Source organism: Saccostrea echinata, unplaced genomic scaffold, assembly GCF_033153115.1.
Source record: "Saccostrea echinata isolate AGI-Se365-2 ecotype Australia unplaced genomic scaffold, CSIRO_AGI_Sech_v1 ptg000033l, whole genome shotgun sequence".
Classification (NCBI taxonomy): Eukaryota; Metazoa; Mollusca; class Bivalvia; order Ostreida; family Ostreidae; genus Saccostrea; species Saccostrea echinata.
This window is the reverse complement of record NW_026889782.1, coordinates 8,076,523-8,148,061: the sequence shown is the minus strand read 5'-3', so window position 1 is coordinate 8,148,061 and position 71,539 is coordinate 8,076,523. Positions and strand designations below refer to the sequence as shown.

The 71,539-nt window shown below is 33.7% G+C and overlaps 2 protein-coding genes across 2 annotated transcripts; one reads left to right on the top strand and one right to left on the bottom strand.

Annotated features, from left to right (window-relative positions):
• The first annotated feature begins 10,847 nt into the window (after positions 1-10,847).
• Positions 10,848-50,642, top strand: LOC133198070 (receptor-type tyrosine-protein phosphatase epsilon-like). Its single transcript, XM_061334219.1, has 24 exons — positions 10,848-11,031; positions 17,187-17,291; positions 17,662-17,906; positions 18,004-18,141; positions 20,713-20,850; positions 20,947-21,087; positions 23,362-23,480; positions 26,928-26,977; positions 27,210-27,493; positions 27,613-27,700; positions 28,552-28,616; positions 28,761-28,797; positions 28,935-29,032; positions 29,822-29,950; positions 30,235-30,383; positions 33,765-33,900; positions 36,897-37,043; positions 37,121-37,208; positions 37,308-37,381; positions 37,855-37,989; positions 38,120-38,239; positions 48,150-48,289; positions 49,139-49,274; positions 49,555-50,642. The coding sequence occupies exons 1-24, from the start codon at positions 10,848-10,850 to the stop codon at positions 49,642-49,644; spliced, it is 3,036 nt and encodes a 1,011-aa protein (XP_061190203.1). The 3' UTR covers positions 49,645-50,642.
• Positions 41,499-47,294, bottom strand: LOC133198968 (uncharacterized). The gene is made up of 4 exons (XM_061334865.1): positions 46,578-47,294; positions 46,309-46,381; positions 45,332-45,646; positions 41,499-43,066 (listed from the first exon to the last, which is right to left on the bottom strand). The coding sequence occupies exons 3-4, from the start codon at positions 45,636-45,638 to the stop codon at positions 42,069-42,071; spliced, it is 1,305 nt and encodes a 434-aa protein (XP_061190849.1). The 5' UTR covers positions 45,639-45,646; positions 46,309-46,381; positions 46,578-47,294; the 3' UTR covers positions 41,499-42,068.
• Positions 50,643-71,539: the final 20,897 nt, after the last annotated feature.

Sequence of the window (71,539 nt, the reverse complement as noted above, 5' to 3'; positions counted from 1 at the left end):
CTTACGAACAATGCACCGTTCATTCCGTAATGCGTGGCTCTATGATGAGCCCATACTTTATCTGTAGGAGTGTAAGGAGTGTTATAGGAAGCCCAGAGAACTTTTTTCTGAATGATGTATTCTACAGTTGTACTCCACTCTGAAAGTCTTCTGCGCCAGGTATAAATCTCGAGTGTCGCGTCAGAACCAGACAAAAAGTAGGCAAAGCTCAAACAAAACTCTCTTCCTACAAAAATAAAACGATTTATACAATATGAATTAAGAATAAACCAATTGTCGTCAAAACAAAGCGTGTTATTTTAATTAACAATACATAAGGTATGTACGACAATCATTAGAAAGAAGCGAAAATAAATAAAATACGTTATTTTACCATCTGTCCCAAGGTAGTTGTTAGACATTGTAAGTGACTCATTCGTTTTCACTTCGGCATACTTTTTGGTGTTATTAGCACCTTCACCCTGCAAATGAAACGAGAAAGGGAAATAAATGTAGTTCAAGATTTCTGGTTTTATATTTATATATATCGCAAAAATGTATTTTTTTCTCTTTAACCGGTACATGGTGGCGTGCACACTCGAAGACCGAAATGCAAGCCAGAAAGGAACGGTATACCTTATTTTTTTTTATTAGCATTACGAGCTTAAATGATTGCATTAGAGATATTTTGTTTATTAACAGTAAGAAAGAGTAAGGACTCGTCAATACTGGCGTCAGCCATCGTTGTTTTTACAAGGATACTTGCTTTGGATCGTTTGATTAATCAATTAAAATGTTATCTGGTCCGTGTGATCAAAAGGAAAATCCGAATAAGCACTAGTAGCATTGAAGAATTTCGCGGGAATGATAAAGGTTTCTCGTAAAATATAACAGTGTACCCGACAGTTATTTTCTGAAGTAAATACAATACAATATTTATTGGCGCAAACACAATTACAATAATTGGCATAGGCACAACAACAAGAATCATCAATTGTTTATACTTTTAAACAATCTAGAACATGAAGATAAAAAAGCAAGGATTTCTTAATGGATTGAGACGTTAGGTCACTGCGAGCTGAGCTGTCAAGACACGAGGGCATCACGATAATGCCTGATTTCAAACTTTCATATTGAGATGTTGGAATGTTAATACAAAATTAATATATCTTAATTGTTCTGTATCTTAGCTTGAGGACACTGTCTTAAAACTGAATATAATAAGGGCAAAGCTGTAAAAAAAAAAAAAAAAAAATAAAAAAAAAAAAAAAAAAAAAAAAAAAAAGCAAATCGTATTTTCCCAGTACTGCTTTTCCAATAAAAATATGAAGACTTTCTATTCTGAAAACGCTTAAACTAAACTAGACTTTGAATTGATCCACATAACACGGCCGTGAAGAAAAGAAGAATTTAGGGTAAGTCATTAATAAGGATTATTTGAATTCTGTAAGTAGTTTTAATTCCACGGTGTTAAAATTTCACGACTTATCAAAAAGTACCAATCGCAATGGCTTTAATTTCACGCTGCAAGAAATTAATTTAATTTCGTATTAGCATTTAAACGATTTTAAAAACTAATGATAGCATTCACTATGGTTTAATTTCGCGGAAAAATGATGAATCGCGAACATAATGAAATTAAAACCATCGTGATTATTTGCCAATCTACAGTATTTTGTATAAATCCATTAGAGGAGTGTGTTTTCTAGTTCAGTTTTGCTAAGAATGGAAGGTAATTGCTTTGCTTTATATAATTACAATGAAAGTTGAAAATATCATAAAAAGTGTCAGTTGACTGTAACTTTCATGAAATTTATTGTATTATAAATTGCCTTATGCACGTCCCATGTACAAAAGGATACGTTCACTTTATTTATGAAATCAAAAAGAAAATAATGAATATATTTATCACTCATCAAAACAATTTCTGTTCGACATTTGTAAATATTTTAACTGACCGTCACATGATCAATCATCATTAAGTATCATTAAGTAAAAGAACGAGAAACGCTTGATTGATTGATTGATTGATTGTTTATTGTTTTACGTCCCATTCGAGAATATTTCACTCATATAGAGACGTCACCATATACCGGTGAAGGTCTTCAAATTTTGACCTTTACTCGGCACTCAGGGCCATTGAGCAGTGAGGGATCTTTATCGTGCTAACGCCTGTCGTGACACGGGGCCTCGGTTTTTAAGGTCTCATCCGAAAGACCCACAACTTTCACTTCAAAGTGCCGAGCGCATGGCGAAGGAACAGTTGCTACCTATTTTTTATCGACTTAGGTCTGTCGCGGCAGAGATTCGAACTCATGACCTCCCGATCACGGAGCGAGCGCTCTACCGACTGAGCTACCGTGAACGGTAAAGAAACGCTTGAAATATATGGGTTGTTTATTTTGCATAATTAAGTTTTTCGGGCATAATTTTCCGTTTTTAATAACCATGGCACAGTTTGTGTCCGAACGGATTTACTGTTGTGTCGATGCTTACATGCTTGTCCTTGAGCTGCAGAACACACATACATCAACGTATTCTATCTATGCAGGTTAATAGGTAGTTCGTACGTTGAACAACTCGGTGCAACAACATTACATAATAATATATTGTGATACCTATTTGTGTAAAAAGTCTTATAAATAGGTCCAAAACTATATGAAGAGTAGCATTTTGAAAGATTTATTTAATTTAATTTCAATAACAATTGTTACACCGTTCATGTAATTGTAAAAAAAATTATTAAATCAGACATTTTGGAACTTATATTTGTAGTATATTAATTAAGAACAACAACACGGGTATCATCGAATCCTTGTTAAGGATTTGGTAGAAGTAGTTTTTTAAACAAAGTTGGTAGAAGTAGCTTTTTAAACAAAGTTCTCATTCCTTATATTAACATTTCCCATAAATCATTCAAATTGATACGAGAATACTACAGTTGAACTTCGGTATCTCGAACACGGATATCTCGAATACCATGGATATGTCGAAGTGATTTGGAAGTCATAACCACGGAATTCTTGAGTATTTTTACCCTCGGATTTTTCTAAGTTTTTTCTCGATCCAATCGAGTTCGAGATAACGAGGTTTGACTGTATTTCTATTGTATGAGGAAAAAAAAGAAAACAGATAAATTTTATTTCCATTAGCCCCCACCACCTTCCCGGGATGGTGTATGCTTAATAAGGAACGACAACTCTGTTTAAGTAAGTTTTGAAATATGCCGAATCCATACCTCTGTAATCCTTATATCCCTACTTTCCAGTGTCATATTGATATGTGTATCAAAATCCGTGATCAAGATCCAGTCTACATGATGATAAAATAAAATTAATGCAATTAACATACAAGTAATATCTATTTCTATGTATTTTATGTATATATATATATATATATATATATATATATATATATATATATATATATATATATATATATATATATTTATTGATAAATCATAATATGATAAATCATTAATTGGTGATAAGAAAATTCCCATTTTCTTTTTGTTCACCTTGTGCTTCCAGCCTCAAATCACTGTTCCATCTCCTCAACACTTTCTTAGTGAAGTTGAGATGCGTGCAATTAAGAAAATTTACCACCATGCGCAAACAAAATTACAATTATGCGCAACTCTGCAGGTAAAAAATATTATGTAATAACAATAAGTAAGTTGCATATACGCAACAATAATATTACAACATTATATATCATGGCTAATAATAACCTTCACATAATGCATATAATATATACAATTATGAATATTACCATTTTGCGCAAATATAAAATTACAATAAGGCGCAATTCCGCAGGTATATTATGTGCACATAGTAGGCTGCATGTACGCAACTATATTATTTAAACATATATCATTGAAAATTTTAAACTTACACAATTATTATCGGGCTTATTTATTTATCAACTATGACTATACTATTAAGTAATACACCTACTATACTGTTTGCATCTATATATATGTTTTGTAACTATTAGTTAACTTAGATTAGTTTAGATTTAATTAAGTTCAAGTTAACAATTTAAGGTTATTTAGTCTTTGTACACTTTCATCCTTATTTTATTCCAATTACATATATATAAGGAAATGGGAACCATGTCGTGATACGGCTAGTACTAGCTACAGAAACATGGTACAGGGCTTGAGGTGTAGCACCTGATGACGACCTCAAAATTTATCTTTGGGTTTAAATTTCATAATGTAGCACAAATTTGAATTTTTCTTTGGCAGCCCTCCCCTTTTTCTTATCTGTACTATTTTGTTTTTAATACAAGATGCATTTATGCACTTGTATTATACTACATACATACATACAAACATATAGTTACAATACAATTTATAGTTATTGCATTATTATATTAGTTATATTTATACAATAATTAAGGTAATAATATCAGCTTTTATCTTCAACTTTTTCCTTTAATAGTTTAAATAAAATTTTATTGAGTTGACATTATACTACATGTATGGCCGGCCACCAAAAAATTGATTACTACAGTCTCCTCGGCTGGGTAACGTGGTGGTGTATTTATTTATTTATAATTTATTTATTTTTAAAAAATATACATAGATATACTAAGTATATCTATACGGTCATGCAGAGGCCTGCCCATCTCAACTTCACTGAGGAAGTGTTGAGGAGATGGAACAGTGATTTGAGGCTGGAAGCACAAGGTGAACAAAAAGAAAATGGGAATTTTCTTATCACCAATTAAGATTTATCATATTATGATTTATCCATAAATATATATATATATATATATATATATATATATATATATATATATATATATATATATATATATATATACATAAAATACAAGATCCAGTCTACATGATGATAAAAAAAAATTAATGCAATTAACATACAAGTAATATCTATTGCTATGTGTAATAAAATCAGTAAATGGAATGGAATCCTTGATATACTGTAAATTCCTTATTTTACGCGAGTACTTAATGTCGCGAAAGGGCTCTTGGACGCCAAATAGCGAGAACAATAATTCGCGAATGGACGGTTTATAATGAGATTTAACATTAATTTCAACACCATAAAAATAAAAGCGAGTAATTTTATTTCGCGAGTGATGCTCCTCGCGTAATTACACGTTAATTAATTCCTCGCGTATATTTAGGAATCTTCAGTAATTTATCAATTCTACCTTCCCATTGAAGGGAAAATTTAATTATAAATATCTTTCTTTTTTTTTTAGGTCACCTGAGCCCCTCAGGTGACTATTACTATCCGTTTTTGTCCGGCGTCGTCCGTCGGTCGTAAACTTTTGAATATTTTCAGCTTCTTCTCTTGTTCTACTGAACCAATTTCAACCAACTTTGGCATATAGCATCCATGGGTGAAGAGGTACAAACATTTTGAATTTTATGCCCCCCCCTTCTTGGGGCTTAAAGGGTGGGGCTCAACCCATCAAAATTAGTGCTCCCTAGCGTTAGATTATCTCCATGCTCATTCGCATCCAAAACATTATTTTTATATTTATGTAGTTTTAATCGCCTCGTTTTTCTTTTAACATTGGGTTCGTCGCAATCTAACGATAAAGAAAATTCCATAAGCTGTAAGATCGAATACCGGCGAAAACGATTAGCACACTTGTTTTTTAATCAGAAATTATTTTTTTTAATCAAGTTTTCATTGAATATTTCACTATTGACGTTTTATCAAATAATTAAACATTGCTTGTTGTTAGTTTCATTAAAAATTGCCAGTAACTTAGATCCGCCAACCATTATCACCAACGTTCCCCCTTTTTTTGCTATTTCACGACTGTTTACCGAAAATTAAAGTAGGTCTTTAATTACATTTACTATAATTCATAAGCGAATGAAATCTGAATATAGTTTTTGGACATCATGCATCTCATACCTAGTGTTATATGAGTGGAGTAATTATGAACTCTGGTGCAGTCATTTCGGAGTTTATTCGCAAAATTTATTAAGTTACAAGTATATACAGATAAATGAAAACGACGAACCCGATGTTAAAAGAAAAACGAGGCTATTAAAACTACATAAATATAAAAATAATGTTTTTGATGCGAATGAGCGTGGAGATAATGGTGAAGTCATTGTTATATGTTGTGAATATATTTTAAATATATCAAAAGATTAGTATTAAGTTGTGCTTATAAATTTACCAGTAGAATGTGCATATTCGCTGCTGAGAACATAATGGCAATGAACCCGAAGACAACAATACTGGTTGTATATTAAATAATCTTCAAAGACTAATATGAGGGGGAAAGAAATGTGTTAACTAATAGTGCTCTAGAAATATGGTTTTGATTAGACCGCATGAGGATAGTGACAACTTGGGGAAAGTACAGGCAAATAAATAGATCAACTTTAAGATTTGTTACCGAGTCCTAAATTAATATTTTGCTGATCCCTGATCATCCTATTTCTGTTGCTTTTGGGCAACATAGCTTCATTTATCATCTTGTTTTGTTTTAATCTTTGGATCGTTACATTATACTCAGGTGACTGTTAAGGCTCTTGGACCTCTTGTGTTTATTTAATCAAATCAACTCAACAGTAAAAACCTAGTTTGAAATGCAAATTAATTACTTACACGGACACCTTTCTCCTGAAAAGCCGCCCTTGCACTTACAGTAGTTGTTTTGATCGGGCAGGAAATTTAAAATACAAAACCCATCGTTGTAACAAGATTCATTATGCTGGTAACTGCACATTTTGTCTTCACAGTTCACTCCAACGAATCCCTGTTGACATTGACATCGTCTAGTTGTCCAGTTCGAACTTGGCTCCGAAATATCAATGCAGGTTCCACCATTGTCGCAGGGATTTTTTTCTGAGCACGTGAGATCTTCATCCTTGTGCACCTTGGCCTCTTCAAAAACAAAAACCAATGTTATATATACTAGGTGAATGCTAAGTATCATTTTAATGGCTTTATTTTTATTTATTTATTTACCTTTCTTTTACAAGTCTTTTTCAGTTCAGTTTTGTTTAATCTGTTTATTCTTGCGCGCATACAATTTTTTTAGTTTTCATTCTTTTCTTTTAAAGGGCATCCTTTTTTTTTTTACATTGTGTAAGCTGGTTTAAGGGGAGGGGCATACAACACTGGATGAAGATATGTCATTTAATTAACTGAAAGTTTAAAGTAAAAAACCCAGAATGACAGACCCTACAATTTGGCCAGTAATCGTTAAGTTGAGTGAATGTTGCAGATTCATCTGCGCATCTTCATCTTTCAACCACACTTCAAAACACTAGCTTGAACTAGAGTGACTAAAACAATATATACTCTCATCTTTCTCGGCGTGCATTACTCTAACGAATAAATGTAGTTTTAAGATAACAAACCTAAGCCGGATACTGAAACTGCCAGGAGTGAGGCACCAGAGACTAAGCAGATGAAAACTTTGAACATCGTGATTGTACTCTAGTCCTCGCTGATGGTTGGAGTAAATATACTAAAAGCAACCCCTTAATTTATATGCAGTCAACATCAACGTGTTATGTACTTCATGTTCGGATATCAGAAGTAATTTAATTGAATGATCAATACTTACTTTCATTATTGTCATTTTTTGTGAGATCATTTCAGATCGCTGTACTTTATGTTTGTAAGGATTATGGTACAGAAAGGTTTTTTTTTTTTTTGCTGCGATGGGCCTTTCTGAACAAAGGATTGGGTGAGAGGATAATCACCTTATTAATGAAATCGGTAAGAACAGATCTTTTTCATGTAATCAAATATTCATCGCACTTTAGAAAGGTGATATGTACTGATTGAAAATCAATACTAATTATTATCGATTTCATGTCACTCACTCGGCCCCAAACCATCGGAAAACACGTGTAAGAAGGTGAGAAAAGTTATGGAGAGAAACTTTCCTTTCGTTTTGAAAATATTAATTTCTGAAAAGATATTTTTTTACTCCTTTATTGAATTATTTGTTGTCGAAAAGGATCTTTCACTTTTTTTCATTTCCGAGTTATTGAAATGAAAGTCAATTGATTGATTTACTGTTTAACGACGAGTCGGCAATATTTCAGCCATATTTCAGCGGAAAATTAAGTTTATTTGACTGGTTTTTGAAAGGTTTTTTCTTGTTTCTCTGGCGGTTCTCCGACGATCTTTTACGCGCCAAGGAAATGAAAGTCAAAAGATCTTATATACTTACCTCCAAAAAATGAAATGATCTGTTCTTGTACATTTTGATAGAGAAATGTATTTACATACAAATGATAATTTCAAAATTTATTCTTACAATCATAAAATTCATCCAGACATCAGGAGAACAAAAAGAGAGAGAAAGAAAAATCAAGATAAATAAAATTAAAGTTTTGCATTTTCGACAACTCCTCCAATGCACTGGTTCAAAATTATGCAAAAGGACAATGTTTAAGGAAGGTGGATGGTCAACAAATTACCCACCAGATCCATTTTAAAAATATAAAATAAAAAAAAAATTCTACCCATTATAAAAATCAGTAGACAAAACTACAAGTGCAATTTCCAATATTTTTTTCACCGAACTCTTCATTTCCAGGAAGTGTTAAGTTAACGAATAGGGCTGAAGTTAGTTCGATTTCTTTTGACTTGGTAGAGTGTCTTTGTAGTTTTGAATTCAATTTAATGACAGTGAGGTTGTTCTCCGGCTGTATTAAATATCGTATTTATTTCATTGTTTGCTTGCATTGTGTTAGAATATACAAAAAAGATTGATGCTGAATTATTTAAAGAGCGCAGCTATGTTAAGACTGTCCGAAGGCTTAATACGCATTAAAAATATATATTTTACTTTAAGCTAAATTTTAATTTCAATATGTAATCTATCTATTAATTTGGAGTTAACTTGTCATGAGAGTTTAATCCGGTATTTTAATAAAGCATTTTTGTGATGTCACATGACTTGATCACGTGACGGACACTCATAAATTCCTCAATGTTGCACAAAAATCGCATTGGCACAAGTGCAAAACAGTTATTGCAAAGAGTTCGTTACATAAGTCAATTCATCGTGATTTTTGGTACATATAAAGTGCTGTGGGCAAGTCTGAATTTTACTTCTTAAGAAGATATTTCACGAGAAATTCAATTTACCTACATACAAGGGGGCATTTTCCACTCTTTATAGCAATGTATACAATGTATGCAATCCCCTAGCAAAATTCAGTTTGAGGACATACTTCTATAGTAGATTCACACAGAATATCTTCAATTTATCCTTATTAATGACTTGTGCCAGTCAAATATATACACGACTCAAAAATTCTTACTCTGTCTACAGACGTGCAAGGGGGAGCGTTTCACGTTCAATTTTTTGTTACTGTTTGAATATGTGCATATCGGACAAGCGAAAGGAATAACGATATCAAATTTCAAATGTTCAACGCACATGATTGGAGCTAAAAAAAAAAAAAAACAATCCAGGCACTTGAAATAAGCAACAATGCTAAAAAAAATTCTACATGTCATGTGAAAGGTATAACAGTTATGACACTTTCCTCGTCATGTCAGCTCAAATATGCAGAGACTTGACGTCATATGCTATTATGACGTCATATCTTAGTAGTTTAGAGAAGTTACTACAGTTGGAACAGTTTGATATTTTACGGACAGCCTTATCCTAGCCGCGAGTCCCCCTCCCTTCCTCAAATTTATTAAATTTCTATTAAAAAGTACCGAAATAATGTTGATGCCAAATCATTTTGAAAAGCTTATAGAAAATAAGTTTACTATTCTATGGCTACAGCAAACAAAGAAGTATTATGTTTCCTACCAGAATTCCATGTTTTGTAATTGCATTTTCATGTCATGTAGACATCCTTGCTGCTGGTTTAAAATCATGTAAGTAAAGTTGCCATCCCACTGTGACAGATTTTGGTAAGATATAAACATGACACCGAGCCTGTTGAAGGTTCTGCACAAGACTTTATTGTCAGGATCAATCAAGAAATTCATATATTTAAGCATAAAAATACAATGATTGTCAAGGGAGATAATTCATTATACATAGAATATACATATATTACTTCGCAATTAAAGAAAAATCAATTCTCATCATAAAACTTTACAATAATTATCATCATAATGTATATGAACATTACAAATTACTGAAAAATCATAAAATCATTATATGAATACCATTCTATGGGAATAGGTGTGTAAATGCAAGCAATAATGCTGCCAATATATAATGCCATACAGTCTCAGAGTGATCTGTAGATTAATTACACAATATTACACACCAGATCATAAAAATATATTACCTTTAAAATATTTAACAATGAGATCTTTCTATTTACATCATACTTTAAAGTATCATTCTCACTGATCTCATTTACTCAGGGAAAGTGCTTGGGAAATATATTAAATATGCAAAATTACAGATTGGACATTTAATTGAAATATATATTAGAATCATATTAATATTAGTAATAAATTGTTAACTTACCAGAAGGAGAAGAAAAGTTGGTCTCTATCAAAATGTCAAAGTCAATATGTCAGATAACTAGATATACACATCCTAACTGACCAACCTCTGGACAAAGAATGTCCAGAAAACCAAGAACCTTCTGGAGGGAAAAACATGAACCAATCCCCAAGTAAAATACAAACTAAAACACCAATGAAATTAAAAGAAACATCCAACATTAGGCCTGGATATAATTAATGACCTAAGGCCATTTCTATCTATATACACCTATTGACAGACCATGGGTGAATGCACACAAAAGGCTTTAAACTGAATAATTATATTATTCAATATGTGCATTTCTACGTCAAATAATTATGAGATATGACACTTATAATACATGTACATAATATATACATGTATGCAAAGAAAAATAATAAAATATGCATCTGCCACATCACCACCTGAAATATTGTGTGGGTGAAAAGAAATTTGAATTGGCTCACATTTTGTTGGTGAGGTGTACCTATCTGGAATGTGGGCTGATGAATGATGTTCCCACTGGAAACAGGCAGAAGGCAAGCAACTGTGCAAGTGCATGGGATGTTAACACAAAATTAGCTGCAGGTAAAATTTCTGAAATTATAACCAAAGTATCCTGAATCATACAATTTTCTTAGTATTACTGAGCATAAAAAATTAAGACCGTAAATAATTTTCTTCTTTACAGGTGTGATAAAATAGATGATTTGGTGAGTCCCATGATAATGGACTGTTATCTGCTTTTAACATTCCCACAATAACACGACAAACTTGAAGTCCAGAGTAGGGGAAATTACACTTTATTTCAACAAAATGCCAGGGAACAGTTGTAATAAACATCTTGATGAAGAAATCATCGTGTAATAACACCGCCTATCACTAATAAGGAATGATACATATGGTTAATGTATCCCTGCACAATCTTAAGAGAATCTTTTACAAGTTAGTTGCCGATTAAATTAATGAAATAACCAATTCCAGTGTACTGACTTTATTTCAGATGTGATTGCAACTTCAAAGCTGGATTTGATGGGGCCTGGAAAATCGACATCTCAAAAAGCTTTTCAACTTCTGCAATATAATTTTATATGAAATTATATTGTTAAAGCTGAAAGGGTTCTTGAGATATCATCCGGAAACGAAAGTGTTACTCATATACAGAAAGACCGACGGACAGTCAGACCCATATTAATAGTCCCCATTTTCAGTGAAAGCGGGGAACAATAAAAAGAATACAAAGCAACATTTTTACCTTTTTGTAAGTGGAAATTCACCTTTTTATTGTAGGTTATTTGAAGTACTGGATCCTCTCCTAGTGGCCATTACAAATAAGTATAAAAGCTTTCAAAAAGCTTGGCTGACTTGAGCATTATATCTATAGAACGTATGGGCATGATAAGCAATAAATGTTTCCCTTCGTTTTACGAAACACCATGGTTTTTATAGTTTTTGCCCTGTGCATCCGTCGGTCTGTTTGTCTGCAAAAACTTTAACCTTGCTCATAACTTTGATTGGCTAGAGCCATGGCTTTCATATTTTACCTGTGTATTCCTCGTGACAAGACCTTTCTTTGGGTACCATCAAATTGACCTTGGAGTTTGACTCAGTTTTTCTAAATTTTATCAGACTTTAACCTTGACCATAACTTTGGAACAGTTGGTGATAGGACTTTCAACGTTCACATGTGCATTCCTTGTGACAAGACCTTTCTTCGGATACCAACAGCTTTGACCATGACCTTGGAGTTTGACCTACTTTGGAAAAAAACTTTAGCCTTGGCCATAACTTTTAAACAGATAGTGCTAGTGCTTTCATACTTGTGTATTCCTCATGAAAAGACCTTCCTTTGGATACCAACAATTTTGACCCTTTAACCTTGACCTTGGAGTTCGATCTACTTTGAAAAACCTTAACCTTGGTCATTACTTTTGAACAATTAGTGCTAGGGCTTTCATACTTCACATGTGTATTCCTTGTGACAGGACCTTCCTTTGGATACCAACAATTTTGGCCCATGACCTTGACCTTAGAGTTTGATTTACTTAAAAAAACTTTAACATTGGCCATGATAACATTTAACGTGTGTATCCCTTGTGACAAGACCTTCCCTTGGGCACCATTTGACGTTGACCTTGATGTTTTACTTACTTCTGAAAAACTTTAACCTTTGCCATAACTTTTCAATGGTTGGTGTTAGTGCTTTCATATTCCACAGGTATATTCCTCGAAACATGACCTTTCTTTTGGTAATGTACCAACATTTTTGATCTTTTAACCTGAAGTTTGACTTGCATTTGAGAAACTTTAACCTTCAATTTAAGCTGCACTACGGGGCCTCAGTGTTTCACAAACAAAGCTTGTTTCAAAGTTAAACTTGTTTGCGACTCAATAGAAAATGGAAAGTGAACAAAATTTATTTGTTTGTATCTCAAAAAAAGTTGTTGCCCTTTCCTACTGATTCACGATTGTTTTGCCAGCTCTGAAGAAACTTGATTTTTGTTGTTTATCCCAGCTGAGAAAGTGTGCTTGAAAACTATGGGTTTGAAAACTATGAAATAGAGAGAGATTGGTGTGTTTGTAAACTTCGGAGAAAAGTTGTAGTATGTAGGTTATTCCTTGATTAAAATTAAGTTCTATGTGCTGTTATTATCGCTATAAACACTGCTCACTGCCACCTTAATCTTCTGCAGTTGCAGTTGCATTGTGCTCAAAGTCCCAATTATGTCTTATTTTTTCTTCAATTTCTGTTTAATGAACATTTAGTACAAAGTCTAGTCCAAGAAAAAGTGTATTCACTATTTCACTGTCTAATTTACAAGCTTTTTTTTTAAAATGGGCTAGTCAAATGAAAAAAAACTTGCAGGATCTTTCAAAACCTTTTGCTGAGGCAGCATCACGTACCCTTAAAAATCGAACGAAGGATCCATATCCGAATACACGACCACAGAGAAACAAGAAAATCTGCCACCAATATGTGCTTCATCGCCGGCCTATGTTAAGATCCGCCTCTCCAAAAATTTCAGCCTGGTATTCCAGTCCCAATATGTAATAAATTCGACACTGACATAATCACCTGAGGAAATATTTAAAATTGCCGAAGCTGCCTGAGAAGGTATTAGAGAATCCTTCACGAGGAAATTCCTTGCATGACAGAAGAAAAAGCGCTCAACTTTGAAAAGAAATCGAACACTTACAAAATGTGGACTTCAGTATGAGACTGTGATAGATGAAGTTGAACAAAGCAGTCGACATCCGCTGATCCGATTATCCGGAATCCCCGAATTAAACACAAGGAAAAAAATCAGGAAGCTGTAACTCCATGCAGAGCATTGTCACAAGAAGATATCATCAATTCACACAGAATTGGGAATCAAAGAAACAACGCACTTCACCACAGAAAATAATATTCCGTGTAAAATCCGTAGTTACCAAGTTTCATGTCCTCCGGAAACTTTAAGGACAACAAATGTACCAAGAGATTCTTTGTCAGCGAAGACAGCACCAAGTACCGTGACAGGCTGTTATATGTTATACATAGACAAAACCTTCAACAGAGTGCCTGTCATCTAACGGGAAGGTAAAAGACAATCGAGACAAGTATCATCCCATTCAAAACAAATCTGACTTAAATAAAGGAGATGGGTGAACAAGGCGTGCAGAATGCCTATATCTTCAGATATGTAAAAATCATATTCAATTTGTGAATTAAGTATTTAGAATAAAGTTCTCTTTATTGAAAATTATGAAATTATGATAAACAAAACATTTCCAAGGAAAATTTTCTAGGTAGAAATTATTCTGTTAATAAAAAAATAAATGCAGCATTCGTGGGGTTCGAACCTTAATCAATAAAAATCCTGAGTTTCATTTTCCTTCGAGACTAACGCCCTTACCACTACACTACACAGCTCTTGTTAAATAGAGGCATTCAAATCATGTTTGTGATATGACCCTTTACTAAATGGACTTAAGTATTTCTCGGAAGACGCGAATGTTGTGTGATAATTGTGTATTATTATTATTATTAATTTTTGTTTTTTTTTTTTGGTAAAATTGGTCTATGACAATGTTTTTATTCACCAAAAATGTATATTTTTACACAAACTTTGAGGATAAACTTTCAGAAAAATGGAGCGAAGAATTTGTGTGAAATAGTGTGAGAATATAATCCTTTTGTCCTGTTTAGTGTGTGTATGCTATTTCATAGGCAAATAATTTCAACCTTTTTGAGATTTGTGCAAATTGTAGAGATTAAACAGAAAGTATACTTTAATGTAAGATGAAATATTAAAGGAAATTTTGTTGTAATTTAGATTTTAATTTTTCACCTTCGTGTTTGTCGCATTATAGGCCCTTCTCTCGCCTTGTTCGCCCATCCTCTTTGGACATTTAGTTGAAGAAGAGAATACGTGTTTGTTTCAAAAATGGCTCATTAAAATTTTACACTCGAATTTAGAATCATTCCATCCAAAACAGTTTCACTCGTGCAATACAATAGCTCTAATAATTTCCCAAATTTGAAGTAATGTGTATCATATCAATTTTATCCGCAACTTTTCTCAGTTCTCTTTTTCCGTTTTTGTTTTCATTTACTAACACCAGTGTATTGCATATCACTACTGGCTTATAATAGTTAAAAATAATTGGACCTGTCCAGTTATGACGTTTTGTTTATGATAGTTAATACTGATTTGACCTTCCCCGTTATGAGATTAAGTTTGACATAATTCAAATAAATTAAGAAGGAACACTTTGCGAATTCATTCCTGTAGTGTTACCTGACCATATACAATGTGTGGTTTTGTTTTTGTTTGTTTTTTTCTTTTGTTTTTGTTTTTGAGAAAGGTAAATAGAAATTCTAAAGCTTAAGAATAAGATTAAACTAAAATAACAAACTTTATTTTATTCCATGGAAATTATCAGGCATGGTTCCTCGTCCACTTGAGATTAACAAAAACAATTTACATTACATACTTCCGCAAAAAAATAAGGATATGTAAGTAGAAGTTAGAGTCTATAGGTGTTTTCACAGAAATATTTCCTCATTATGTCCTAATAATCCCACTAAAAAGTTTCCTGTACTCCTTTCTTTTGTTTAATGCTTAACATTGAAGAACTATGTTCCCTTACCTTTTCTTGATAAGTTTATCCAGGATTTTTTCTCTAGCCTACGGTAAGAAATGCTGTCATATTCATTTATTTGTCTTTCAAAAAGTGTTTTAGAGTGTGTAAAAAAAGATGTATGCTCTCAGCTGTAAAGATGATTAATATTACTTTCCGCCTATTGATGCTTCAAAATTTCTTATTTAAAAAAATATCCTTCAATTTTAATGGCGTATTTAGAACTGTCATTAATTTAAACTTAATTTTAATATAGTTAAAAATAATAGACAATATGTATGCACAAATTTCGAGAAAAAACATAACGGCAATCACTGCAGAAATTGCCACACTTCCAAAATGTTTAATATAAAAATGAAGCAATTCCCAGTTTTTCAAATGTTCCGTTTTGTTTGATTTTAGTAATAACTCAGAATGTCATACAAAGCAATTTTAGGCATTGCAACGAATTTGACAGAATTCTTAACTAGAAGACAAATAAACAAATATAGGCAGTGAAGAACCATATTTATTACATTTTCAACAGTGAAATACTATAATTTATTTACTGAATAAAAAGTGATATTCTGACACAGTCTGAAACGATATCAAAATGGTATTCTCACAGTGTGAGAATATCAGAAGAGCGGCAAAACTTGCGATTTTCCTTCCCTACACGAAGAATGTTTTTTTAAATCCCTGGCCTGTTATAAGATATAGTTAATTAACCATCCTAACAGAGACTAATAGTTATACTGCCAACGTCTTTGCCAAATAGGTCTATTCAATGTCGTTAAAAATCCATGTTGACAACGTTTTTCAATCTCGAAATCGCTTAGCTATGACGTCTCAACCGCTCAACTATGACGCCATATCCTATGACACCTGCTACGAAAAGACAGAGGCAAAGGGAAAATCTAAGAAAATATAATGGAAAATTTAATGGGTTTTTTAAGATGAATAAGGAATTTATTTCACTCGTGAAAATATCAAAAAATCCTGTCCCACTCGTGAAATAAATTCCATATTCATCTAAAAAACATTGAATACCCTCTGTGTCTTCGTCGTTATTTTACACTTATATGTTCATCTATATATCTATAACTTGACCTGTAATTCCAAAAGAGAGTATGGTGCTGTTTTAGTTATCTTTAAGAATATGTAATTTATGTGATAAAAACACTCTAGGTGACGAATTCCATTATGTAATGGAGTCTATGTTTTTCCTCATTACGTATGAAAGTCAGAAACTCATAAGAAATATTATTCTAATGTAATTACTTACAAATTTGGGAACCTTATGTCCACCACAGATGTAGACTCGCTGAAAAATCTGTCTTTCTTTCTTTTAAAGATATTGGCATGTTTTCAATAATATTTTTTAATACTACTCTACCTTACTTGACCTTGTATTCTGTATATAATTATGTAAATGTTTTCATGAACCCCATGTACCATTGTATGGTCTGAGAGTAATAAACAAAAAAAAAAAATAAATCTTTTCCCTTGGTGTGTGCAAATAAAATGAATAAATAGCTTTGGGATGATATTCCATCAACGCGTCTATTCCTACACATTCTATATAAAAGGACATCAGGCTTAACTTTTTCATAAGTTTATTCCTGTATGCCTATTTACAGAAAATTTAGCTCTCCATAAACCTACTCATCAAGATCATCCTTACCATTCTGATCGATGGGGAGCGGAAAAAGCCGTTGATGGCAAATACGACAATCTGACATCAGGTGCTGGACAGTGTGTAATCTCTGCCAATTTCAAACGAACAGCCACGTGGTGGGTCAACCTAACGAAGGTTTATAGTATCAGCCACATCAACATTATCTACAGGACAGATAATTTTCCTCGTAAATTGTTTTGTTTACATTTTGAAATGAATACGAGTTTTGAAACCTTCAATTGCATGTAAATGTTACTGAAAACGTACATATGAGGGGATTATTTCTCAAAGCACAACTCTCCTTCTATATTACGCATAATGAAATTCAATTATATTACTTAGTTTTAACCGTTTTCTATGAACCAGGAAATGTCTTTACGGGTGATTTGAAAATATTGAGAAAAAAAATCTTAAATAAAAGTAAATGTATTTTGCAGATCCAAGTCCTTATGTTTCTCGGCTGGCTGGGTTTTTCCTTTATGTTTCCAACACCTCGTCAACAGCGGATGGCCATCTTTGTTTCCATGAAATACAGAATGTGAGTGGAACCCCTTCAGAAAACCAGACGATAAGTTGTCCTATACATGGGCAGTATGTGATATTCTACAACGAACGAAGGACTGATGCTAAATATCCTAAGTACTATTCCAGCTATTCTTTCAATGAACTTTGTGAGCTGCAGGTTTTCGGTAAGGCTTCAGTAAAGCGAAGAGTACAAACTCTTTTAAAGGAAATGATATTCTTAGGTTTAATTCTAAAAGGAAACTGATAAAATTTAGGTTGTGATCGTCCGGGTATCTACGGAAACAATTGTTCTTTACCCTGCCCAAATCATTGTCAGGATCACAAATGTCACATACACTTGGGGGAATGTTTTGGGTGTGTACCGGGATACCAGGGAGCTCGCTGTAATCAATGTAAGTACTTATGAAACATATTGACTCATCGCAATTACAGACCGCAAAGCATTCCTTTCATCTAAAAAAAATGTCTCAAATTGCGTTGTTTCCTTTTTGCCATAAAAGAAAGTACGTCTTATTCGAAGGAAGAAAGATTAGGGGGGTGGGGGGGGGGGGGGGGTCAAAGCACTTGCTGGTGATATTTGTAAATAAATAATCTGTCCTCAAAAATGCTGGAAAAGAAAATTTTTCTTAAGAAAATAAATGATCCCTCGTCTGGTCTGGTCCTTCCCCTTTTTCCATATGAAAAAGAGTTTTGGAGTTAGCTTTTGTTTTGCTCGTCATTTTTTCAGTGAAAAAGAAAATATATTCTTTGTCTTCATCTTGGAAATAAATGATTTTTCCTTCACTGGCATGAAAGTAATAAATATACCTGATAAGAACCCCCCCCCCCCCCGCCATAAGAATCAAATGTTGCCCCCTTCAAACGTTAGTAGTTTACCTTAAAAGTCATTTATGAACATTTAATTTAGATCGAACGAAAATAGGGAATGTGTATAGTGATCGTATTAATTTTTGTTTTAGATGACATTTAATTATAATCCTATACTTAATCAGGATTCGCTATTTTGATAACATATAAGAACAAGCTATTTTATTTGAAAAAATCATAATAAAATGCGTCCTTTTTAACGTCCATATAATAATATACTTATATAAATTTTATTCAACATTTCAACTCTTCATAAACACACTATAACATAGGTCGTCCACGTGGCACAGTGGTTAGAGCGTTTGCTCTTGAGTCCTGGAGTAAGAAGTTGGTCCTTACGTCGCGGGTTCGAATCCCACTGTGGGACATGGAGACCGCTCCTTCGGATGAGACCGTATAAACCGAGGTCCCATGTCGCAGTAGGTGATTGCACGAAAAAGATCCCTCACTGCTCAATGGCCCCGAGTGCCGAGTACAGGTCAAAATTTGCAGCTCTCCACCGGGAAGTGGTGGCATCTCCATATGAGTGAAAAATTCTCGAGAGGGACGTTGAACAAGATACAAACACTATTACACAGAAATTAAATACCATAAGACTCTTTAAAATAAGTAAGGGCCTTTAACTCTGTTTTGGATATGATCGTTAGCTTGATTTCACTTTGTATAATTTGTCGTACATACTCCCAGTGATGCTTTGATTTCGATTATATGAAATAAATATGATAAAATGAAGTGAATAGATGTATTCTAGAGGACCAATGGGCCAAAGAATTTGACCCTACTACGCAGCACAGTTAAGGCTACATAAAGAAGACGCTTTCTAATTTATACGAGAAACGCTTACTGTGACATCACGCAAAAATATCATTTCTTTATAATATCATTAAATGAAACAATATTCCGTTGATTCTTCATGTTATGCCTTATAGTGCTGCGTATTCGTCAGGGTCCATAAACTGAACAAACCACTAAAATTCTCATAACTCAGATTGCTTGCGTTCGAATATGATTTGGTAGCCTCAGGATTTTCATTAATATCAATAATATTCCGAAGTACAATTATGCCCTATTTTTGCTCCCCCCCCCCCCCTCTTGTGGCCAAGATTAAAATCATGTGAATTTGCATAATCCTAGGATTGATGCATGTTCATAATTCTAATCATAGTTTATACAGAACATTCTTGAAAAATCGGTTCCTGTATGTTCCAATATAAAAGCAAGATCCCTTATTTTGACCCAAATAAGCTACCGGATGTTAAGGTTGTTCATCTTGTTTGCAAATCAACATCGCTTATTAACGCTTACTCTTAAAGGGGAGGGGGGGGGGTAAAGGTTTTTATGTACATATGATGAGAACGAACTTAAGACTAAGTTATGTCGGATACCTTTCACCATCCTATCAAAGAAGTGTTTATTGATAATCCATTTTTAAGACAATTCACTTTTTTGCTTTTTAAACCCACCCTTCTTTCAAGCAAAGCGTTCACGGTAGCTCAGTCGGTAGAGCGCTCGCTCCGTGATCGGGAGGTCGTGAGTTCGAATCTCGGCCGCGACTGACCTAAGTCGATAAAAAATGGGTAGCAACTGTTCCTTCGCCATGCGCTCGGCACTTTGAAGTGAAAGTTGCGGGTCCTTCGGATGAGACTTTAAAAACCGAGGCCCCGTGTCACGGCAGGCGTTGGCACGATAAAGATCCCTCACTGCTCAATGGCCGTAACCGTATATGGTGACGTCTCTATATGAGTGAAAAATTCTCGGATGGGACGTAAAACAGCATACAATCAATCAATCTTTCAAGCAAAATGAAAAAAAAATGCATTTTCGCAAGGAAGCTCGGAATCTGTCAAGTAATTATGGAGGAGGTGAAAATTTAAAGACGTTGGACACACGATGGGAAACTGGTCATCAGAAAAGTTCACTTGAAGATAACTTAGTGTTAGCTTAATAATGTGAATTTAACCAATATTATCCAATGTATTTTATTTACCAAGCTTTACCAATTTTTAAAACTGTGCTCTATTTATCCAAGACATAATAATATCTGAGCAATGATTCACTTACAATGTATTATATGAAATATTTTTTTTTTAATTAAGTATGTAATGAAGGAAGATATGGTCCACAGTGTTCTTTGTCCTGTGGTCACTGTAGAGAAAGAGAGTCTTGTCACCACGTTAGTGGTACTTGTTTACACGGCTGTAGTGAAGGATTTCACGGCACTACATGTATGGATGGTAAATATTTAAATTCATCCTTTCGAAAACCGGTTAAAAGCTTGAAATAAATTTTAAAAGAAAAGTTTTAAAATATTTTTTCTTTTGAATTAAAAGAATGTCAAAAGGGATATTATGGAGAAAATTGCACGAAGAGGTGCAGTGAAAACTGTTTCCATTACACGGAGTGTGATAGATTCTATGGAGAATGTATTGGAGGTTGTAAACCAGGATGGAAACGGCCTAATTGTAATAGAGGTAAATATTTGAATGCAATTAAACTTTTTTTCGCGAAAGGAAGGCGGTGTTTCTACTTATTTTAAAGGTGCACGTACAAGTCCAATAGTACACTACCAAGATAATGTTAATTTAGCTTAAAAAAATACGCATAATATGATGACCTTTTTAAGGTAGAATTAACAATTTTTCCTAAGTTTCATTTTATCTCTGTTACAATGAGCTATTGATCATAAGGAAATATATATATTTCCACGTTTGCCTGACAGGAGTGATTACATGTAGAACTATAATGCTAAAATACTATAAGCAATGTTTGTTTAAGCCCCGGCAAGAACATAAGTACACAGATTTTAAATCTGAAAATGTACCTCAATATTAAATGCGATAAGAACTTTTTTCTCCTGCCGATCAATTATACATTTTTAAAAGATTTGCATATATCTTGGAATTTCAATTTTTGATAATTTATGAGAAAAATATCAGCTTTTGAACTTAGTCATTTTTTTTGCAAAAAATTGCATATAGGTTACCCCATTTGTCCGGATAAGTCATCCTACAGTTTTTAAGATAGAAAATTTTGGTTCTGCAGATCAATTGTACATTTATTAGAGACTTGAATATTGAATTTTAATTTTTAATAATTTATGAGAAATTTATGACAAAAAATGCCAGTTTGTTTAACAAAATATTGCATATAGGTACCCCATTTCTCCGGCTAAGTCTTTCTACAGTTTTCAAGATAGGAACATTGTTTGCCGATAATAACATATATAAGAGATGTGCATATTACTTTGGTTTGAAAAAGAAAATACCAGCTTTTGAACTTTTCTTGAAAAATATTGCATATAGGGTACCCCATTCGTCTGGATTCCACTTCCTACAGATTTGAAGATAAGAACTTTTTATACACCTTTCGAACAACGTTAAGAGGGTTATATAGGAATCACCTTGTCTGCCTCTCCGTCTGTCCATCTGTCTGTAAACATGCAAACTCTCATCGTTATAACTTCCTTATAGATAAACTCTGAGAGCTCACACTTTATACCGAGATTGTTTATTAACCTTTGATTTGCCATGACCTTAACCCAAGGTCATTCCGACAAGTTCTAGGTCACTGGATGAAAAAAGTATGAAATTCTTCTCCATTCTTAAACGTTGACTTTGTAATGGAGAATCACTGGAAGCTGATACTGAGAACAAAGGTTGCTTATGATTCAAGAGTGTGTCTTGACTCTGACCTAAGGTCATTCAAGCAAGTCGAAGGTCACTGGCAGAAAAGGTAAAACATTCTCATCTGGGCTATAACTTTGTTAAGAAAATCTGATACTTGGTAAAGAAATTGCTATTGACACAAGGGTAAGTCATGACCTTAACTCAAAGCCATTCTGGCAAGTTCAAAGTCACCGGCAGAAAAAGAATAAAACTCTTGTTTGGGCTTTAAACTTGGTTATGGAGAATCACTGGTAGCTCATACTTTTTACAAAGACTGGAAATGTCCCTCGGGTTTGTCATGACCTTGACCCAAGGTCACTCCGGCAAGTTCAAGGTTACTTGTATAATAGAAAGAAACGGGTAAATATTTTTTTTAATCTTGATTATACATGTACCATTTTGCTTTTTTGTTTATCACGAAAGGTTTTGAAGCAGTATAATCATACTTTTTGTTTCTCAAGAATGTGACGATAAAACGTTTGGGGTGAATTGTACAGAGAAGTGCGGAAATTGTCTGAATATCAAACATTGTCATCACATTAACGGGTCTTGCATCACTGGGTGTTCATCTGGGTACCAAGGAACGGCATGTGTAGACAGTAAGCATCTTTTGATACTTACACAAATCTACAATAATAACCAATAATTTTCTTAGATTGCCATTTCTGAAATAATGCACACGGCTTTCTATTGTCTATATTTTATACATGTAGAATGTGAGGAAACTTTTTGGGGAGTCAACTGTAAAGAAAACTGTAGTGCGGATTGTGTAAATCGGACGTGTTTTCATGATACCGGAAGATGTTACAAATCGAAAGTAAGTAACATAAATTGAGTATTAAAAAACAGACCTATATTTTGTAAGGAAATAAGACTGTAAATTACATTTTTTTCATAATGTTAATTAATTTTTTTTTACATATTCTGCAGAACAGACTAAGAAATATTACACTGCAAATGCAGAAAAAAATGTTAGTTGTTAATTTAAAAAAAATATCTGCAATTCTTTAAAGATATGTATTCTTATGGATGGAAAAAAATGTTCATATTACATGTAATTGCAATGTTTCCACTTCGTAGTCATTTTACATTCAGTTTGAAGACAAACCCGGATTTTCTGTCCTTCCCGTCATCGGTGGAATTCTAGCCCCTGCAATCGCCATCTCCATTACAATAGGGATATTTATTTTTACACAAAGGTATTTTATCAAAGGATAAAATGAGAGCATAAAAAAGAGACCTGCCAACCCAATGATGATTTTGTTTTTTCTTTATTAATTTTTCAAGTTTTCAGTCAATATATGAAATTCTTGTACAATACCACTTTTGATACACCAGATGCGCATTTCTATTAATTTTGTCTGTTCTGTGATGCTAATGCCGAAACGTTGGGAATCCGAAATATTTAAATTAAGAAAAATATGAAGAGCTGAAAAAATCCGTTACTTTTGACTTTTATCTAGAAGATTTGTTAATTGAAACGATTTCACATATAATGTTGTAAACGCAAAGATGCGTTAAAAATTAACTTCGACATCATGAAAAATTGTAGAGACTTAGGATAGGTAGAGGTCAAAAATAATTGCATTACTTAATGTTTGTTATTCTTAATCTTGAAATGTGTGCCTAGTCATTGAAATTTTTTTCATTTCATTTTTTTTTTCAGTTAAAAATCTCCGAGCCGTGATTACAAACATATTAAACTTATCGAAAAACAGACATTATTTCAATATTATGCTACTTAATAAAGATCTATTTGAGCATGTATAACAGATGATAAGTATTACCGAAGGGTAGTTTATAAAAGCTTTTTTATGAAAATGGAACTTTGAGAAAGTGATGGAATTAACCTTTTTTTCGTTAAACGGCACAATTACAGTAACATTTATTTTATTTTTAATTTCTTATTCATTTTCATACAAGAGGGCCACATAGCTCACCTGAGCACATTGGCTATGAAAAAGCACAAATCAGTTCAGTGTTGAAAAGTTAACATGGGGAGAGGGGGACTTGAATTTTAAACTACCTGAGGATGCTTCTATACCAATATAACAAATGGCTTTGCTGTTATTGACCAGAAGATTTTTAAAGATTTTTTCCTCTACATTTGACACATCCCACTATGACCCCTCCCTGCCCCCGGGGGTCTTCATTTGAACAAACTTAAATCTACAATACTTGAGGATGCTTCCATATCAATATGACTAAACATGGCTTTGCTGTTCTTGAGAAAAAGATTTTTTCCTGTATATTCCTATGTAAAACTTTGTTTCCCTATTGTGGCCCCACCCTACCCCCGGGGTCATCATTTGAACAAACTTGAATCTACACTACCTACGAATGCTTCCAATTCAATATGAATAAACATGATTTTACTGTTCTTGGGAAGAAGATTTTTTAAAGTTTTTTCCTATATATTGCTATGTAAAACTTTGATCGTCTATTGTGGCCCCTACCTACCCCCGGGGGTCATCATTTGAACAAACTTGAATCTACAATACCTGAAAATGCTTCCATATCAATATGAATGAACAACCCCACCCTACCCCCGGGGATCACCACTTGATCAAACTTGAATCAACACTACCTGAGGATTGATTGATTGATTGTTGTTAAACGTCCCTCGAGAGAATTTTTCACTCATATGGAGACGCCACCACTTGCCGGTGGAGGGCTACAAATTTTGACCTATACTCGGCACTCAGGGCCATTGAGCAGTGAGGGATCTTTTTCGTGCCAGCACCTACTGCGACACGGGACCTCGGTTTATACGGTCTCATCCGAAGGACCGGTCTCCAAGTCCCGCAGTGGGATTCGAACCAGCGACGTAAGGATCAACTCCTTACTCCGCGACTCGAGAGCAGACGCTCTGACCAATGCGCCACGCGGGCGACACACTACCTGAGGATGCTTATATATATATATATATATATATATATATATATATATATATATATATATATATATATAAAATTAATATGACTAATCATGGCTTTCCTATTCCTGAGAAGAAGATTTTTAAAGTTTTTTTCCTATATATTTCTACGTAAAACAATGATCCCCCATTGTGGCCCCACCCTACCTCTGGGGTCATGATTTGAACAAATTTGAATCTTCGCTATGTAACAAAGGTTTCCTATTAGTTTCAACTTCACAAGCTCACATACCCCACGCTCCCCCAAAACTCGACAATGCAACACGTAATGAATGACACAGTGCGTTTTAAATACACAGTATAATTCAAAAAGGGGCATTACTTGCAAAAAATCATCACATCAAAACTTCTTGCATATAAGGACATTCAAATCTTTGTATGTTACAAATTTAATTGGGCTGAAGTTTCTAGATAAATGATGGAATCAAAATTTCTTGGTAATATACAAATCTATACATTATGTCTTAAATACATAAGTTTCATGAAATGCAGTTCCGGAGTTATGCTGACAAACTGTTATTTAAATTCCTCAGTGATTTCGATTTGTTAATGAGTGTAAGTCCATGTCCAACACATGACAATTTACACATTTAAATAATTGATTGAAATAAAATTATGATGTAGTCATATGAATTTGTTTATATACTATTCTTATGAAATTATTTAGGGCAAAGCACCAATTTGAGAGGGGGTGAGAACTATCCAAGATTTTTTTTGTGTGTGTTAAATCATTAATATTTTGATCTCAAAATCAATAGGGGTCTTTTAAGGTCATGAAATATTTCACATAAAATTTCATTACAAAAGCTGATTCCAGTGGATTTCCTTATTACCTAGCTGAAAAGTTTTTTCGATAAAAGGCAAAACTCTTAAGGCAAAAATAATGGAATTGGAATTTCCTGGTAATATGCACATCTACACACTGTGTACTAAATATCTGCAAAGTTTCACCAAATTCTGTGCAGCGGTTTAAGAGGAGTTGCGCTGACAAACTGTTCATCTCTATATTCAAGATATGGCCAAAAGTCAAGTTGAATAGCGCCGAAATTCCCAGAAAAATAATGGAATTGGAATTTCCTGGTAATATGCACATCTACACATTGTGTCCTAAATATCTGCAAAGTTTGACGAAATTCTGTGCAGCTGTTTATGAGGAGTTGCGCTGACAAAAAAAAAACAGAACTGACGGACTGACACACTGACTGACTGACGGGCGGGTCAAAAACATTATACCTCACGCATCTTGTTGCTTGGGGTATAAATATGCCACCAAATTTCCACTATTTCTGATTTATCTCCCCTTGGATGAGGGCGTGGCCCTTCATTTGGACGAACTTGAATTCCTAACATCCAAGGATTCTTTGTGGCAAGTTTGGTTGAAATTGGCCCAGTGGCTTTGGAAGAGAAGCCGAAAATGTGAAAAAATTACAGACGGACGGACGGACAACAGACAAAATGTGATCAGAAAAGCTCACTTGAGCGTTCAGCTCAGGTGAGCTAATAACATTTTTTTTTATCCAGATCTGAATATTCAAGGGAAAAAAATATATCTATCATTTGTCCACTAAATCACTGTTATTACTTTTTTTTTTCGAAAATGCCGAATAAGTTAAAAGAATGATATTTTTTTATATATCAAAAATGTTTATTATAAATTATCTTTTTTGTACATAAATTTACACTGTTTCATAAATTTCACAATGGTTTTCAGGTTATGCAGTGAAGGCAAACAAAATATGAAACTGAATTCAAATCTACCAAGTATGTTGTCTTTTTGCCCTCTTACATGTAGTTGATACTTAGAGAATTTTTTCCCTAATATTTAGCTATATTTGGCAATTTTTGTCATAAATGCAAGATAAATTCTGTTATGAATTGGTAAAGTCAAAACAATTCATGCTTCAGTAATAATAATGGATATGTTAATTGAAATGATTTGTTGCTCTTTATCATATTTTCAAATTGTGAGAAATCGATTTTGAAATCATTTTAGCAAATAAAGGGAAGATTGTGGAGAATGTTAAAGATCAAAAGCACGAAAGGGATGATAACACTGACGTTCAGATACATGTATCACCGACAAAACACAACAAAATAACGACACACGATGATACAGACGAAGATATAGACGACGAGGGGAAATTGCACGATGATAATCCGTATGGTGACATGTACTACAATGAAGAGACACTTCCAGATATTTCATTAGACAAACTCGAGGAAACGATAGCGGGAAAATGCATTGATGATAATGACGGATTTAAACGAGAATACGCGGTGAGAAATAATAAGCTTTAGGAAAATTTTGAGGAAACTTTTTACGTTTGATGATTTACGATAATCACCCATAATTAGCAAAAAAGTTTCCTTCTTGTATTTACAATACCATTTAACAGGCACTTCCGTATGGAAAGAAATACACATGCGATGCCGGAAATCTACCAGGAAACATAACAAAGAATAGATATCAGACTTCATTACCTTGTAAGTTTTATTAGAGATAAAAAAAAATTCTATCTGCAACAGTAAAACAAATCAAGGTTTTTATTATTCTTTTATTTATGAGTATTCTGATCGGTTATAAACAAGAAAGAGAGCAAACAAGAGAGGGCGTTTCTTTACTATGCATTTGAATAAAGAAGCATAATGCTTGATTCCAAGACGTTGTTTAAGAATCAGTGAATAGCAGAATTAGAAACATAAAGATTATTATGTACAATTTTCAGATCTCTTCCATTTAATGTTTGAAGAATTCCATTTATATTGAAATGGAATGAAATCGAAGATATCGAATTTAACTGAAATAGATAATTAAAAGAGGTTCCGTACCGCTATAATATATTCTTATATTCATATTCAATTGATTCTTTCGAAATCAAAGGCAACTTCTTTTCTCAAATTATTGGAAATCCAGTGACCCCCCCCCCCCCCCCCCCCCACTCTCTCGACAAGTAAGTTTAGTTTTACATCCGAAATGCAGGATACTTGTACAATCTTTTAAATAGCATTTACTTTGCAAGTGTCCTATGAATCTCTGTCCGTAAAGGCACAACTTGTGAAAATAACAAACTGGCTAATTACATATATTTATTTCTGAAGATGATATAGATGATCCACTTCATGAATGTTTTAATATAGATGTATAAACACTACTGATCAATAATAATAACTACATTTGTTTCAGCGAACTAAATTTAAGTACTTAAAATTCTGATCAGGGTTTTTGTGTGTGTCAGTGATCAGTAATGTCATTTTAACATTTAGTTGCTTGACCAACGTACATGCACTTTTTATGCTTGATTCTTCCCACCGATTTTTTTTTGTTTTGAACTCAGATGACCACACTCGCGTAAAATTGAAGAACAATGAGTCGGACTATATTAATGCAAGCTTTATTAATGTAAGTAATATTTTTGATAAACTTACATTTTACAATCAATTTTAAACCGTTTTATTTTAATTGTATCAGATATGCAAAGCTTTTTCATCGTAAAATTATTTCATATATTAAAATTGCTATATGAACATTTGTACAAATAAATAGGGTTTACAGGAGGAAAATGCATACATAGCAGCCCAAGGTATGAAATGCATATTACATTTGTCTTAAGAAATATATTTTACGCCGGAATGTACATTTTTTTTTCATATAAGAATATGGAATAAATTTAAAGAAAATAAACAGTAACCCGGGGCTTTAATAAACATTTTTGCACAGGTCCCAAGCAGAATACAGTGTCAGATTTCTGGGCCTTGATTTGGCAGGAAAGAGTCAAACAGATTGTTATGCTGACTAACCTAAGAGAAGGAAACAAGGTGAATTTTGGGTAGTAAACAAGTTTTAAATACTGTTTATACATGATATCACAAATTATAATGCTTCCTGTACTTTTGTCACTGTATAACAAATACCTGATTATTTTCACAAAAGGATTGGTTTAGCGTAAGCATACAATGCCTAAATGGTGCATAACTTCCCTATTTAGAAAAAAATAAATATATCAGCACCCACGTTACTGATCGAAATCACGATCCCGAAAACACCGGAAATCCTTATTTTATACAATGTTTTTTGAAGTTAATAATAAGAAAAATCATTTGCATCTGACACCAATTTCCAAAAGAGTAAAAATCTTAAAAGAAAATTCTCTTAACAAATATGAATATATAAACTAACCAACGTCATATGAACTGGTTTTTCGGTGTCATTCAAACACTTTTTGAAATATTTAATTTTGAATATTTTTGAAATTTGGTTTGAACTATGCTGATATGGTAGTCAGGGTTTGACATATAATGCACTTGCCTATTCCTGCTCTATGTATCAAACTACCTACTAATCAGCATAGTGCATCCTAATTATGATATTTTTTTAAGAAATAAATTATTTAAAATGTATTTTATCTCAGAGTTTTGACTTTAAAAAAATATCGCAATGATTACTTTATCTATCGATGACTCTTTCTGTCATTATTTACGTTTGAAAGACACCGTGTGATTTCCTTTAAAAACGCAATGACATGTGTTTGCCGATGCTTGTATGTCGTTCAGAAACCAAATACAGAAATATTTAACTTCTGATTTTTTAACTTATTTTGTTTATAGGCAAAATGTTTCCAGTACTGGGCTGATGTAGGAAAATCAGTTATTACTGGGGGATTTTCTATACATACTGTCGACGAGAAATATTATGCATTCTATGTTATCAGAACTTTAAAAGTTATTCATAGAAAGGTAATATTTCATAGTTTAATGTGAACATCTCCATTCAAGAAGATCCAAAAAAGCAGTTAGAAAGATTGATTTATTTCGACCCACTTTACTATAAATGTGGAAGAATAACATACTAAACCTAATTTCGATTGAAAAGATTTTGTGTAAAATTTTAAGATTAAAGAAGTCTGAAAAATATATTTAATTTAGTTTATCTCCGTGAATGTGCAATATTATAACATTTTTAAACAAATGCCAGATTTCAAACAAAGAATTTTGTTTTGATTATTCTGGATTATTATAAGTTAAAACAGAAGAATTTAGTACAGCATTATCAATTCACGGCTTGGCTGGACCACGGAATACCAGAACCATTCTGTCTTGTTGTATTTCATGATCACGTGAGGAGAACAAGAAATAGTAAAGATAGGAATCCAACTCTGGTACATTGCAGGTATAAAAATATTGAAAAATTTTACAGAATAACTTTTTTCAAAATTTTAATATAAGTGGTCACTTAAAAATATTTGCGTAAAATAAAAAAAAAATATCTTCAGATTTAAAAAAAATGTACGAAAAGTATAACACTTCGACGTTTTAAATATTTTGTCATAGTAAATTTGAGAAAAAAAGATTTTTGTGTGGTTTTATATAATAAACTATGCATGATATGTAGCAATATACCATCATCACCTGCTTATGGAGATTATGTCTCCAGTTGATTCGATACGCAAGAGTATATTCTTCGTACGAATAATTTCTTATACGCAGCAAGCTATGTCAAACAAGTTGAGGAAACAAGGATATTAACAGTCTTTTTTTAAAGTTAACATTTTGCAAATTCTATGATCGATACAATGATTTTGTCAAAAGAAATCTATCATTAAGTGGAATGTTGACTGACCTTCTTCTTACAAATTGTAAGGACATCATCTTCACACTGAATTGTCTACGGATTTTCCCGTTTGTCCGATCATGACAAGGAGCACATGGCTGGTGTGATCGGACGATTAGGGATGTTTACTCCATTATATCTGTCCCATCCTCTTCTGTTTTAGAGGTTCTTTACTAGTTTTGTCCAAATTTGTATTATAATTTCAATGCATTTTTGATCTTGATTACTGTTCGTTTTCATATTTCATGATAGGCACCAGAAAAGTACCAAAAATATCAAATTCACATGTAAAATGAGTATTATACATGTATATAAACATGTACGAACGCCCATTTTGTAACAAATAAAAATTTAGGCCTGCCTACTTAAAAGGGTTGTTTTTTGTAGCTTTTTAACAATTTGTCTGCATATTTGACTTAGAGATGTCATTATTTCAACTTCAAAACCATTTAAATAAGTATAATATCCAAATTATTTCTATTCCCATTGTGTTTTTGAATAAAAATCTTAATGTCTTTGTGTGTATATTTGGGCATCTAGTCATTGTAATTCAAATGTGTTTATCGTCTGTCTGTATATGTAATTTATTAAAAGCATCTCTGCTTTACCAGAAGAATTTTAGAAGGTTTGGATTTCAAATTGTAGATCGTATTTAGGGAGTCAAAAATTACGCGTAAATCTGGAGAGTAGGCAGGCCTGATAATTTAATAGCGAACGCAGCGCCGCTCGTCTCTGCGAGCTCTTAAAGCAACGCCTGGGCGAAGAGAAAATTCAGTTTGCACATTGTTTCAAACGAATTTTTTTGCGCAGTAACCTGTGGTCCCATAATGCTTTAGGAATTGAACCTCGCCGCAAACTACGTTCTCGCGGAAGGAACAAAAATTGACAAAAAAAAATTAAAATCACATCGATTTAATGGATATTGCAGAAAAAAAAAAACATTAGATTAATTTTCTTCATTAAAACTAGAACTGTTCAGGCTTCAATTTGGTAATGCAATTTACATACAACACCATGTGACGTCAGAGTCTAGACGTACCAAATGTCACGTGCGGTTTGAAGAGACGATGTAAATTAAATTTGCATGTACAGTACCAACCAGACCCAACCTGACACAAAGCAGTTCCAGAACAGTCCTGGAAAGCAGTCCCAACGGTCCCAGAAAGCAGTCCCAGTGGGCGGGGTTAATTAATTAAATGGGCGGAGCTTACTCAGAAATGAGATTACCAATAAACAATGTAACTATAAAAGGCAGTGGAAATTGATCATGCATTTCTTTCTGAGCAGTAACAACAAATATTTACAATTTTTATGTGACAGTCATTTCTGAACTGTAAGGAAAATTACAGTACGTGTATAGAAACAAATAATAAATATTGAACGAAGAAGACATTCATACCTACTAATAATATGATTATTTAAACAAAGTTATGTGGTATATTAATTTTTCACCAAAATAAATTAATTTCTTTTAATTAATATTGGTTTCCATATTTATTTATTTTTATAGAAAATTAAACTTGATTTCTTTTTTTTTTTTTTTAAATCAGAATTAGTTAAAATAGATATTATAATTATAGAGGAAGGCCTATGCCTATACTATACTCTGAATGTATTTTTCTTACAGGAAAATACTGGGGCTTTTGAAAAATTCTTTGTAAAATTTTGCCAAGTATTGTATTTCAGTCATGATTATTTTCACTGACTTGCCAATTTGATTATCGTTAGATTCTCTATGTAACAGAAAACAATAACACTCAGTTTTAAGTGTACATCTGTGTGTACATCTGTACGCGAATGGAACCCTCAGATTATGTTTAAAATTAATTAATGCCGAAATATATCTATACACATTTATTGAAACAAAGATTTTTTGCAGTTCATAGATTGAAAATAGTGTCATTGTTGACCAGCGTGCTCAGTGATGTGTAACACTGATACAATTTATTGACTTTCTGCTAATCATGCCCAAAGGCGATTGAAACCTCAAGACTAGTGTTGACACCACGCAATTCCCTATATTTTCAAATGTTTATTTTTTAAATAAATGTTCCTTTTTAATAACTTGTTTATAAATTAAAAACTAATTCATAAATTAATCCCTAAATACTTGTTCACATTGTTTATATGGCGGAAGAATGGTAGAATGATTTTATTTCATGGACATTTAATAAATTAATTATTAGGTTTTATTTGAAGGCGGTAAAAAATACCAAGGAAAGCGCTCTTCTTAGAATGGTTTTAGCTTTTTCAATTAAAATAAAAATCCAGTACAGTACGTCCCCCTGAATATCTTACTGAAATAACATGTTTGTGGGTTTTTTTTTAAATAGTGCTAATGCAAACTTTGAGTACATAGTTTGTTAACATTAATTAATTAAATAGGCTTAGATAATTTTGTTTCAAACACCTGTATTAAAGTTTAATTTTAGGGATAAAATTCATCTCCTGACTTCCCTTTTTAATTACTTTCGTTTTTTTAAAATTAATTCTAGACTACAATGGTGTAAATTTAGATCCCCTGAAGACATATAGTAATTACATGTACATGTATATCTATCTCTACTTGTTAAAATTTTGTAAGAAATCCTTGTTTTTTATTTTTTATCTTGAACACCTCTCTGCTGAGAGTAAACAAAACAACAACAGGAAGACTGCAAATTCAGAATACAAAAAGGGGGCGGAGCTATCATGTCACTCAGAACCTTTTTCACGCATGAGTGAACAAAGCAGTCCCAGAAAGCAGTCCCTGGGACTGCTGGGTCTGCTTTCTAAAGCAGTCCCACAGCGGTCCCAAAGCAGTCCCGGGGACTGCTTTCTGGGACTGCTTAGGTGTCAGGTTGGGTCTGGTTGGTACTGTATAGGTCCGGTATCTGCGCTCGCCCTAACGGTCGCACTGTCAACATATTAAAATTCTCAATGCATACTTTCTATTTTTAGCGCTGGGATCGGTCGTACGGGTACTTATATATCAATTGATGCCCTGTACAAGGTTGGTGTGAAGGAAAGGACTATCAATATCGCAGAATTCGTGAAGAGAATGAGAGAGAATCGAATGAACATGGTTCAGACATATGTGAGTAGAACACTCAAAATTCACTATGAGAGCCTTTTTCTTTGAGCGTTCTTTTGTACGGGGATTGCAATATAGAAACATTATGGTTTTAGAAATGTTTTTCATGTGGTTAAAATTTATGAAAAAAAAATATATTAAAGTCGGCTTCCAAACTCGGTGCATATACCTTATATCTCTGTAAGGTGATCTCCACATTTTACATTGAGTAACTTAAGTACATAATATAGATGTTGCAACAATAGTTATTATTGCGATTATTTAGAGTAACTAACTCCCCATTATTGCGCTCTCTTACGTCGGAGTTGGACATAGTCCAAATTCGCGGGATTTTTGGGTACAACGTTTTGAAGGTAAACAATGCCAATGCAGAAGGATGTACAAGCGATAGACGAAATAATTACGACAATTTTGAATTTTATCAATTTCCGAAGGTTGAGTCTGTTAGAAAAAAGTGGTTGCGATATACAAGACGAGACAGTTCTTCTCCGTAAGTTTGCGAAATCGCTATCTTCGTCGTCACAGTGGTGATAATATAGCTGATCAGCTTCCTCACACAACACTCGTAATTCCTCTTTCTTCTTATTCGAGTGACTTAAGCCCTGTGATCGTAAAAAGGTGACAAGTTCTGGTTTCTTTTTACCTTTAATCTCCATATTAACAGCTTCGGTAGCACCGCGCGTCTATATATAGCGACGTCATTGTATCCAACCCGTAGGCATAACGCGCCTCCAATACGGAAGAGTTCCTAAATGACGAGTAATCGAGATAATAACTTTTGCCATCAAGAAACATCAGAACACTCCTTTTGCAGTACTAGGACCTTAGTAATAATAATAAAGCTCTTAAAAATAGTCACGACTCATCAGACTTGGTAAATACCCGAGTATCTCTCAATTCCTTTAAGGTTTGGAGTCATGGCCAAGGTCTTTCTTGGTGAAAAGAGGTGTTAAGTTGCCTTTGGATTGCTTTAAAGTAGCTTTTTGTTGGTTGGTATAATTATCTGTCGTTGCAATTGATTTTAGCTTGCTTTTAATTGATATAATCCTTCTGTTGATTAATTTAAGATTGCTGTTGTACAGTATTTTCATCGATTCTATTCTATTAATTGTCTTACAGTGGCTGCAATTGGTGACAACTTACACGAACGATCACGTTACACGAACGATTCCGTACGATTAACGCACGATAAAACCTGTTACACGAACGATCCCTCACGCACACGATTCTACACGTTACACGATCTTACACGATTGCTAACGCAAAGGCACGATTCTTCACGCAAAATAGTTCAAATTCTTTAGGAATGGATATTTTCAAAACGAAATAAGCCTTAATATTTATTTTAGATTTCGAATAATTATTGGTATTATTTCATAGACTTTGAAAAATAAAAGAAAAAATACAAATGGATATTTCTGAAACTAAATACATTAGATAACAAATAATTATTTACGTAATTCTCCGACTGAAGAAAACTGTTTTTTCCTTCTATCAGAAGATGTACATGTAGGTGGACCGTGAGTTTTGATTGAATTAGATTTCATAATATGCAGAAAGGGATAAGTCTAAAAAAATTGGCATGAAAATGAATTAAATTATAAGTTTAATCCATGTTTCCATTTGTGAATCTCTAAAATCAACAATTATCATTATCAAACAAATCATTTATTTGCAGAAATTATAAAAAAAATAGTTAAAAGTAAGCTCCAGAGATAAACACTGATAAACGAAACCCCGACAATCATGTCGTGTACATGTACCTTCGCGGACTAAATATTTATGTAAGCGTAGAGAATTGTTTATTTATTTTTTGTAAAAATATCTATTTTTTGATCTATTGATTTTAAAAATAGCTTGACCATTATTAACAGTAAACATAATTAACATCAGAGAAAAAATCCTTAAACATCTAAGTATGGTTTATCACAAAAAATCACGCGATTTGACGAGAACACAATATTGTACGACTTACTATATTGCTTATTTCCAAGCGGTAACTAGTTCCTTCTGCTTTCAATTATGTAAATCGGGTTTCATTCATTTTATTTGGATTGAAAAAAAATTAGACAAGAGATATGCTTGTTTAATAAATAACATTCCGATAAAAACTTACAAAACGAAATTTATACGTTTCTTAACGCACGATCACGCACGATGAAAACCGCAAACGATTGAGTCTGATACACGCACGATCTCGCACGTTACACGAACGATCACGCACGTTACACGAACGATTCTACACGATTGGTTTGTCAACAATAACGTTGCAGCCACTGTATATCTGTGGTTGGATGATATTATTCGATTATTGGCTTTAGCTACACGTGTCGGTTGGATAGTATCATCCCTCCGATAAATGACTTTTAAATGACTTTTGCGTGCTCTTGGATGGTTTCAGCTGCTGGTGGACGGTGCTCTGTTTGTAGGATTGTGCTAATGTAGTAGTGTAGTTTAAAGGTATTTCCTCCTTGCTTGATATCTGTCGTCAAAGTATCATCCCCCATAATGGTTTTAGCTTAATGTTTAAGGCCTTCATCAAACTGATACTTAAGACCATCAGCTTTCTGTTGGTCGGCTTTACCTTGTGGTTGGATGGTTTCATCCTTCTATTGAATGATATAAGCTAACTGTTGGATTTTTTTCCAGCTTGCTTTAATTTTACATTACATAAATTAAATTTCTAGGTTTAAAAAACATTAGCTCAACATAATCATGAATTAAGTTCTTATTACTGTGGAATCATGACTGTTCTTGGGAGATCAATGTTCGTAGAATTCTTGGGTCACCCTTATCCACGAATTTACATCCCCACGAAAAATTTCGTCAACAGATCTATTTATTGAATCTTCTATATATACTATTACCCACGAAATAACGTTCCCGCGAACCAACAAAATTTTGCTTACCCACGAACACTGACTTCCAAGAGTTAAAGTGATTTAACAGTACTTGTAATATCAATAACAAGTAATTGCACGATTACAAACCTATCTTAGGAGCAGTACATGACCATATATCTGGCACTGGAACATGTCTTTAAAGCCTCACCGGCGATTATGAAGAAAAGTGAATTCCTAACAAAAACCCAGGCCAAAAGGAAAAATAAACCGGAAAACCAAAGTGATCTTAGAGAAGAGTTTCAGGTAATATACACCCAAATAAGAACTAAAAAGTATCAGTAAAATTTTGAAATAATTGCATTCCTTTCTTCATTTTCCAGACTCTGTTAAAAGTTCGACCTTCTTATACAGAGAGTGATTACAAGATGAGCAGGCAATCAAGCCGGGGTGATGTGACAGTTCTTCCTCGTAAATATTAAAATATAAAGTAGACTTTATCTGCTCTGCTCCATTTTATTTGAAATTAAAAAGTCTACTAAAGAAAATACATTTTATGGTTTATTTCAGTGGACAAGTACAGTTTGTTTTTGCCGTCCAGCATACCAAAGCGTGGAAATTACATAAACGCGGTTTCTCTTCCGGTGTGTATATGTTCAATATAAGATAAATCCCTATAATTTGCACAATTCTTAAAGAATTTTCAAAATATTTACAATCGATGCTTTATGAACCCCACTGAAATAAGGTATGATTCCTTGTCAAAGATTCTTCTCAATAAAATGCGTTTTATTTTACGTAAAATTCAACATCTGAGTCCAGCTTTTAAAAAATGCTTTGAATACTACGCAATAGCCTCAGATTTTTAATTTTTATATTTCATAAGTCTCATGATATATAACATTCTTTTCCTATTGCATTGGTACATGTACCGTACATAATTTACATCAAAAATGTTTTATTTTTGTTGCACTTTATTTGGTTTTAAACCAAAATGCTTAGGAGGTTTAAACGTTCTGAAAGATTTGTTTGACCATTTCTTTATTCATTTGTTTATTTATTTGATATTTCACACAATTTTGGCTTTCAGTGATATTTTTCTTACTTTTTACTTTAGTCTTACACCCATGAAAACAAGTTTATTGTCACCCATTATCCAACACCAGATGACGCTGTTGATTTCCTTCGCCTACTCATTGATCATGAATCTGAAACAGTGATCTCCATGGAACCCCTGAGTGATGTTAAATCAGTATGTACATGTAAATACTGTATATGTATTCCAGATATTAGCATAATTGATAAATAATGAATGTAAACCTTTTGTTTTCCCCATTTTTTTTTTATTTGTACTTTGATCGAGATGCGTATTTCTTTTTCAGAGCGAAGCATGGTTACCAGACTCCGCTGGATCTAAATGGGTATCGCCCTTTACAGTTCTATATCAAAAAGAAGACTTGACAAGTGTAAAGTGTACCACAATTCATATTATTAAAAAGGGGGTAAGTATACAGGAGACGATTCAAATGAAGACATTGCAAGAGAACTTGCCAAATCCTTTAAAATTGTTCTTGTTGTATGTCAAAGTAGGGGTAAATCCCCTATGGCTCGAACAAAATAAAAGAAAAGAAAAGCTGAAACTTAATTAAAATGTTTTTTAATCTAAAAAAAAGCCTATCCACTCTAAAAAAAAATGTGGACCGGCAACTGCAAACAATAGATTTTTTTTAAACCGTGGCCCGAATGATCTCGGTATTCATAGAACAAGTATATTGTAATTCATCTTCACAATGTCAAGGTTTGTGATACCGTTTCTCCTCACAACCCCTTGACAAAGTTGGTATTCAAAAGTTGGGATTGTCATTACACATGACCCAATGGTTAATTATAAACCAACCAAGGAGGATATATCTTATCTTTCAAATCTCACGTTTTCAAGTGGCTCAAAGTCATAGCAGATCTATTGTGATTTTAAGAAGGATATTCAAAAAATTAATCTCCGATATTCTATTTGAGGTAACTAGTCACGAATCCTACAATATTGGCCCTTTCCATTTTTAAGACGTCATGTTTGATTCGACAACTCACCTACATTAAAGGCTGTTTTCTGATTGGTTACAGTCCTATACCTGAAACAAATGAAATAGTAGCTTTCTAGCCCGACTTTTGAATAGGACTGATATCACAAAACTTTGATAATGTGAAAATTATTGTAAATATATAAATAAAGATGGCAGCCATTGGGGTTATTGCATATAGTTTTGAAATATTTCATATAGTGGTCTCATATAAGCGGGTTATATATATAATAACTAGAAACTTTTTGCCATGGCAACAAAATGTCTTCCGTTCTATTATGATACTGTTTTCTTTGATTTTTGTATGTAGAGAAACGTGTACAGTGTACACTAGTTAAAATAAGCTTGAGTATTTTAAAATTATCCTTTCGGTACTTACAGTCCATTGATTTTACTGCAAAAATGAAAGAACTTTTTGTCCTTATATATATTGTATGCCTTACTTTTTGCATTAAGATAAACATATTTAGACTTTTCAAGTAACAGTAGGTAGTATCTAGAAAATAACCTGCCAGTACTTACGGTACGTTGATTTTTACTGCTAAAATGAAAGTATCCTTTGTTGATATTGTATCCTTTGCTTTTTTCGTTAAGAGAAGCATACTTAAACTATTTAAAAATAAGAGGAGGGAGTGTCTGAAAAACAACCTGTCAGTACTAACGGTACTAAGATTTTTACTACAAAAATGAAAGTGTATACCATCCTTATATATAATAGTATATAAATTGTTTTTTACATTTAGAAAAAAACATTTATATATTAGTTGAAGTATCTAGTTAATGTCGTTTCAGTCTTTGTGGTACTTTGATTTTTATTGGATAATGAGAGTAGCTTCCATGGGTAAAATATTTGAAGCATTAATTTTTGTGTATAGAAAAACATGCCTGTTTATACTAGTTATAAAAAAGTAGGTATCTAAAGAAAGTCCTTTCAGTACTTGTGGTAGTTTGATTATTACTGTAGTTACATGTAGCCTTCATCCTTACACATGATACTATATGCATGAATTTTTGTATTTAGAGAAATGTGTAAATATAACATTCGTGTAACTTAAAGTAAGAAATGCCTTTCAGTACTTCGATTTTTTGATTGCAAAACGAAAGTAGCTGAAATCTACAATACGAGTCATTTGATTTCAAAACAAATTATATATTTGGCACCTGTGGACCAATCTCTATTATGCATAAAAGTATCTTAAAATATAAAAAAATATTTTTGTCATCTCGCCCAAGCAAAACTATTAGCTTTGTTTGATTTGCAGCAAAAAGATAAACACAGTTTGAATTGAAAAAAGGTCATTTATTAACAAAATGACGAAACTACTAATGCAGTATAATACTTTTGTAATGAGAATTACATAACACTCCATGAGAAAGTCAACTTAATGTACTTTGTAAAACTTCACAATATATACACTCTATGAGAAACATCTGACTAGTTCAATGATTATTGCAAAATCAAAGGTGGGGACCAATAAAACAGCCTTAATTACGTAACACTTCATGAGACAGTCAAATTAATGTACTTTGTAAAACTTTACAATATATACACTCTCAAGAAACATCTGACTAGTTCAATGATCATTGCAAAATCAAAGGTGGTTACCAATAAAACAGACATAACAAAATTACAGGTTTGGGAGGGTGGTGGGTGAAAACACTAAATAGCCAGCTTTCTACTACCGTAGAATTTCAGCTTTTGTTTACAAACTTTGACGTATTGCACTGCCACCTAACGGCAGTGTTACTCTGCAGGGAGATAACTCTCCCAACACACCAACTACAGCTCATGCCAAAAATGCATTTATTAACATAAATGTAATTTTTTGTCATCTCGCCCAAGCAAAACTATTAGCTTTGTTTGATTTGCAGCAAAAAGATAAACACAGTTTGAATTGAAAAAAGGTCATTTATTAACAAAATGACGAAACTACTAATGCAGTATAATACTTTTGTAATGAGAATTACATAACACTCCATGAGAAAGTCAACTTAATGTACTTTGTAAAACTTCACAATATATACACTCTATGAGAAACATCTGACTAGTTCAATGATTATTGCAAAATCAAAGGTGGGGACCAATAAAACAGCCAACGTATTACTAATAAGTATGACTGATTAGTAATACCCCCCACCTAATAGTTTTGTGGGCGAGGTAAACAAAATAGGAGAAAACACCTAGAGTATGTTATTATAAGACTTACAATTTCACACAAAGATAAGATTTATCTTCCATTAATACTTTTAAATGTTAATTCGACTGTATGGCAAAACAATTCATTCCTACATTACACTCTAATGTACAACACATGGATACCAAGTGAACCCACATCAAAACATGTTTAAAAAGTAGCTAATTCAACATTAGAATCAGCAGAAAAACAATGCAATAAACACACATGGATACCAAATTTAAAAACATCAAAATATTACTAAAAAGTAGCTAAATCCACATTTAACAATCAAAAAACCTAAACTAACCTTAAGTAATTAATATAACATGACATTTTGCCTCTGTCTTCATATCCAGTCTTGTATTTTTAATTAAACCAATCTAAAAATTACATATGCATTGGATAGAGGCCCCTGTCCTCACATCCAATTTTGTAACTTATTCAATTTTTTTTTTTTTTTTTTTTTTTTTTTTTTTTTTTTTTTTTATTTTGGATAAAGGCCCCTGTCCTCATATCCAACTTTGGAAATATTCAAAAACCAGTACATTGGCTCCTGTCCTAATATCAAATCTTGTAGCTATTTCTACAAAAATCAGTGTGTAACAATGGACAAAGGCTTGTAACTATTCAAAATTATACACTGGATAAAGTCCTTTAGCCTCATATTCAACCTTCGAAATATTCAAACAATACATTGGATATACATTGGATAATGACCCTTGCCATCGTATCCAACCATGCAACTATTTCTATTCAAACCACTAAATGTATAACATTGGATAAAGGCCCCTGTCCTCATATCCAAACTTGTACACATTCAGAATAAATTGTAAGTACTTTTACATCAGATAAAATTACACATTCAGTATCAGTTTGTTATTAAGCCTTCCACAATACAAGCCAATTATGAGGGGACTATACACATTCTTGCAGAATTTCTTCTCTATGCTACAATTAAAGGTACCTGATAACAATATATACACGTGAAGGCTTATTATGTACTAGTAAGTGTTCACTTTGTACTGCTTACAATCAGCTGAGAAATTTTTCCATTTTACAATGACAAAACTTGTTGTTTATAATTTTAATAAAGGAATTCGAATATATCTTCTAAAAGCTTCTGATTTCCATCTTCCTAACAGCTGAATCTGATCATCAGAAACTCCTTTTGATTTAGCCCATGATGCAGCACCAATTCTAAATGAATGACCCTTATATATTTTAGTATCATAACCCAAGAATGTAAGAGAAATTTTCAATTGTTCATTGAACATATGGCGTGTAATAGGCGATTGATCTCTAAGCATGAAAAGAGGCCCATCTTCTTCACCCCTTACATTCAAATAATCTAACATTGCTAGCACTGCACAAGTTTCCGGTTTTTCAGTGTCTGCGGTTATTTGAAATGTCACAGGTGGCTTGCCTTGATGATGCTTGAAGTTTGTTAGAGTTAATATCATTTCTTTAGGTCTGGCATTGGGAGATTTTTCCAATTGTATAGCTGTTAATGGTAGGACAGTAGAGGACTTTGTTGTGCTTGTGATTTCACCAATGCGTAAAAATGCATGAAAAGCTAGTAAAAACATTGCTTTAAACAAACATTTCTCATAAAATGAAGATGTACATAAATGAAGGGAGTTTACCAACTTTTGTAAAATTGAAGGGGTAATAGGCATTCTGACATCTGCAGTGGACTTTAATTTTTGAAAACCCTGAATTGTTCGTTTTATCACAAAATTTTGAGTAGGGTCAACATGACCTTCCATCTTACTAAAATGTGCTAATGCAGACAAATATGTACAAACAGTTTGAGGTGCAAGACCTTTTTGATAACAATTTGATATAAACAACACTAAATGTTCTACATCAATTGGAAATGTTACTGTTCCAGGAAAATGGTCTTCCAAGAATTCCTCATAAGCCAATTTTGCTCTCTGATATGAATTACGTGTCCCAACTGTAAGGGCATTGTCCAACAAGAACTGCGACACCTCTTTCAGATTTTGTATATTTCTGATGGGATCTCCAATGGAGACTTGTCCATGTGTGGAGCCAGTTCCCGGAACTGTTGAATCTGCAATCGAGACAATTTGTCACTTAATATGTTTTTGACACCTGGCACATGTTTAGCATAAAATAGAATGTTGAATTTCAAACACTGAACAATGAGACGACGCAATAAATTCATAATAGACTGGTCCTTTGCACTTTGTTTATTAATAACGTAAACAACTGCCATATTATCTGAAAAGAAACAGATTCTCTTATTAGCCATTTGATTTCCCCATAAATGAACAGCCACAACAATTGGGAAAAGTTCTTTTACAGATATATGATGTTCAGTCCATTCGGTCGTCCATTCTCCGTAAAACCATTGTTTTCCAAACACCCCTCCATGTCCTAAGCCACTTGCATCCGTATACAATTGCAGTGTTTCTGATGTTTGAAGCTTATCATCCAAAAAAAATGATGAACCATTAAAATGTTCAATAAACAATGACCATGCCTCTAAATCCGCTCTTGCATCTTTTGTTATTCTTCGCTTATGGTGAGGCTTTTTTAATCCTTTGGTCAAATCAATGAGCCGGCGGAGGAATGTTCTTCCTGGTGTAACTACTGCACAGGCAAAATTTAATAGCCCAATCAATGATTGAATTTCTTGTAGAGTCATCTTTTTCCGACACTTTGCATTGAAAATTTCCTTGCGTATCTTGGAAAGTTTTTCTTCTGGGAGACGTATAATCATGTTATCCGTGTCCAATTCCAATCCAAGAAATGTGATGGTGGTTGTTGGAAATACTGTTTTATCTTGTTTCATTGGAATGCCGATGTGGTCAAAAGTGTTAAGAAGTATGCATAATTGTTTCTCACATATAGAGTAGGAAGGTGGTCCTACCAACAAAAAATCATCCAACATATGTACACATCCAGGAATCTTAAGTTTGTTGGTTACAATCCAATGCAATGCTGTTGAAAATTTTTCAAAAAGATTACATGCAAAACTTAATCCCATAGGAAGTGTCTTATCAAAATATATATCTTTTCCAATGGCAAACCCCAATAATTCATGGTCAGATGGATGAATAGGAATATTTTTATAGCCATGTTCAATATCTGTTTTAGACAAATAAGATCCCTTTCCAAATTGTTTTATCAATTTAACAGCATCATCAACAGTTTGATAAGATACAGCTGAATGTTCTCTATCAATTCCATCATTAATTGATGACCCTTCAGGAAATGAGAGGTGATGGATTACCCTATATTCCCCAGGTTTCTGCTTAGGAACCAGACCCAGTGGAGAAATCTGTAATGCTTTAAATGGAATATTATTGATATGGAAAGGGCCCCCGACCCTATTTGTGGCAACTTCTTTTTGAATTTTTTCCTGCAAAATTTCTAAGTTTTCACGAGCTGACTTGAGATTTTCACTATAACGAAAAGTTCTACTGCCATTAAATGGAATGCGAAACCCAAACGTAAACCCATCCAACAAGTACTGTAGTTTTTCCTCCTCATAACCCTCTAGCCACAAATTTAACACATCAACTTTTATCGGTGTAACCACATCATGATCTTTATTTCTTAGCCTTTGTTGCGGTCTGACTGATTTTGTTTCCGCTTGCTGGCAAGGATCTAACTGGGCTTGGTTGGATTTCACTTGAGAGGGTACAGATTCTTTTGTGGTGTTGTCCTTGGCACCTAAGGCAAATATGGGGAAAGTCACAGTTTGTTCTGAGGCACTTCCCTGCGTTGTTGTTGAAACTAAAGCACGGACCTTTTTCCTGTGATCTGGCACGAAAGGGCTGCTGTTTGTTTCCTGACTGCTGAGTATAGGAGCTGTTAGTTTTTGATGATTTCTCCCAAGTCTGAATTTTGGTTTTTAAGCCAATCTGTAGTGCCTCAGAATGAAGTTCCTGGTTGATAAGCTGCCAGGGCATAAGACTTGGGCTATCCGCTCTCCACAGTCGAAATTGCTCATCATAATACAAAGCGGCCTTTTCCCCAACATCTGCATTTAATTTCTGTACAATTGCCATGTACTTCATCATGTTGGAAGACTGGTTAGGAAATTTCTCACAATAAATTGACACAAAAATGTGGAATGCATTTATCCACTGAGTGAAAGATTTCAAATAAAACTTTTGCTCTTTGTGCTGAAAAGTTATTTCATTGTTTGCACCTTGCACTGCTTGTAATTTTGAATATGGATTCTTGAACAGGAGAGCGCCAAGTTGGATGTATTCTTCCGCCCAAATTTTAGCTTTCAATTTCTTGTCAATGCTTTGTCCTAAGGGACGACCTGAGTGTAATGGACCTGTTGCATTTAAAACATTACCTTGGGTACTGCTTGTCAAGGGTTGACTTGGCAGGGTTGCTGCACTGCTTGTACCCTGTTGACTAGGCTCTCCTTGATGGACTGTTGCTACAACATTGTTATCTGGGGGCGGTTGGCTTACATCCAAGCTGCATACGTTGGTAGGAGATCCTTGCTCTGTAGGCAGATGCGACATATCTCCCTTTAATTTCTGAGTAACCATTTCTACAATGTTTGGTACCATTGTTTGCAGCATCTGTGACATCAGATCGGAAACCTCCTTTCTAGTTGTATCATCTAGTCTTCTTCTTTTGCGTGCTGGCGGCATTTTGAGAGCTGAAATAAATATAGCTTTATTACAATACCAGTACTAACGTACTTTATGGCATTTAGCATTGATTAACATCAAAATGCAAAAAACAACTTGCAATTACCATTGCCAAGACAATTAAGTAAAATCCTTAGCAGGAATAAACTTTCATCTTTTTGATAAAATTCCTTAACAGGAAGTTCCTTAACAGGAAAAAGAAACTTATCATCCTTAGCAGGATGAATAAGCCATTATTCATTGCAAGGTCCTTAACAGGTCTTACATGTATTTAAAAATTCCTTAGCAGGAATACAATTTCATCCTTAGCAGGATAATTCAGAGACTTCTGATTCTAAGTTCCCTAACAGGAAGTTCCTTAGCAGGAAGAAACTTTCATCCTCCGCAGGGTAAATAGAAAACAATTGATTTCAAATACATAAATTCCTTAGCAGGAATAACTTTTCATCCTAAACAGGATATAAATGGATGATTGCAAATTCCTTTACAGGATTTAAAATAATTTAAAAATTCCTTAACAGGAATCAATTTTTTCAACCTAGGCAGAATAACTCAGCCTGCTTACCATAATCTTAAATAGGATATACCTGATATTTCCTTATTGTTAACATAATGAGAGAGACCGAAGACTCTGTAAATTATCTAACATGGTTAACACCACTGTCAGTACCTTAAGAGTATCCCTTCCAATTCTAGTCTTTGATTGATGCGAAAAACTTTACTGGCATGTACTGCTACTTAATCTGTAAAACATGTCTGTATGCATTAAATGTGAACGTCATACAAATTCATACGCAATGAAATTTTTTATATCAACACTGAGTGCAATATGTCACAACTATTATTTAAAATTTTCACAAAAGATACATATATATATAGTACTGTATATATATACAAAGCATTATGGATTAAAGTCATTCATCTGCTCACTATACTAACTTCAGAGTATGCAGAATGGCACCTCGAATGTTCCTATAATATTTATGGTAGCCAACAGTCTCATTTAAATGTACACCATCCTGCTTGTATATATCAGCCTGACTGTTTTTTAACCCCTTTAACTTCCAATACCTTAAATTTGAATGTTTAGACAATTCCTTCTTAAGAATTTTGTTTGCAAAACTCACAAAATTATTGTAAGTACAATCTGTTAAATATCTTGTTCTTTGACGAAACAGTAATTGGCACACTATTATTTCAAGGGAATATCTTTTTGCAAACAAGTTTAAAAGGGCCACATATCGCAAAATGATTGTATTTACTTCATCAAATGTCACTTCTTTAGAGTCTAAATCATTCCCACCCAAGTGTACAACAAGACCTTTCGGTTTATGTGTCTTTATAAAAACTTCAATTCTTTCAACATGTCGTGAATTTTTAATACATCCTCCTGGTATTCCATAACAAAGAACGGAGCAGTCTTCAATATCAAATTTTTTATCACGATAAGAAAGGAAAGTTGCTAGTCTTTTCACGTGTGAATCGCCTACAATCACAACATCGGTCATGTCGCTTCATTTACATATTGACATGTAACTGACCAATCAGCATCGAGGATATCTTTAGCACAGGCAGACAATATCTCTCAGATCCGTATTTTCACAGCGTCCACACAATTCAACCATAAATAACAGTTGTTTTGTTTGTTTGTTGTTTGTTTTTTAAATACCTACATGTATATACTATGGGTTTCCTCACGTTAATGATGCTTTTCTTGTAGCAAATTGTTGATGGTCAGTCCGCGCCAATTTTCACAATGGATGTTCACAATGCAACCCACGCTATTCGTTTTTCCGACGTTTCCGCCTTGGCTGAACACACACAATAGAAAAATTACACTACAGTACATCTACTAACTTGCGACATAAAATGGATCCCACTCACCGTGTTTGAAAACACTAAATAGCCAGCTTTCTACTACCGTAGAATTTCAGCTTTTGTTTACAAACTTTGACGTATTGCACTGCCACCTAACGGCAGTGTTACTCTGCAGGGAGATAACTCTCCCAACACACCAACTACAGCTCATGCCAAAAATGCATTTATTAACATAAATGTAATTATATAAAAAAAAAACAAAAAAATCGAAAATTTACGGAAACAGAAATTCACTTCCTGTTCGAACAGGAAATGCTGAAAACAAACGAAACATATCTTGTGCATTGACAAATATTAAAATCTTATATTTCAGAAACTTTTAACTACTTTACCTCAAACCGCCCCCCCCCCCCCCCTTCCCAAAAAAAGACAAAAGTCCATTTAAAATTTTGAAATACGGCGATAACTTCGGACCGGAGGTGAATTTTTCATAAAAAGAAACTTTGTATATCTTCAGATATCAGCCTATTATCCTGTGAAAAATTGTGTGAATCTTGAGTAATTGCTCTCACAAAATTTGGGAGGAATAATAATAATAAAAAGAAACAATACAATCACTATAGGTCTTCCGTTGTGAATGGTAGACTTAATAACATCAATCGGAGTTTTTTAAATGCTGCATTTTTCCCACAGCAAGAAAATTACCACGCTGTTGAGGTTATTGAGCCTACCTTCAGCATACAATCCAAAGGGCAATGTGCCAAACAGCTGCTTGAAATGGTCTCCTCAATCTTAGGGAATGGGAAAGAAGGACCAGTCACGGTAATAAGCAGGTAATGTCACGGTAATAAGCAGGTAATGTCACAGTAATAAGCAGGTATTGTCACGTTAATAAGCAGGTATTAAATTTTAGCACCTTTGGTACCTTTGAATATTATTAATTTCTACAGTTGGAATCATTTCTTTTTAATGTATGGATTATTTTAATTGTTGAGAATGGAAGGACAGCTTATTTACTTGGACCGATATTTCTGAAATGTATTGATATTTTGGTTCATTTATTGCGTTTTGCTTGTGTGCGGGGGATTGCTCTGTAAAATAAAAGAAGTCGAAGATTTCTCTGTAGAATAATACAATTCGAAGAGAAAAGCGCTTTGGGTACTTAATTAGATTGGGTTTTTTTCATAACCACAATGCCCATGGAAAGTTTTGGGATAAGATAATTTGAAAAAAAAGTCTGGGTCACTTTTGCAGGACGAAATGCTTGTCGAAGATGAAACCGTGATACTGATTAAGGTCAGACGACACTGTCTTCAAATAAATGTTTAGCATCTCTTGGCATTATGTAAAAAAAACAATCATAATTGTCGCTCTCTTAGAATTTCTACACTGTTTTCAATATGATTAAAAAAAATGACATACATAATTGCCATTAAGAAGATTACCCATAAGGATTATATAAGAAATATCACCCTCTGGTATCTTGTCCAAATGCCTGGTAAGGTAACTCAATTTTTTATGAGGGCATTTCAATACTTTAAGGACAAATTCTTTGGAAAAATTATATATTTTCGAGGAACGTGTCGTCTGACCTTAAAGAATTTTATTTCTTGGTAGTCGATAATTCAACAAGGATATAGATACGTTCGTAATGATCTAAGAATACACCTCTTTTTTTTTAGTGACGGTGCAGCATTATGTGGAATGTTATGTGCTGTATACAATGTCGTGCAACAGCTGTCAATGGATGATGAAATCGATATTTTTACCGCTGTCCGGCAGTTACAAATAAGACGTCCTGAGCTATGCTCTACCTGGGTAAATATTTCCTTGATTGTTGTTCAAATTGCATATTACATGTAATACCGCATCAATGTACATCTTAGTAACTCTTTCATTTTACTTTAGAGTATATTATGCTTTTCTAACTGGAAAAATCTTTTGTTTTGCAATTAGTATTCAATCTTTTTATGATATCACACATCATCATGGGAATACATGCAGTAAAATACTCCTTCAGAAAAAAAAAAATAAGGAATTGATTTTCAAATACATGTATTGTGTTTGCTTTCATTTCTAAATTATATATGTTTTACAGACAGAGTACAAGATAATCTATACAGCTGTAATGGAGTATATTCAGACACAGGAAGAAGAAATAGGGGGCGCCATCTACTCTAATCAATGAATAGCAGAACTATAAATATATATTGTAGAAATAATGAAGATTTCTTATAAATTAATTTCTGTCAAGATGGGCAAGGCTAATTAGGATAAATCAAGAAAACAAGAGACATGTGCTCTTTGAACATATATGGAATAATCCAAAGATTAAAATTAATAATTAATCTTTCTTTTAGAAAAACTATTTTAATGAAGGCATTGTTTTTCTTATTGACCTCTTTAATAATGAGGGTAGTTTCATAAGTTTCGACTCCTTAATAAACTTAAAAGTGAAAACAAATTTTATTGAATATAATGGTCTTGGGACAGCAGTGATAGATAAACTGAAAAATATAAACAATAGTGAAATTAAAAATATAAAGTCAATTGGACCACACATTCTAAATTCCATTTTTGTGTATTATAAACATGATAAAGGTTGTAAGGACATGTATAATATATTTATAAGTAAAAAGAAAGAGCCAGTCAACTCGCTCAAAAAATGGAGAGAAAATAGTGTCTTCCTTTGTGAAGCAAACTGGAATAAAATATTTGAACTTCCTTTTAAAATAACACAAGAATCTAAATTTTAATGGCTACAATTTCAAATATTACATAGAATCATCCCAACTAATCATTATCTATTTAGACTTAAATTGATTGATTCTCCAGCATATAGTTTCTGCAGAAGTGACATAGAAACAATTGATCACTTATTTGTAAAATGTTTTTATGTAAAAGAACTCTGGTGTACCATTGAAGAATGGATTTTAAATAAGTTAAATATCCATTGTAGTTTGGATAGACAAGCAATACAATTTGGTAAATATGAAAATAGGAATGTTTATAAATTGCAAAACATTTTAATACTTATTGTAAAACAATTTATTTTTGTTAGTAAATATAAGAAGGTTCCAAGAATAAATGTTGACGCTATATTAAAGGGAATCAAAGATAGAATTTTTATTGAAAAAAGTTTTGTTGTTCAAAAGTTGTACAGTACCAACCAGACCCAACCTGACACAAAGCAGTCCCGGGGACTGCTTTCTGGGACTGCTCTGGGACTGCTAAAGCAGTCCCATAGCGGTCCCAGAGCAGTCCCACAGCGGTCCCAGAAAGCAGTCCCAGTGGGCGGGGTTAATTAATTTAATGGGCGGAGCTTACTCAGAAATGAGATTACCAATAAACAATGTAACTATAAAAGGCAGTTGAAATTAATGATCCATTTCTTTCTGAGTAGTATCAATTCTCATGCGACGGTCATTTTTGAACTGTTACATTGTAAGAAATTCACACTACGCTTATAGAAACAAATAATAAATACTGAACAAAGAAGACGGTCACACCTACTAATAACATGAATATTTAAACACAATCTTGTGGTATATTAATTTTTCACCAAAAAAAAATCAATTTTTTAATTAACTGTGATTGATATCGGTTTCCATATTTATTTATTTATTTTTTTATAGAAAATTAAACTTGAGTTGTTTATTTTCTATCAAAACTAGCTTTAAATAGACCTTATAGTTATAGAGCAAGGCCGATTTCCATACTATACTCTGAATGCAGTTTTCTTAAGTACTGGAGCTTTAGAAAAATTCTTTGAGTATTATATTTCAGTCATGATTATTTTCACTGACTTGCCAATTTAATTATCGTTAGATTATGTAACAGAAAACAATAATACTTTTATTATATAAATGTTTGAGTGTACATCTGTAAATCACACGAATGGAACCCTCAGATTATGTTCAAAATTAGTTAATCCCGAAAAAAACGAAGATTTTTTGCAGTACATAGATTGAAATTAGTGCCATTGTTGACCAGCATGTTCAGTGATGTGTAACACTGATACCCAAATAACATGCATTGACTTTCTGCTAATCATGCCCGAAGGCGATTGAAACCTCAGGTGTTGACACCATTTCATACATTTGTATTGCTTTTTATTAATCGGCCAATCAGCCAGGATAACACAAACAAAACAAATAAGAAATAAGTCACAATTCCCAATACATGTAATTTTAAAAAGTTTATAAATTTACTCTTTTAATAACTTGTTTATAAATCAAAAACAAATTCATAAATAGATCCCCCAGTAAATGTTCACAAATATAATTGTTTAAATGACTGAAGAATGGTAGAATAATTTTATTTCATGGTCATTTAATAAATTATTAGGTTTTATTTGAGGGCGGTAAAAAAATAACATGGAATGCTCTTTTTTAGCATGGTTTTAGCTTTTTCAAGTTAAAAAAAATCCAGTACAGTACTTCCCTCTGAATATCTTATTGTAATGACAAGTTTGTTTGTTTTTTTTTAAATAGTGCTAATGCAAACTTTGAGTACATACCGTAACTTGACAGCATTAATTAATTAAATAGGCCTAGATATTTTTTTCAAACACCTGTATTAAAGTTTTAATTAGCATTAATTAATTAAATAGGCCTTCGAGATATCTTTTTTTTTCAAACACCTGTATTAAAGTTTAATTCAAGGTATAAAAGTAATCTCCTGATTTCCCTTTTAACTAATTTCATTTTTTAAAATTAATTCTAGACTACAATTGTGTAAATTTACAGCCCCTTAAGACATTTAGTAATTACACTTGTATCTATCTCTTTTTATTAAAATCTTGTAAGAAATCCTTTGTATTTTTATTCTTTATCTTAAACACCTCTCTGCTGAAAGTAAACAAAACCATAACAGGGAGCTGCAAATTCAGAATACACAAGGGGCGGAGCTATCATGTCACTCAGAACCTCTTTCATGCATGAGTGAACAAAGCAGTCCCAGAAAGCAGTGCCAGGGAGTGCTGGGACTGCTTAGATGTCAGGTTGGGTATGGTTTGGTACTGTAGATATAAGGAATATGAAAGGCATTGGCAAACTATTTGTGATGCACTGTAATTAATATAGTTATATATATTTCCTATTACCTATTTGATTCAGAGGAAAAAATTAGATTGATCATTTTGTATTATTTGTAATAGAACAATTGTTTTCTTCTTTTTTTTTGGCTACCCCCCCCCCCCCTCCCTTTTTTTTCTTGCTTCTGTTTATTTGTTGTTGTTTTTTTCTTTCAAAACAACTTTCACAGTGCATAAAGTATATTTGTGTAAATATGAGTAAGATGTGTATTCAGATGTTAACTCATACCAAATGATAAATTTATCATGTATACATGTACTTATGAAAGTGTTTTTTAAAAAAAAAAGACATGCAGTAAATGATCTGAAATAAAGTATGTTGAATTGTTTAGCGGATTATAAATGTATCATTTTTTTCACAGTAAAGGAAGGACAAAATAATCACTCCGGATAACTCTATTTCTTTAATTTTTCAAAAATATTAATATCAAACAAGCATTGTGAGAGTATTGCATTAGCAATACTAGTCCCCAAGTGTAATCTGGTTCCCGCTAGAAATTGAAAATTCCCTAATTCCGTCAAAAATCAATGAAGCGGAATGAAATGCAAACTTGATCTATAACTCATCACGGTAAAGTCACTTACCAAAAATCAGCTCAATATCTGAAAGCGTTTAGAAAAAAAAATTGCGGAAAACCCTGAAAAAATTGAAAAGGTTGAAATTCTGCCAAAAATCATTGAAGCGGAACGAAATGCAAACTTGGTCTGTAACTCAGCAAGATACACTCACATACCAAAAATCAGCTTAATATCTGCAAGCGTTTAGAAAAAAAAATGCGGTAAACCAAGTGGAACAGACAGACGGACGGACAGACTGAGATGAAACCTATAGTCCCCTCCGGTTTCACCGGTAGAGGACTAAAAAGCTATCAGCGTTAATAACGTTTATCATTTATGAATGTGTGTTGTTATTATGTGTATCACATTTTGAAATTTTAAGAATGAATACTTAGATGCAAACCTTGTTAAATCATTTAAATGTTTTAGAAAATCAAGCAGATTCAAAAGAATTGTGGTCCTTCGCCTTCGGTGTCTTGTGTAACTTTCTTGTGTGTGTTTCCAGCCTTGTCTGCACATCATAAAAAAGACAAACTATTGAATTAATAAAAGCTATGCAAAGATTAAAGCTTCTCAAAACTACATAAAACTTCAAAATCGAGGTCATGAGGTTAAATACCATAATACAATTCGAAAGATCTTGTATAAGTAATGCACTTGTGAAAAAAATTTGAAAGCCGTATCTCTTCTGGAGCAAACGTTATGGCCAAAGTCAACATTTTTGATAAGTAGGCTAAAATTCAAGGAGAAAGTCATGAAGTCAAAAATGATATATCTTTCTGAAAGGTGTTGTCATAGGTAATGTTCCTGTCAAATATGAAAACCCTATCTTCTCCCATTCCAAAGTTATTAACAATATAAAATTAATTTGAACAAGTAAATTCAAATAATTGTGTCAGATAATTGTGTTACCCGCTTATAATGTCTTAAGATTTTAGGATGCACTCATTAATGGCATATTCGTTTGTAACTTTCTTGTTTGTTTTACCGTTCACGGTAGCTTAGTCGTTAGAGTGCTCACTCCCTGATCGGGAGGTCGTGAGTTCGAATTTCGGCCGCGACTGACCTAAGTCGATAAAAATGGGTAGCAACTGTTCCTTCGTCATGCGCTCGGCACTTTGAAGTGAAAGTTGCGGGTCCTTCGGATGATACCTTAAAAACCGAAGCCACGTGTCACGGCAGACGTTGGAACGATAAAGATCCCTAACTGTTCAATGGCCCTGAGTGCCGAGTAAAGGTCAAAATTTGAAGTCCTTCACCGGTGTATGGTGACGTCTCTATACGAGTGAAAAATTCTCGAATGGGACGTAAAACAACATAAAATCAATCAATCATATTGTTTGTTTATTACGGTAGCTCAGTCGGCAGAGTGTTCGCTTCGTGATCGGAAGGTCGTGTGTTCGAATCACGGCCGCGACTGACCTAAGTCAATAAAAATAGGTACCAACTTTCCTTTGCCAAGCGCTCGGCACTTTGAAATGAAAGTTGCGGGTCTTTCGGATGAGACCTTAAAAACCAAGACCCCGTGTCATTAGGGCTGTATCAATATATCGATACGTATCGATATTTAAGAATGTATCGTATCGAAAAAATAACTTCCAATACGTATCGGACAGGCAGATTTTCTCATAATTCTGTGAAAAAAGTTTTGAATTTCAATCACCAAAGGTTATGTTTTCACTGTTTTGAATTAAAATTGATCAATAATGACATAATCATTAAGGAGATAGCACATCTTAGATAAATATTACAAAATACACAGACAACTTTATTTTAACGTATGTTGTTTTACAGTCACTAAAAGTTTGAATTTGAAGTGAAATTTGTAGAGACAATTAGACAAGACCTAGAAATGGGTTATAAAACAATTAGTTTTTATAAAATTCATGCATTTAATGATTTGTATGACTGTTTCAATAGACTTGTTGAAGAATCCAATATATCGGATATCGCATTATAAAATATTGTATCGTATCGTATCGAATTTTTTTTTTGCTCAATAAACAGCCCTATATGTCAAGGTAAGCGTTGGCGCGAAAAAGAACCCTCACTGCTCAATGGCCCTGAGTGCCGAGTATGGTCTGAATTTGAAGCCCTTCACCGGTATATGGTGACGTCTCTATACGAGTGAAAAAATTCTCGTGCTGGACTAAAACAACATTCAATCAATCTTGATTGTCCTTCAAACTTATAGGTCAAGGTAATGAAGTAAAAAATTATATACCTCCCTCAAAGGTGTTTTCTTAGTTAATTGACATACAAAATATGAAAACCCTGTCGTCTCCCAATAGATAGTTTTCATTTGGCCCAAATTATCAAGAGTTATTTCCCGTTGGCCGCCATATTGGAGGTCAACATGCTCATATTCCTTCATTATTCAACCAACTTTAACTGTTTATACTGGCCATTGTGGGGTAGGAAGCATTGTTTTTCTAAAATCTTTACATTTGTTAAAGCCTCCTTTTTTATATAATTTTTATTCCCTAAAGATTTTCTACCAAATATTTCTGCTGCACCTTCTTAAATTTGGTAAGACAAAGAGGAGAAATTACCAGGTTGACCACCAAGATGGCAGCCAAGGGAAATACCTCGTAGAGAAAATATGTCGTATGAAAACTATATATAACCAATGGGAAAAAAAACACTGTCGATTAAAGTTTAAGGTCAAAGTTACGGTCTAAAACCAGAATATATTCGAAAAGGTCATGAAGCAGATAATGCACATGTAACAAACAAATCTCTCATCCAAATGTTAATTGTAATGTTAAAATTTTGAAAGTCAAACTTCAAGATCAAGGGGTTGAAAATCATAGTATGTTTGGAAACGTCTTGTCACAAGTAATGCACTTGACAAATATTAATCCCCTTCCTTCTTTCATTAACATGGCTGAAATATTGCCGACTCGGCGTAAATATTGCTTCAAATATTGCCGACTCGGCGTAAAACAATAATAATCAATCATCATCTTTCATTAACAAGTTATCACCAATGTGAAAATTTTTGCAAGGTTAAAATTCAATGTCAAGGGGTCAAATAATAGCATCTTTTTCACAGGTTATGCTAACGTCAGGTATGAATGTTTTTTTTCCTAGCCAGTGATATTTTTTTTTCAAAAGTTCGTCAAAAATCATAGTACATTTTGAAAGGTATCGTCACAGGTTATGCACATGTGAAAGATGAAAGCCCTTTCTCTTGTCATTCAAAAGTATTGAGCAAGGCAATAGCAGACTTAAAACTTCATTGTTAGGTCACGGGTCAAAAAAAAGTATATCTGTTAAAGTCAGTTCACAGGTTTTGTATATGTGAAATTCCTATCATTTCTCAATTGACAAAGGAGATGTAATGTCCTCTTACTTTCCAAAAAGTGGGGGACAAAAAGGCTATGTTAAATTTCAAGGTCAAAAACCACAATTCTCTGACGAGACTGTAGCTCTACTAGTTTTTACTTAACAAAAAGAAAAGAGAGGTAGCACTTGACTTCAAACTATCGCAACTAGCAACATATAATGACGATCCTTGGTTTAGTATCTTTCTGAGTAAGGTTTTATTGTAATTGTAATTGGACAAAAACTGTAGCAGGCGTAACATTTTGATTTCACAGAATTTTAATTTTTTTCTAACCAAGGAAGCACATCACATCAGAAACTGATAATAGAAATATGTATCTTAGTGTGATCTACTTGTGTACCAAGTTATACTGAAATTGGACTGACACAGTAGGAGAAGTAGCATTTTGAAGGAATTTCCCAGAAATTTTTACTTTTAGTAACCATGGCAACATTGTTCATCAAAATCAACCATTATACAGAATCTTAGTAGCGTCTACATGTTTACCATGTTATGTGGAAATCGGACGGAAACTGAAGAAGAATCTTGAAAGAATTTCATAGAAATATCTGTTTTAGGAAAACTAGCATTATGGAAAAAAAAATGTTACAGACAAACAGACAGACGGACATCTGACTATCATATAGGCTCTTCTGGTCTGTGACCAGCAGAGCTAACCGAGTACATTCGGAGAGGTTTTGAAACGGATAATGCACCCGTCAAATGTAAATGCTCTATATTCTATCAATCAAACGTTATCAGTGAATACAGTGATGCTAAATTTTTTGAAAATTAGGTCGATTATCAAGGTCAACATCTTGGGATTAACAATCATAATACATTTGTAAATGTTTCTCACAGGTAATGCGCGTGTCAAATATGAAAGCTTTACCTTTCCTCCATCAAAACTTGTCAACAATAATGTGTGAAAATTTTTCACTGATTGATGAGCGAGGTTTAAAGAAGCTGAACACTACTCGTAAAAGGCATTGTCCGCCATATTTCTATTTCATCGGCGCTATCCCAACAACCCCTATATAAGCCCCAGACCTCTTAGCAGTTCAAAGTATTACGCTGTAGAAGTCTCACCTGAAAAGACGTACATCTTACATTGCCGTGTTACTCGGTCGCGATGAAATTATCAAATTTTACACTTTTTTTTCGATCCAGGAGAAAAGTAACATCAAATATACAAGTCAATGCATTATTTACAAACAGAAAATGCACATAAAACAAGGAGTGAACTAAAAAAAAATCTAAGACCATGAAATGAATACTACATGTCGGCCACAAGTTTCAAGTGTGCAATCGGGTGTAACGAAATCGAAGGGTTTATATACCTGTGTGACTGTGCCTATTTATGAGTAGTGTTCAGCTTTAATGTCCCTTCGTTTTCGCGAAAGCGGAAGACAAAAATTACATAAAATTCCCTAAAGATGACGAAAGTGTAAAATTATACATTTATTGACAAGCGTTTTGTCGGACTTAAGAAGCAAACTGTTTGCCTGAGGCTGTTACCTTTTTTGACATACACGTATCTTGTTCTGGCTTCCATGATGTAAATTTCCTTTCTCGCACTGCGGTAAAACTCGGTCGATTCTGTCACTGTCGAACACCGAACACTAATGCCAAAAAAAAGGCTGCAGTGTGACGTAAGCGGTCCAATATCTCATCGACAGGTCCAATCTCTCACTCTGCGGTCAATCATCGATTTTTTTATGACCGCTTAGAAAAACATTGAAAAAATTAGAATTTTATAAGCATATATTTATATAGGAACTGGCCCCAAGATCATAAACTGAGAATAGACTTGAGTCAAAATTTTGATTTTTAACATCTTGAGTTTTACTTCATGTATTTGCTTAAAATTGTGCAATTTTATATAACATTTAAATTCAAATATATTATGAAAATTTGATTTCATTATCAAAATTATTTCAAAAGTTATATTGCTTTGAAATTTTGACTCAAGTCTGTTCTCAGTTTATGGTCTTGGGGCCTGATTTTAGTGGTATTAGAATAATTGATAACACATGTAATAGCAAATGGAGTAGAATATTGATTTAAGTTTGAAGACGGAATTTTACATTCTAATTAGTGATTAATATTTTTCGAAATCAGGTCATCAGGACCCATCTTGTTTATTTTGTACCGAATCATGCAAATGTTGATTGCAAGGCTCACATACGCTTGGAAACTAATCATATTCTAATTTCTTCTTCAGCTTTTTTGTATATAAAAGGTGTCCGAAATTGTAAAATGTAAAGGTATTGCTATGACCGTACATTTTACCCTAAGAAAAAAAAATTACTGTAGTTTACTTTACCATGTTTACATAACTATAGTGTCTCAGTTATCACTATAATAAAAAAAAATTTTCAAAGTTGTCAAGATAGTGTCAAAGCGATCATCATATTTAAAGCGACTGATTGATTGTTTATTGTTTAACGCCGAGTCGGGAATATTTCAGCCATATTTTAAAGCGAAGTTATCTTTATAAGTATTCCAAAAGTCCAAGTTATCATTACTTGAAACAAGAGACCCAGGGGTCTTAACGATCACCGGAAATTAATACAACACTCTGAAGGATCTACAAAAAAAATTAACCGATAGATGAAGATATGTTGCCCAAGAATTTTGATATCCTGGTAGATACCCTTGCTTATTGTAACGTGCGAGACCCGAGTGATCTCTTTGGGATCATACTCAGTTTTCTCAAGTTTTACAAGGATGGTTATGAATGCAAAATATACAAATACAATGGACACTTTTCTTGTGTGTAAGGTATTAAATATATAGAGATATGTTTTTGTTACTTGCCTAGTGCAACAACTTAGTACACAAAGAGAGACTTGGCTTTACACCGTGGCTATTTGCCACTTGTCACTAAGTACAATATGTCCCCCGGTCACACTGTCTCTCTGTGATCACTTGTTCACTTTGACAAAGTATAAACTTTTTTGTAGTCTCTTGCAAACTGAACTGATCTCCATGAATTTACAATAACTCTCAATTGTCAAACAGTATCCCATAGAACATTCATACTATTCAAATTACCTTTTTTGCTACATAAATTCTCTTTCTGTCAATCTTTTATTTTGCCTTCCAGACAAGAAACCGAATGTGAGCATTCTTCTCTCATTTAAACCATTTATTTTTATTTTGTTTCTATATAGATAACATTGGTTCTTGTGTTCTCATTCATCAATTAACGTGTTAATAAAATTATATACAAGGATTTCTTGATTAACACAATTTAGCAAAGGGGAGAATCTCTCATACCTTCACCTCTTTCAATTGTACTCTATTTGCAATGAAAAAGGCACAATTCCTTATAATAACATAGATAAACATTAATGTTCAAGGGAAGTGGAGAAGATTTTCAAAGCATTAATGTATTTTTGCTATATAATCAATAGAGCTCCGTCCATCCAACAGAACCCCTGAGCCAGGAGCCATGAAATTCACAATTTCAGACCTGTTTTCCCATATTGTTGTTCTCTCAGTATTTTTTATTAGATATGTCAGTGAGATTTGGCATTTGCCCGTAAGATTTTACTTTCCATCGATTTTGCATATATTACTAGAGAAACTACCGCGTTTTGGCATCCCGACATCACTTAAGTGTTTGAAATCTTTCTTTTTTAGTGATTAAAAAGCGTCAAACTGAGAGAGATCATACCGAAAACTGCTAAAATCAAACGAACGGATTTCGAATTTCCGTATTATCATTAAAGTAATTAAGGACTCAAAATCCGTACAAAATACGGCGAAATCGTAAGAGTAAACAGGTCTGCAATTTAGAAAGAGGCACCCTTCTTTATAATAACCATGTACTTATTTCATCGGCTTCATACGAAGGAGGAGAGAAAAATGTATTCTCACTATATAATCATTAATGCCCCGCCCCTAACACTAAACCCTTGACCCAGGGGCCATGAAATTCATAATTTTGGAAGAGGCATCTTTACTCATCATTACTATGCATTTAGTTTGTTTGCTTAATACCCAGGAACAGAGAATATTTTTAAAGAAATAATGCATTTTCACTAGGTCATCTTTATAAAAAAAAATATTTGGTTGCCCTCTGCCGACCGACTGGCTAAAAATTGCCCGACTCGAGAAAAAATTTTTAACCTCCAATAAGGAAACAATTTTTTTAGGCATTCCTGAAGAGATATTGAAAATTCATCATTGATGTTTAAATTTTCTGGGAAAAAAATGTCAAAATTGCCTACCGACCCAATTTTTTCAACCCTAGTCGGGAGAGGGCGAACAAACATTCTTTAAAGTTGCTGGTCCTTCGGATGAGACCTTAAAAATCGAGGCCCCGTGTCACGGTAGGCGTTACCACGAGAAAGATTCCTCACTGCTCAATTATACCATTGAGTGCCGAGTAAAATGTCTAAATCTGAAGACCTTCACTGGTATATGGTGACGTCTCTATATGAGTGAAAAATTCTCGAACGGGACGTTTTGTTTGTTTGTTTGTATGTTGTTTAATGTCCCTCTCGAGAATTTTTCACTCATATGGAGACGCCACCACTTGCCGGTGGACAGCTGCAAATTTTGTCCTATACTCGGCACTTACGGCCATTGAGCAGTGAGGGATCTTTTTCGTGCCAACACCTACTGCGACACGGGACCTCGGTTTATACGGCCTCATTCGAAGGACCGGACTCCACGTCGCACAGTAGGATTCGAACCCGCGACGTAAGGATCAACTCCTTACGCCGCAACTCTAGAGCAAACTTTCTAACCACTGCGCCACGCGGGCGACCGAACAGGACGTAAAGCAACATACAATCAATCAGTCATTAAATTAGTTATCTACTAGATTTACATGTAAGCTTAGCTTGTAAAAAAGGTTTTAACTTATATCTAAAAGAATCTCATATGTTATTTCGTTTGGGTATAGATTTTAGCCTAGCGTTTTTCTTTCCCCCCCTCTCCGTGGTTATGGTATGAAAGATGTCATACTTAATATGCGAGATACATATTTATATCAAATGATCAAGTAACACTAGTGACTTACGCACTAATTTTGTCGTCCGCGTGGTGCAGTGGTTAGAGTGTTTGCTCTAGAGTCACAGAGTAAGGAATTGATCCTTACCTCGCGGGTTCGAATCCCACTGTGGGATGTGGAGACCGGTCCTTCGGATGAGATTGTGTAAACCGAGGTCCCGTGTCACAGTAGGTGCTGGCACGAAAAAAACCTCACTGCTCAATGGGCCCATGTACCGAATATAGGTCAAAATTTGTGCCTCTCTACCGGCAAGTGGTGGCGTCTCCATATGAGTGAAAAATTCTCCAGACGGACGTTAAACAGCAAACAAAGAAAACGAACTAGCTTTGCGTAAATTAAGAAGAAATACACATGGGAGCACTAAGAGCAGGATAAAATGTCTTTTATTGTTTGTTTGTTTTTTTTTTATTAACATCCCTCTAGAGAATTTTTCACTCATAAGGAGACGCCACCACTTGCATGTGGAGGGCTGTAAATTTTGATCTATACTCAGGGCCATTGAGTAGCGAAGGATGTTCTTCGTGCCAGCAACTACTGCGACATGGGACCTCGGTTTATATGGTCGCATACAAAGGACGGGTCTCCACATCCTGCAGTGGGATTCAAGGATCTACTCCTAACTTAGCGACTCTAAAGCAACGTTCTAACCACTTTGCCACGCAGGCGACTAAAATGTCTTATATATATATATTTTTTCTCTTTTAGCACAGAACATTTGCACTTACATGTATGATGGATAGAGAGGGGAGGGCTGAATGACCATCATGTCTTTGGAAGGACACTCTCCGTCACATCAAAAAGGCTTCCCGGCAAAGCAAGGGCATTCATCAGAAGTGATTATACCGGACGCTACCACTGTGGAAATCTATGGCTTGCCATTCCCAATATCGTGAGGCGTACTTGCAAGGCTTGTTTGTCCTCATGTAAATGAAAAACTTAGGTATAACCATATTCTCTTACAATAAGATATAGAGGATATGAATTACTTCCATTAGTACATGTAACAGAAGATCTGATAAACGGAATTGTGTATCTTAATGTAGTCTACTTGTGTGCCAAGTTATATTGAAATCGGACCAAACTTGTAGGAGGAGTAGCGTTTTGAAAGTATTTTCACAAAATACCTTATTTCGTTAACCATGGCAACACTGTTCATTGAAATAAAAAATTAGCTAACTATCGGCTAAGCTCTTCTGGTCTCTGACCAGTGGAGCTGAAAACCCAGGAGGACGCTGTATGCCTGAACGACATGGTTGCTTAATAAAATAAATAATAGCCAATGTATATTCTTTGAAGTTTAACAAGGCAGGCACCATTATTACTAAGTACATGTAATGTGTGCACGGCTTCGTTCGTAGACTTCAGAGACTTGTTGAGGGGCTGCAATAAGGACATGCCATTGAGGAATGTTGACTTCTATCTGATTGGTATAGTCGACAGGACTGTTACTTTGTATGGAGAAAGTCCTGTCTGCTTTCAATTATCAAAGACAAGAATCTAGCCACTAATGAATAATGTGCAGCGGTTTATTTCCATATTGCAAAAGTATCGACCAAATTCCATCTTAGTTGTTGACTTAATTTCCAAGAATTGTGCAGAAATATCTATTTTTAGTAGTCACGACAATACCATTCAGCAAAGTAGAATTAAAAAAAAAAAGAATTACATATATGTATTTCAGTGGAATTTACTTGCATGCTAAGTTGTATATCAAACGATCATACCAAAACTCTAGGGTTATCGTTTTAAAAGTATTCCACAGAAATTTCTACTATAAGTAACCATGGCGACACTGATTATAGAAATCAAAAATTGATCAATAGAATTATGAATCTTAAGTGTAGTTTACCTGTGTGCCAAGTTATATTGAAATTAGACTGAAATTGTCGGAGGTGTAGCGTTTTGAAAACTAGCTACAGACAGAAAGAAAGACGGACGGACCCCGTACTATGATAATCGCAGAAGCTCCTCTGGAATAACATTCTTTTGGAAATATAAAAACTCTCCCTCAATTAAAGGGCACACCCTTTTAATTGGAAGGAGAGTTAGAAGTAACTGAACTGTACATTTGACATTATATTACAATAGAGTGTTACGTATATAGCATACTTTAATGCCAAATTGTGTAAAATTTTCTCTAGGGTTTGTCACTTTGTAGGATCTTTGACAATTAAATATATATTTACTGACCTTAGTACATACATGCACATGAAACCGTAACATTTTAAATGCGCATGATTTTGTCCTGGGTGAACATGTCGTTTCCTGCCACATTGTAAAAATCGATACAATACAATATTAAAAGAAACGAGAGGCAAAATATAGGACTTCATTTTATATAATGAAAATAAACCCCCCCCAAAAAAAGATACCAATATACAAAATGTTAGAACAAAACGGCTTTCATTAATTTTCTTCCAGAGACAAAGTAAAAATAATTGAGAAAACCAGTCACAAAGTCATAAGACACTATCCCTGTTTTCTCTTCTCATAATTGAAACAAATTGAATTTAATGCTTTTTTTTTTAAATACCAACATTTTCTCATTTAAGGCATGTTCGAAAAGCTAACACAATGTTACCAGTAGTTTTAAGACTTTCTGAAGCATCTGATATAAGCTACAACACTAGTACACTAGAATATAAAACATTTGTTATAGATTTTTTCTATTTCGATGAACGATGTTGACACCGTTATTTAACATAATTTTTGTGAAATTTCAAAATTCTACGCCTCCTAGTTTTTGTCCGATTTCAAATAATTTGGTACAAATGTAGAGAACACTAGGACACATAATTCTGTGCATCGTTTTAAATAAACAGTGTTACCAAAGTTACTTAAAATATTTGCTTGTTGTTGTTTGCGTCCCCCTCGAGAATTTTTCACTCACATTGAGACGCCAGCACTTGCCGGTGGAGGGCTGCAAATTTTGACCTTTGCTCGGCACTCAGTGCCACTGAGCAGTGAGAGATTTTTTTTCGTTCCAGCACCTACTGCGACACGGGACCTTGGTTTATACGGTTTCATCGGAAGGACCGGGCACCACGTCCCACAGTGGGATTCGAACCCGCGTTGTAAGGATCAACTCCTTACTCCGCGACACTAGAGCAGACGCTCTAACCACTGCGCCACGCGGGCGACGTTACTCAAAATAGAAATTTCTATGAAATTCTTTCAAAATGCTACTTTTCCTACAGTTTAGACAGATTTCAATATAATTTAAAACGCTTATAGACTACATTAGGATGCACTAGTATATTTCAATATATGAGTTTTTGATTGTAATGAACACTGTTGCCATGGTAATTAAAATAGACTTTTTTGTGAAATTCAATATGCTACTGTTACTACAGTTCTTGTCCAATTGTAATTTAATTTTATTTAGAGTTTAAACCAAGGATGATTATTTTATTTATTGCTGTTGACATAGTTTTAAATGTTACCTTTCTTTACCTTTGTTAATTAAGTAAAAACCAGTAGAGCTACAGTCTTGTCAGAGAATTGTGGTCTTTAACGAGTCCATTTTTTAATTCTTTTTTCGTGGATCTAATGCACTAACCTCAAGATTTTTTTTTTCAACTTTGGATCTGTGTACTTCGGAAGCACATTGGAACAATTTTGTATGCCTTTTCTTTCAAGTGGTCCGTTAGCTTGTTCAGAAGTTGAAGCAGAAGACCAGATGTAGTAAATTTCTCTTCACGTTAAAAGTGTAGTTGTCAGTATAAATTTAATGTCGGACACAAACTCCACAAAACTTAATTTCTGAGTAATGAAATACTATAACAACTCTAGTCTTGTGTGTTTTTTCATAGTCATTCATAAGAATGGCTACAATAAAAGTTTTTTCTTCTCAACAGTTGATACGTTGAATTCTGCCGCGTTTTGCAATCGATGATCAGCTTGTGTTATGCGCAACTGAAAGCCTGGTAACTGCTTTTCTTTCAAAATTTCTAAGGCAGCTTTGCTTTTGTGGAAGTATGTTACAAATTGACATACTTTTCCAAGAATGTTTTAAGCGAATACGAAGAGCATTTTAAATAACCAAGTCTAGGGTATGTGCAAAGCAACCATACTTTAGATAAGTACCTGATACTTCAGTTACAACTGTCATGTTAATTGCATAAACCACTTTAATCATTTTGCCAGAAGTAATCATTGTTTTGACTTCAAACTTTCTGGCCATTTACCCAATTTAACCTTCGCCATAACTGTCGAACAGTTGGTCGTTCGCACTTCACATGTGTAATTCTTTTGACAAGATCTTCCTTTGGATACCAACAACGGTGACCTTGACTTAGGAGTTTGACCTCCTTTTGAAAAAAAAAACATTAACCTTAACCATAATTTTGAAAGGTCAGTGCTAGGCCTTTCATACATCACATATGTAATCCTTGTTGCAAGACCTTCCTTTGGATACCAACAACTTTGATCCTGATCTTGGAGTTTGACCTTCTTCTGGACAAATTTAACCTTGGCCCTAACTTTTGAACAGTTAGTGCTAGGGCTTTCATACTTCACATTTGTTATCCTTATGAAAAGACCTTACTTTGGATACCTACAACTTTGACCCTTTCACCTTGGAGTTTGACCTAATTTTGAAAAACTTTAACCGTGGCCATAACTTATGAACGGTTTGTACTAGGGCTTTCATATTTCAAATGTGTATTTCTTGTGAGAAGGCTTTTCCTTGTGCACCATTAATTTTGACCATTTGGCCTTGATGTTTGACTTACTTTTGAAAAACTTTAACCTTTTCCATATCTTTTCAATGGTTGCTGCTAGGCCTTTCATATTTTACAGGTATATTCCTCGAGACAAGACATTATTTTTGGTACCAACATATTTGATATGCATCAGAGAAAGCTTAACCTTCGCTTTAGGTTGCCATACGGGGGCATCAGTGTTTCACAAACACATCTTGTTTTTTTTTTTTTTAACCCAGAAAGACCAGCGGGGATACAATGTTAACATACCGGGTTTGGCATACCTTTCTCCCTAATGATATACATGTATAGTGGGGTATATTTTGTTTGGAACGATTATTTTGGATTTTTCCCGAATGTCTTATGGTATACATGGTAATTTTGTGTATATTTTTGTAACCAGGGCCAAAACCTTTAGTCCAAAAACAAAAACCGAGTCACAGAATCATGTGTCATAGTATAGTTCACTTGACTGGTTCGACGTCCAATTCAAGAATTTTCACTGACATATAGACTTTGCCGTATGGTGGTGAAGGGCTTCAAATTTAGACCTACTAGATGAAATCCCGCGCAAGCGCGGGTAATTGAATTTATACCACTACCGACAGAAAATATATTGTAGTTTCTACTGACAGCCTTATAGCAGGAAGAAATACTTTGTTCAAAATCCCGCATGTGCGTCTCCAACCCCCCATCCCCACCCCACTCCCTTTTGTAAAAACTTGAAAAAAATAGCAATTTCATTAATTGATGTTTATTGTGAAACCTGTTATACTATGTTATGGATATTGTACTTCAGATGCTCTTATTTCATATCCGTCAAGGACAAAAGCAGCGAATATGCACATTTTACTGATAAATTGATTTGGGGGAGGGGGGGGGGTAAAAATTCACAGGTACTTGGGTCTTGATTTATAAATATGTATGTACCTTATTGATATGTAAAAAATGTACTTTACCTTTACATATCAATAAGGTACATACATATATATAAACCAAGACGCAAGTACCTGTGTAAAAATTAGCTTTTAACGCCCTATGTTTTTTGTTTGTTTTGTTTGTTGTATAACGTCCCTCTCGAGAATTTTTCACTCATATGGAGACGCCACCACTTGCCGGTTTAGAGCTGCAAATTTTGTCCTATACTCGGAACTTAACGGCCATTGAGCAGTGAGGGATCTTTTTCGTGCCAGCACCTAATGCGACACGGGTCCTCGGTTTATACGACTGGTCTCCAGTATTTGATACAAAAGACTGTATTCAGAAAAAACTGAAATTTATTGATTAAATTTTACAGCTTTAATTGTATTTGAGCAATACCTTATTCATTAATTTTCTCTTTTCATGTAAGCAATTTTATTACGAAGTAGAAATTTTACTTCGGGTTCGTTGCCACGATGCTCTAAATATATACACATTTTACCGATAAATTTATTAAGAAAACCTACTAAATATATGTAATAGTCTTTCGATATCTAAATATATTCACAACTTATAGTGTTATCAATGATTTACCATTATCTCAATGATCATTAACATATAAGCTTTTTTCTATGTTCCTGCAGCTATAATCGTCTCGTTTTTCTTTTTAACATCGGGCTCAATGCTATACGATGTTCTAGAAGCTTCCGTCAATATTAAGATCGGTGAATGACAAAAATAATTTGCACATTTCCCTTTTTAAACGGTTATCACAACTTATTTCTTTTATGTCATTTAAATCAAGTTTTGATTGAATAATTCAGTGATGACGTTTTATGAAATAAATAAACGATTGATTGTTGTCAGTTTCATTGAAAATTGCCAGAAACTTAGATCCGCCAAACCGGAAACGCCACCGTACTCACGTTTTTGCTATTTCATGGCTGTTTATAGAAAATAAAAGTAGACTTTTAATTTAATGTACGATACTTACAATGCGAGTGAAATCTAAATATAGTTTACGGACATCATATTCTATCTAGTGTATTCTTGGAGGAGTAAGTAAAAACTCTGGTGCATCCGTTTCGGAGTTTATTTGCAAAATTTATTAATTTATAAGTATAGATACTCACTCGGGGCCATTGAGCAGTGAGGGTTCTTTATCGCGCCAACGCCTGCAGTGACTCAAGGTCTCGGTTTTTAAGGTCTCATCCCAGAGTGTCGCTTTACCAATGCATAAGCTCTTTTGGTCTCTGAACAGTAGGGCTTTATCATGAAGTTTTTATTCGAACAAACAGTGTGCTTTCTACAATATCCTACCCATTTTTATTTATTTTTTTTTTTTGTTTTCTACATGTTATCTATACTTTTATGTTCTTTTTATGAGTTACTCAAGCTGCATTATTAGGAGAAGAAAAAAATTCTACTGTATCTATCGACTCTTAAACCGGAATAGGTTGTACATACAAAAAGGTATTGATCTACAAACACATGATTTGAGTGACTTAAAAATTAAAGTTTTGTGAACTTTTGTTAATTTAAAAAAATGTTATTAAAATATTCATAATAGATAAAATCAATTTCAAAATAGCATTAACCGCTAATGAGCTGATTGGTTTTTAAAAGAAACAACCAGCAGTCTTCCCCTTCTTTTCAGGGGATAGGATGGCGAGAATAATTTTAAATCTGTTTAGTTCAATGTTTATTTTAACCAAATCCAACATATTCTGCATCGCACGTGTGAATGTAGCGTTAGAAAAATTACAACATGGGTACAGACTGGAAAGGAAAATGATAAATTCCTTCACCGGATACAGTTTGTTTGATTGTATGGGTGAATATATTAGAACAAAAAGATGCAAATCGGTAGGCTATTATAGAGGAGCCAGTTATTGTGAAGTATATTTTGAAAACAGAGTGGCGGCTCCAGATAAATTTGTTCACAGTAATGGATGGATTTATAGTGACAGGAATGATTGGGAACAGGTAATACTCTCATTATTTATGTTTAATTAACTAATAGTTCATTGAATTTATGAACTGTGTGTAAATGTATAGAGCTTGAAAATATCTACATGGCTTAATCTGCAGACCAACATCATTTATACATCTTTTGCTTTATACTCGACAGTGTTGTCAAACGATTCCTTTTAGCTGTCAATTTATTAACAATAACTTGTTCAGTATAAAATTGGAGCAAATTAAAGTAAAACATTGAAAAAAAAAAACAGATGTAGTTGAATAAAAAATCAGAGGAAATAGATCCTTCTTTTCTTTTTTTTATTTCTGTAATGAGGTTTCTATATCGAAATAATCGAAAAAACAAAATTTAGAATTCCGAAAAATGTCAAATCGAGCAAAAATAATTGTTAAGGATGAATATTCTATATTGAAGGGTTCATGTGAACAGCAGTTGGACATGAGTCAGCCGATCCTAAGAGATAGGATAACTCCGTTCTGAAACGGGACACTGTCTAAAGCAAAAATGCAAAAAATAAAAGAAATTGACTGAATAAAATTAGGAGTAATCCCTTTTAGCAGAAAGCCCCCCCCCCCCCCCACCAAAATTTAAAGCATGACTTAAAACCAAAATCACTTTTCCCCCTTTTAAATAAGCTGTTTTATTCTTTGCTTTATGATAACTGATTATATAAATTGGAAACAAAATCATTCAGCCTGAACATATACTTTAAGGGGGGGGGGGGGACAAGAAACAAAGCAAACCAAACCAATAAAACAATAATAATAAACATCCAGAAGTCTCTGATGAGACTGTAGCTTTACTGGTCTGTACATATAACAAAGGAAAAGTAGCACTTGGATTTGAAACTTTGCAACACGCAGCAATAAATAGAATAATGTATCTTAATGTAGTCTACTTGTGCGCCAAGTAATATTGAAATCAGACCAAAACTGAAGGAGTAGTAGCCTTTTAAAGGAATTTCACAAAAATTTCTATTTTTAGTAACCATGGCAACACTGTTCATTGAAATCAAAAACCGATGCATTAAATTATGTATCTAAGTGTAGTCTACCTGTGTGCCAAGTTATATTGAAATCAGACCAAAACTGTAGGAGGAGTAGCGTTTTAAAGGATTTTAACAGAAATTTCTATTTTTAGTAACCATGGCAACACCGTTAATCAAAATCAAACACCAATGCAATAAATAATGTATCTTAGTGTAGTCTAATTGTGTGCCAAGCTATACTGAAATCAGACCAAAACTGTAGGAGACGGACAGACAGACAGACGGACACCTTACTATAGCATAAGCTCTTCTGGTTTCTGACCAGTAGAGCTAAAAAAGTAAAAAGAAAATTAAAGAACAGATTTTGTCCATTCAATAAATGCTTAAAACACTGATCGTATAAGTTACTCAGATAGTGTACATGCAGGGTATCGATGGACATTGTTCGACGGCTAATTGTGGAATCAATCAGAAATGTTCATCCTCTCTACTTGGGAAAACTGTCTGTGTTTTGTCAGGTATGTATGAAGGTTTAAACTCTGGGTATGTTTTATACTATTTATGAATTGTACAATATTGAATATATTACTTACTTTTTGTTTAAAATAGTGGTTCAAGTCTTGACATCATTCAATTTACACTGGCCATTATTTATTTCTTCACACTTATTAAAATTACCAAGAAGCTCTGAAAATTGTGAAAATATTGCATTATTGGTAGACAATAGCGAATTGATGTTTGTTTTTTAGGTCCATGCACTGGTGTTGAATGTTTTAATTTACTTAATCTGAACTGGAATCAGTTCGATATATGTTAATTTGGTTCATTTGGCTATGACTTAATTTGTGATTCTGTCTTTTCGTAACCATTTGTGACAATAGAGTTAATGCCACAAATGAAACAGACGAGTGAATAAACCTCTAATTTTTTAAATAATAATTTCTAATAATTTTTACGCATATATCAAATGCCCGTCGATAATTTCAGGTAAGCTTCAAACTTGAGCATATACATGTCATAACAAGCTTCGTTTTCGTCAAAATCACAACATATTTTGTAAACAAACTAATTCTGGGAATTTTTCTTTCCCGCTTTAGGATCGATCAGAGAACTTACGAAATGATGACTTTAAACAAGACTGTTGATATTCTTGTTTCATCAACTTGTTTTTCAAAAGCTTATCACGTGTTAGAAATTGATCATACGTAAAGCATGCGCTTGCGTATCGAATTAACTGAGATACCCCATATGCAGGTGATAAGGGTATATTGCTGCATAGGTAAGGGAAGCTGACGATTGAAAACTTAAAGTCATTGCGTTTATCCTATTTTTTTTCTTTTTCTAGTAAAATATCCAAATATGAAACAGATGAGTCAGACTCTGTGGTATCTTTCTGTCCATCTTTCCATCGGTATATTCCTTTTTTTTCAAAACGCTCCTCTTCCGACAGTTTTTGTCCAGGTTAGATAAGATCTAGTACTAT

What these genes read in the sequence shown, in the direction of transcription:
- LOC133198070 (XM_061334219.1), top strand. Translation starts at nt 10,848, where the DNA reads ATGCATCTGCCACATCACCACCTGAAATATTGTGTGGGTGAAAAGAAA. An exon ending in ATGAACTTTGTGAGCTGCAG is followed by an intron (nt 17,907 to 18,003) that starts GTTTTCGGTAAG and finishes GATAAAATTTAG; the next exon opens with GTTGTGATCGTCCGGGTATC. An exon ending in CCCTGAGTGATGTTAAATCA is followed by an intron (nt 37,990 to 38,119) that starts GTATGTACATGT and finishes TTTCTTTTTCAG; the next exon opens with AGCGAAGCATGGTTACCAGA.
- LOC133198968 (XM_061334865.1), bottom strand. Translation starts at nt 45,638, where the DNA reads ATGCCGCCAGCACGCAAAAGAAGAAGACTAGATGATACAACTAGAAAG. An exon ending in CTTGACAAGCAGTACCCAAG is followed by an intron (nt 43,067 to 45,331) that starts GTAATGTTTTAA and finishes TCTCGATTGCAG; the next exon opens with ATTCAACAGTTCCGGGAACT.